The sequence below is a fragment of the Cibotium barometz genome, chromosome 63 (genome assembly GCF_041138505.1).
Source record: "Cibotium barometz isolate CiBa-2024 chromosome 63, ASM4113850v1, whole genome shotgun sequence".
Taxonomy (NCBI): Eukaryota; Viridiplantae; Streptophyta; class Polypodiopsida; order Cyatheales; family Cibotiaceae; genus Cibotium; species Cibotium barometz.
The window spans coordinates 14,753,862-14,825,950 of NC_141108.1; the positions used below are offsets into that span (position 1 = coordinate 14,753,862).

Below are 72,089 nucleotides of genomic sequence, written 5' to 3' on the forward strand. Positions count from 1 at the left end.
ACACAAGATACCAATCAAATTGGGGTTAAACAAGTGAATTACATAATTCCCTACCCCAAGGGTAAAGGTGTCATGCAGACACCTTTACCCTTGGGGTTAAACAAGTGAATTACATAATTCCCTACCCCAAGGGTAAAGGTGTCATGCAGACACACAAGAACACATGTCCAAACAAGGCATGCTCACACAAGAACCTGCTACAAAGTCTATAGACAATTTGATTCAATGGATGGAGCAAGAGTTATTATGTTCCACAGAAGAACTATAAGTGCTATATCAACAAACCTCTTCTACATCAAGGGCTTCATCTAGATACACTTAGGTTGTTTAAGCAATGATAGGATCAAGCCAATAAGGAAATGATGATCCTATAGAACAAGCTCCGGAGGAATAACTTGCAAAAAACTAAGTTCTAACATTACTAGCAACCCTCTAGAAATAACTTCACTCACAATCTAATCAGATTCATGGCCATGATTTTTGATCCTCAAAATCACATCACACCACATTTTCCTAAATCAAAATCACTTCAAGGCGTGATTTTTGATCCCCAAATTCACATCACACCACATTTTCCCAAATTCATCTTAGAAGCCATATATGACACACACTATGCATTATCTTTCACTTTGGAACCTCACATGCCTATAAATTTATAGTCCTATCATCGTGATTTTAAATTCTACAGAATCAGACCAAAACTGAATTATATTGAGACCTTAGGATGTATTGTGATTGCTTATGCTTGAATTATAATATTCTAATGCATCTCACTTAACGTGATTGGCACCATGATTCACTGATGTGATCACAACCATTGTTGATGTGATCATGGCAATGGCAGGCATGATTCACTGATGTGATCACAACCATTGTTGATGTGATCATGGCAATGGCAGGCATGATCACCGCTTGCATTCCAAGGTCAATGAGATACTGCCACATCACATGCACTAATCTCCCAGCCACCACCATGATCCCATTGGCTATAAATAGGCAAGTTTTCTTTTCCCATTGTCTTTTCCATTTTTGAGTTTTTTAAGCTTCATCTTCCAAGCGTTTGTACTTGTGTCACTTGCTACTCTCACACCTTCAGCACCCCCGACCATAGCCACCTCCAGTATCATGGCAAGTAAGGATATTTCCTCTATTTTTCAAGCTCTATAAGGGTATGGACATGACCTTATTGCCCTCGCTCAACAACGCTGTCCTCTCTTCCCATTGGATATTGCATTTGCTGGAGCAGATCCAAGATTGTCCTAGAATCATTTCCTCTTCCATGGAACTTGCAGGCATGACAAACACCTTTTCGACCAAGGAATTACTTCTGATGGAAATGTTAACACTTAAAAATCCTTCATCTCTCGTAGTTATTAAGTGCACACTGCGTACTTGCACATCAGTGGGTTCAAGGCGTGATTTGTCTAATGCTACCCAAGTTTCATATGAGATCAAGTTGTGACTTGATCTCGTATCTATTAGTGCAATGCTCGTTGCATGGCCTTTAGCTATAGTAAGTCCCACACCCTGAGTCGTGCTAGCTCAATGTTTAGTTCTTCTTCATCAAAGAGAGTCACAAAAGCCATGTTGACATGTATCAGTCTCTTCTGGAGTAATTGTTTAGCTTTGGCCTGCCTAGCCTTAGCACCACTAAGAATCCCACAAGTAAATGATCAATCACCTCATTATTAAAATGTGAGCCGCGATCACTAACTAATCTAATGGGCAATCAAACCTTGATATAATTTGCTCGTATAAGAATTTTGTTGTTGTTTGTGCATCAGCTCTCTTTGAGGCTCTGGCTTCTGCCCATTTTGTGAAATAGTCCGTGCGATCACATATCAGTGGGATGGATGTGCTGCTGGACTAATAGGTCCAACAAAATCTACTCCCCATTTTTCGAATGGTTGTCTTACAATAATAGGGGTGAGCGGCATCTTGTCCTTTTGTTGTGGGGAGGTTGTGGGATAGCGAAACGCTGACATTCTTTGCACCTTTTGACAAATTCTATGGCATCTCAGAATAACATAGGCCACCATAGTCCTACTTGAAGCACTTTACGAGCCGTGATCTCTCCAACAAAATGCCCACCTGCTATCCTTGAATGAGCTTCATCCAATATTGTGACGAACTCATCTTCTCTCACACATCTTCTTAGCATATTATCTTTTCCTAGCTTATATAGTTCTCCCGAAATCATTTGATAAAGTGCATCAAGCTTGATAAGCCATCACATTTTATCTTTGTTCAAAGGTATTTCTTGCGAAAAACCATGAGCTAGATAATCTGAGATTTCCTTGCGCCACTCAGGTACCATGTCCAATTTGAACAAATAAGCATCAGGGAGATCATCTTCAACACCAGTTTACTGGTTTCCCATTTGGAATTCTTGACATATGATTGGCTAACACATGCTGTGTTCCTTTTCTTACCATAATTGTAAAGTCAAATTCCAACAATAATAGCAAACCATCATGTGATTCTCCTTGTGGTGCAAGGCTTATTCAGTAAGTATAATAAGGCTTGATGGTGGTCCATGAAGAATATGAATTTATTGGCCAATAGGTAATGGCGATACTTCTTGACAGCATTAACCATGGCCAATCCTTCCCTCTCTGTGGTGGTGTAGTTCACCTCTGCATCATTTAACTAACGACTAGCGAAGCAGACTCAATAGTCCAATTTGAACTCACTAGGCTAGTACGCAACCAATAACAAATTTGATGCATCAATATCCATGTGAAATATGAGATCCCAATTGGGGGGTCATAGAATTAGCACGCTAGCCAATGCTTGCTTCAATCGATCATATGCTTCCTAGCATTCCTCAGTCCATTCAAAGACAATGAGTAGCTTGTACAATGGTCTGGCTATTTCACTATAAGCTTCCCTTCCTGCTACTTTTTCTAGCACATGTTCGGTGAATGGCAGGGGATAGTGGTCCCTAATGGTAGCGGTATTAACTTTTTGAGGTCAACACACACTCTGAATTTTCCATTCTTTTTGGGTACTATCATAATTGGTGACACCCATTCCATATGCTCGATATCATATGAATCCGGCATCGATAAGTCTTTCAATCTCCTTGCTGGCCATCTTGGAGTACTTAGGGTTCATAAGATAAGCTCATTGTTTGATCGGCCTGGCTCCATCAACCATTGGAATGGTATGCTAGAGGTACACCCTTCATATCCGTGTACTTCCAAGCAAAACAATCATGGAATTCTATTAGGAGAGCGATGAGCTTGGTCTCTTCTTCCTTTGAAAGGTCTTTTGGAATAAATACCAGCCTCGGGTCTTCACCCTGGCCTGCTAAGTTTACTTCCTTGCCCTTAGCTGGACTGTCATACGAGGTCCTAGGTTGCCCACTAGCAGACCTCTCAGCCGAGTCATATTGGACAAAACAATCGGCCATTTGGAAGGTCTTAAAGTGCTTGGGCACCTCTGCTTTAGCACTTTCCTCATCAACTAGTTTCTTGGCTTCTTTCAGTGAGATCTAATTTTTTGTTGCGTGCCTTGCACGCGAAGCAGCAAAGCTTTTCGAGGACTAGTTTTGGTTGAATGGATCAACTGGTTATAGGATGGTAGTGTGGACCAAAAGAGAGTTGTTTGCAAACTCTTTTTGCCACATTTCATTGAAATGCTCATGTGCTTCCACAGCACCCACATATTTCAACCAATGGGTTTCTACATTGTCTAGGAAGACGTACCTTTTCGGCCCAAGGAATCCCTCTAGCCTGTGAGTTCTACGGGAGCGTGTGCTCCTTGATGGCTTCGCCCCCAAAATAGCCTATTCGAGCTATTGGGTGGCTATATTGGGCAAATATGCTGAACTAAACATGGATAATGAAGTAAGCTCTTGCCCATCTACTGTAGCAAACCTTGTACCAGTGCGTCGAGGTAAGATATCCAGGGTAGTAAGGATATGGATCCAGTTCTCAAAGTCTTCTAGCTCTAGGAGCGGTGCACAATCCTCACTCTCCTTTTCATCTTCCAAAGTTTTATGGCATGTATGGCACAGATGAACTTCAATAGTTCGTGTTATTATGACCGAGTCCTTTACAAATGGTCTGCCACACATGGGATGTACCTTCCATGTGCGTAGATTGATCTTGAAGGTAAGATCCTTTCTTCAAATGTAAATGTGGTTAGTGTCCCACTCATGGATCATCTTCGATTCTCTCATAAAGAGTCTGCCAAGGATGCAGTCATATGAAACTGGCTAACATCCAAAATTCATCTTCACCACACACAAAAGTGTGGCAGTAGGTGGTTCCGATAATCTTAATTTTAAGATCCCTTAGTAGACCAATGGGTCTAGCGGTGGCTCCATCAGTGAGTTTAACTAGCAATCGGGTGTTATCCAAGGCAAGTGCTCCCCATTTTTCCCAGCATTGTTTGGTAACAATGCTCACTCCGGCTCCCCCATCCAAGATTGTAGTAACTTGGAGGCCATTGAAGGTTATGGGTAAAGCTACGTTGAGTTCATCGCCTTCAAAGTACTGGCCAAGTTTATTGACTCGAACCGTGGGGGTTCCTCTTACCTTGTGAGGTATATGGAATTCCTTTTCCTCGGATTCATCGAAACTGTCAGGATCTATGGTTTCGTACATGCCTACTCTGAGACATCCCTCCATCCAGTCCTTCAGGTCATTCCATAGGCTTGGGATACCTTGGAGCAAGGTGCCGATAGGGATTTAGACTTGAGAGGAAAGAAGAGAGACCAGCAATATCTCTTGGAACGAAGGCTATCCTTTGAGGAAGGTTGGGTCTCCTTTGTCTTAAGCTTTTTAAGGTCTATAGGATGGGAGCAAGGATTTCTGCGTTTGTTTCCCTATGATGTTCCTCTCCGAAATTTCTAAGATATTCAGCCACTCTGTCTCCCTATTGGGAGGTAGCTTCTGCTATGTTAACTCTTGCGAGAGTGGTTGGTCTAGAAGCTCACAAGGATATACCTGAGCATCATGCACAGGTCTCTAGTTTGAGACCGATGGGCACGATTCAAGGTAGGAACTATGAGGATCGGCTTCCAACTGAGCTTGGCACTCACGGACTAACTCTTGTGCTGCCAGGAGTCTCTCCTTTTCCTCAATAGGATTAGGGTACTCAGCGAGCTTTCACAGTAACTGGCGGGTGTCCATGGGTTCTTTGGCTCGGGCAACAACCCTTAGCAATTATTATTCTTTGGAGGAAGAAGTCGACGGATGAGTTGTGCCGGTGTATAAACTGCTTTTGATAATCACTCGGCTTTCTCCCTTCCCAACCTTGGTGGCTTTCTTTCATGAGCGCCGAGTTGCTCATGCTTGTTTAGGGGCTCTTGCTTGACCCTGACTTTGTGAGGTTTATGCCTCTACTATAGTATGTGCCGCGGCCCTTTGCCTGCTTTGTAGCTAGGTTAGAGCGTTGAGAGGGACTACTCGAATGAAACCATCTCTCACACCACTCGCAGGTTACGGCTGGTGCTGGGGTGAGCTTCATGAGTCTTTCTAGTGGATCCTGGTCTCAGTAGACAATCTTTATAAAGGTGATCAATACCACCACCCACACACAATGGAGCTAGAGCGGGAGCACTTGCAAGGGCACTCACCATACCCTTCCGATTAGAAAACTCAGCCACTCGGTGAGGTCCACCACAATCATAGCATTATATAGGTGGTCTTTTAGTTGTCTGGTTCATGTTCCCAGCCCGAGGTATCGGGGCTGCTAAGTATACAGGGTACATTTGATCACCCTCCATGACATAGTGACTTAGGATTTGTGAAGGCGGGCTTGCTGGCTCTTGGGTTTCATATGTGGGAGTTTCCAGGATTTCTCTTTCATTCCCATCCTCAAAGAGTTTCATCAAACAGGTGTTACTCTGGGTAATGGGAACTGAGGTGGGAGAACTATGGGTGGTAAGGGCATTTTTGGTACCCTAAGGATTCCTCTTTGGGCCACTTCTTGGCCAAGTTGAGGTGCGTTATGATGTGCTAGAGCTAGCAAAGCTAGCGGTTGCCTGGGATTGGTGGGAAGTGCTTGAGGGAGAGCTTGAGCTAGAGCAGCCTTGTGTGGTGATAGCAAAATCAAAGATTTCATGATTGCCCCACTTTACACAATATGTACAATAGAGGCTTAGACGGGGTCTCAGATGAGGACACTCGGTGCTAATATGGTTCTCTCGATAGGTCGGCACCATATGAGTTCCCTTCTAGGATAGAGATGTGGATGGTCCCCTTGATCCCGGCCCTAGTTAATTCTCCATTGCTGGGTCATTTGTTGCATTAGTGCAGCAGCCAATTGCTCTACACTTTGTCGAGAAGAAGACTCTTTTCCCTTTTCATTAAGCTTTGTACTGGTGGTCTTGAAGGAGGCTTCTGATGCACCTTCAGGAAGTTATCAGGAACGTGTTCCATTGAAGTTTTCCTCAAACTTCAAAGCACTCATGCAGCATTATTCGAACGAGGTATGGTCTAAGGTAAACAAGGAGTTATGCAGGGGAATATTGTCGAGTCCCTCTAGAAATCTCCCAAGTAATCTCTCATTGTAGAACTTTTCTCTGGAGCTACAACGTGAGTGGAGATATCCATCAGGTACCTTGACAAGAATACCCCACTTTGAAAGCTTCTTTTAAAGCTTCAAAGGAAGCTTTATCTTTTAAAGCTTCTTTTAAAGCTTCAAAGGAAGCTTTATCTTTTGTCTTGAGAGATCTAAACCATTGGCTAGATTTGCTATCTAAGGTAAGGCCAAAAGCACTTATCTTAGTCTGGTCATCTATGTGGCCAAATGCTTCACAAATTTGATTAAACATCTCCAAGTGAGTAATGGGGTCACCTCTACCATATCAAATTTTATGATCAATTTAGAGGTGTTTGTTGGTTTGGTTCATTCCTGTCTGGCTTGAACAGGTGCAGGGGGAGCAATGCTTGCGGCTACCCCCTCCCTATTTCCATGGCTAATCTTAACATTTCAGGTGTCAACCCTGTCGTGGCCGATGCTGATTGGGGAATGAGTTGTGGAGGAGCGGGTCCAGGTGGATAATAGACTATCGAGGGTCTTTGCCCCCTGGGAGGACTTGGTTGTGGACCACGTGGTCCCGTTTGGTATATTGGGTGTGCCCCTTGAGGAGGATACTGCTGATAGATAGGAGGGCTTGGTCGTTGTTTACGATGGGCCTGGGTAGACCCACCCGCTTTGGTATGATGTCTCTGACCTTTGGAAAGATGGACCTGGCTCTTGGTCTGGTAAGGTTTCTGGAGCTCTGAATGAATCAGCCATCCCTGAAACATGTGTGGCTCTCCTCCAAACTAGTAACTAGGTCTGGGTCTAATGACTCTCACTTTTCCGTCTTCCGCTCAGGATCTAAGGCCCTTCAGGCCTACTTTCTTAGGGTTGTTCCATACTTGTGACACCCAAAGAGAGATCCAAGGCTAGGTAGTGAGCAAGAGGGAAAGAGATATGGAGAGCTCAATCTCTACCTCATGCCAATCGTATGTAAATGGGACATGGTAGATAGCAATGAGAAGGTAGAAGAGAAGAGAAAGGAGAGCACTACCATTACTCACATACACCAACAATCTAAGCAAGCAAGCCACAACACAACCAAGCAAGCAACCATAAACTCAAATGAGAGAGAGAGAGAGAGAGAGAGAGAGAGAGAGAGAGAGAAGACAAAATTCAATTGAGAAAAATGGGATTATCCCTTTTCATATTTCATCAAATGTCTTATATACATGAGCTCATATTTACAATGTCCGGCCGCCCAGTTATAAGTGGGGACCCAAAACTAGTCTTCCTAGTTTTACTAGCTCTATGTACATCAAATCCTCGTGATCAGCATTACACATGCCGTAAGCTCGGTCATCCCATGTCTTATTTACAATTAGCGCATTGCGCAGTTACAAAAAGATGAGTTACAAAAGGCATAGTAGCCGCGCAAAGGTCATGTTAACAAGGGTGGTTAACAAATAGAAGTTGAGATTCGTCGTTTGAGGTTTCTTATTGCAATCGAGCTTTTTTTTCCCTTGTAAAAATTAAGGTTGAGGCTGGATGATCCAACGGTGATATATTCACGAAAAAAAATACTTAAGGTGTCTTCATGTTCATTACAAATCATTGCCCCTCCGCTCGGACTGCACTCTCGGTCGTTCCCTCTCGCTCGTGAAATGGCCATCCTCCCTACCTACTACCCTACCAACTTGGTCATGATAGCGTTTATTGTACTATGACTTTTTTAACTCTTAATTCATGATAGTTGCTCAAAGGGATGCTCTTATTTTCTATAAAATAAACTTGAACATGAAGAGAAAAATCCAAAGAAAATTCCTATGGTTAAGAAGGAGGGTTGATCTGAAGAAGAGGAAAAAAATGAGCAAGGCTCTCTTCATTGCACAAAGAAAGTGAGACCGCTCAAAGCTCAAACAAAGAGAGAGAGAGAGAGAGAGAGAGAGAGAGAGAGAGAGAGAGAATAGAGATAGAGAGTGTGTGTGTGTGTTTACCTCTCCGTTGGTTATCATGGGTTTGTCCATCCACCTCTACCATAAGGCACTTTGCCATCTTACCCATGCAAACGGGCACTTAACTTTTGTAAGATAGAGGTGGAACATATAAAGTAGCCTTACTATTTAATGTCAAATAGGGAAATTCTATGGACTCCAAGTACATAATCGCTTAAGACTAGTTAGTAGTAGAGGCTAGAGTCATTTTAAGTTTGGCCAGCCTAGTGTGAAAACTAGTTATTTATATATAAGTCATTTTTGACAATAAGCAAGACACAATCTTGAAATAGTTTTCTTGTGAGCTCTCCTCCTTTCCTTTTTATTTGTATTCTTACTTACTTAATGGATATAAGTCATTTTTTACAATAAGCAAGACACAATCTTGCAATAACTGTGGAAACTAGTCATTAGTCATTTTTTACAATAAGCAAAACACAATCTTGCAATAGTTTTCTTATGATCTCTCTCTCTACTTTCCTTTTATTACTTACACGTTATTGTATTCTTACTTACTTAATGGATACTTATTTGGATAGGGGTGATTGTAGGTTTCCTTCTTCCTTTAGCTTCTTCTTTTCCTACCTTTTGTGAGAGAGAACTGTCACGAAGCACCATCTCTTCTTGCATTCATCTAGGTATTGAGAGCTCTCCCTTCACCCCTTTAGCAAGAAGCATTATATTGTGACAATAAAGTAATGATGTAATGGTGGATGAGTTGGCAAACCCACAATAGGAAGTTGCATTTGTGGCTCAAAGGCAAGACTTAACGACACATGCTTTAGCAAGACTAAGGTAAGCTCTTGACTTAAATATATTAGTGCCACTACTAGGGACTAGCCTAGAGCTCTTGACTTAAATATATTAGTGCCACTACTAGGGACTAGCCTAGAGCTTTTCTTCATTTATCCATCTATTCTAAGCTATTAGGATCACCCAATATTGTCTAATGTTGATTAGGAGATCACACTCCAAAAAACATACGGTTTGGAGCCATTGGATGCATTTGTTTGTGTGTTTGATTTTGATTTGAAGTTTATTTTTCATTGGGCATTAGACTTTCATCTATTAATAGGGTAAAAGTCTAGTTTTTTTGGTAATTTTTATGAAATTGGAGCCCAAGAGCCTTAGATTTCATTGATTTTATCCAAGGATTAGCTTAGCAATTATGATTAGGAGTGGAATCCACTCCAAAAACATGAGCATTGAGCTCCATTAGGTTGAATTAGTGGTATTGTCAACTTTTGTTCATGCATTTCATATTTTTTCATAATTTTCTTATGCATTGTTGGAATTGGTAGATTAGAAGCATGCTTAACCATTAAAAAATAATTAAAATATACTTAATCAATTGTATACCAATCTTTAATGAGGATTAGGACCATTAATCACACCCCATCAAGTCTAAAAAATCACAAAAACCATCAAAAACCAGGCAATAGGGGACGTGAACCCGTAGCCCCATGAAAAAAGACGTGAGATTGGACACATAAGAGCGTATAGATGTGAGCCTAGACACGTGAGCCATGAGTCTAGACACATGAGCCACAAGTCTGGATATCTAGACACATGAGACGTGAGCCGTGATCTGGACATATGACCCTACAAACGTGAGTTTGGAGGTAGATATAACTATTATAGTATGAACCAATTATTACTACCATAAGTACTCGTATGGACACACCTACCCATGTCCTTTAAATATTTTCTTGTCATACAATATATACTAGCTATAAATTCCAAGGAAAATTCTTGTCCTTCATAATTATTGGGGAATTAGGTACACTTACTACCCAAAATTCACACTCACACACTAAACCTGTCTCATAGACCCCCAACTCAGATTTTCGTATCCTAGGTAGGCTTATTTCATACAAGGAAAGTACATGAGTTGAGTTTATACAAAAAAAAAAACGTGAGCCTCCACATGTGACCCTACAGACATGAGTCTATAGATATGAGCTGAGACACGTGATCCTGTAGACATGAACCAGATAAAAACGTGAGTCTAAAGGCATGAACCTGTAGACACGAGCCTAGAGACATGAGTCTACACGAATGAACCTAGAGACATGAACCTGGGTACATGAGCCTAGTAACTTAAAAAAATCAACTTTTAAAAAAACTCCTTTTCAAACCTGCACCAAAGACACCAGACTAATTGTTAAAAATGACAATATAGTGAAAAGCAAGTACGTCAAACCACACCTCCTCAAACCCACCAAGTATTCAATTTCAACAAATAACTAGCACTCAACAGAGTGCTCCCCCATTAAGAATGCTAGAATCCTTCGGATCCACTTGAAGCAAGGAGGAGGAAATGAGCCATGGTTCGGGATGACCGCATCCCAAAGGATTCCACAAGGTTCAAGATGACCTCATAGAGGATTCCACAAGATTCAAGATGACCTCATCATCATAAAGGATTCCACAAGGGCATTCATAGAATGTGTCCCTAGTTGTAGCAAGCCTGTAGCCTCAAAGCCACATTGGCGGAGGATAAGTGCCATTAGAAACTGTGCAACCCAACCCCATAGGGCAAGAGATCTAGCTAGCCCCAGCTATAGCACCTAAAGCAGGACACCCATATCTATTCCCACAAAGAGATATGGTTAGGTGTTCAATTTGTCGCCAAAATCATATAAGCACATAGTGTCCAATTATGATGAGGCCTAGATAGCAACAGTTTTGTGCTTATGCCAATGCCACATGGGAACCATGGCACACATTATTGTTGGTACCAAGGAAACTTGACACCATAACCTATGCTCCTGACACCAAAACTAGCCCTATCGCCCATACTAAATGCTTCTCAACTGGTGCATAATCTAATGCCCATTCATTAAAACCCTATAGTGAGAGATCACGAATGCCATACCCACCTCTGGTGTTATCACCCAACCAGTTCCTCCTAGAACTGCACCAATACACAATATTTGATAACATTGCCAATAAACTCAGAGTCTAGAATAGGATAGCTATGAGTCATATGAGAAGTATGATTCATATGGATATTAACTGCCATAGACTATACCTCCTTATTTGAGGACATGGTGCAACAAAGAGTGAGAGACCTCAACAATATGGCATGTAGGCCACTAATGCAATGTTTTCACTGTAAGGGCACGCACTGTCCTATAAATCATACTAACAAAAGCTATCTTTAAGAATCAATGCAACAACATGGAGAGAGAAAGTGAGGAGAACTTATTCATATAGTCCCCCTTAATGCCATCACACAAGGCTCCAAACCAGGTTAGTTACCAAGGGAACATCCAAGGCAATGAAGAAGGAGAAATCTTTGACCTCAAAGTGAGCAACCCTAAAGGATAGTCCCAAAAAAGGCTAAAAACTAAAACCAAAGGTCCAAAATAAGAAGACGTTGAAGAGCACATGAAAAGGCAATGCATGATCAGTTGGTCAAAGGTAACGATATCGTGACCATTAAAAGTGGTTCCGCGACGATAGCTCCAAAGCTACCTCCCTCATCATGGAGACAACAAGAAATCTCTCATTTAAAGTAAGCCTTTGTCTCAATGACATTTAATGACTGGTTTATGATTGGCTTGTATATTATTTATATATTCTTCTTCTAAATCTTTCTCATGGCTCAAGGAATATATTCTAGTAGGTAGTTCCTACTCCTCTTAAAAGGGAAAGTGGCACTCTTCTTTTGAGTTTGGTTAGCCACGCTACAAATTTGACATAGTGTGGCTTAGTGTTAAGTGGTGACTCACTCAACAACTCGATAATTCTAAACACGGTCTCATGAGCTTGCTTATTTTAGGCCTCAAAGGTCATCTTGACATAAATTTTATTGTCAACTTGATGTGTGGGTGGTTGGTTTTTAGTGCATGGATTGGATTGCTCATGTCCTCCTTAGATCACGAGGTTTTTGTTATCCTTACCCATGAAGCGAGAACAAAATTTCTTATTAATTTACTTTTAACAAGTATGGATTCCTACGTTTCATATAAAAACTTTGAGGTTCCTTTGTCTCATAGACAACCTTTAAGGTTCCTTTGTTTCATACATAACCTTTGAGGTTGATGCTTCAGCATTGTATGTAGCTCTTACCTCTTTTGGGTGAACTTTCTTTAGGCTTCTATCCCTTGCCTTTGGATTTCACCTTTTGAGGTTGATGCTTCAACATCATGTGTAGCTCTTGCCTCTTTTGAGGTTGATGCTTCAACATCTTGTGTAGCTCTTGCCTCTTTTGACAAACTATCTTTAGGCTTTTGTCCCTTGCCTTTGGATTTCACATTTTGAGGTTGATGCTTCACCATCGTGTATAGCGCTCTTGCCTCTTTTGGTAAACTTTCTTTAGGCTTTTGTCTCTTGGCTTTAGATTTCATCTTTTCTTCTTCAACTTGTTTGTTTTTGGTTTCCTTGGGTTTAGGATCTTGTGAGTTATTTTTGGATTTATATTTTATGACATTCTCCTCAACACATTATAAAGAATCATATGTTGAAGGATTTTTGGCTTTTGCTTACACCTTGGCTTGTAAGCACATTCAAAGGTATTGTGGATAGCCACCCATTCTGCACACTTTAGATGTTGAGTATTGTGTGAGGCAATCTACAATAAAGTAGCACTCCTTGAGCAGTCTATAAACATGTGATTGATGGAGCATCATTCACATAGGGGTAGGAATTGCAAATACTGAAGTATTCCAAGTCTACCACCTTATGTAGTCTACGACAATAGAAGCACTACAATGTTTGTTTAACTCATTCCTTATCAAAATTTTCCCCTTGGTTTATTTTTGTTTAGGTTAAGGAAACTTAATTTGTGCATAGGCTCCCTTGGATTGAAGATAACATTTGTGCAATTGTTACATGTGAATGAAGACATTGTGAGGTGTGTTAACCCAAAGTTTTGCATTAATTATAGTACATTGGCTTAGGGTATAGGCAATGTGACTTAGGGTAGTAGAGTTTGGTCCACAAAATGAAGGAGTTTCACGGATTGTTTTTAATTGGGCTCATCCCCTTCTTGGAATTTTCTTCCAAAACTTTGAAGCAAGGAGGTATGTAGAATTCTACAATGGACATTTTACATATCAGAGTTGTCAACTCAAAAAGGCATCATCCGTTAACATTAGAGCGCAAAAAGTATGCTAGCAAGATTCCATTCGTCCTTAGCCCCCTCCACACTACCATGATGGTAAAAGAAAGGAGTCCACCCATCCTTTCCCTACATCGACATGGTTGTTGGCAACATTTCGCATGTCACACGCTACAACCTTTTTTAAAGCTTTATTTGCTAAAGTGTTGTCAACTCGTCACATTTTCCAAAAATAGCATTCTAGCGAGGGGCATTTCGTGCATGATGATAGTGAATGTTTGTTGGTCACTCGCTTTCGACTCTCATCGGGCAACTTGGAAAACAAGCTTACAAATGGCCATTCCCTATGCCTTCTCCAAGTCTCCTCATGTATATATTTAATAAATGCCATACATACGTACGTACGTACGTACACACACACACACACACACACACACATATATATAAACGAGGGAAAGGAGTTCATAAAGGTCTGTGAGATACAATTTTAGCATAGAAAATGCTGAGCACTGATTTCATCGGCATCCTTTCTCTACCATCATAGGGGGAATGCTAACACATTAACATAAGCAATAAGGGGCTCACCTTTTTCACTCATCAAAAGGATGTGAGTATCATTCAACAATAGACAACTTAGCCATTTTGGGAATGTAAATTTGATGTCCATAAACATACATGTGTCCATTATGCTAAATAAAGTTTTTTGTTTTGGTAAATGGAATTCACTCTCCCTACGATCGAGAGAGAGAGAGAGAGAGAGAGAGAGAGAGAGAGAGAGAGAGAGAGGGGAGGGGAGGGAGAGTTTATCAATTTTAATCCAAGAAAAAGTGCCATAATTTCTTGATGTCATGGCCAAGACAACAAACCAATCCATATGGGGAAGGGGAGAATTGAAGGACAAAGCAAGAACGTTGCATTAACATTTGCAAACAAGGGGGAAGACGCGGGGGAAAATTGGCCCACACAGATGAGTACATAATGACTAGTAATATTGTGTTAGAAAATGCATATAGCATTTTAAAAATCCTTTGTATGATATACAACATACCACTCTTCAGTTTTTCCTTTTTTAATACTACTAGAAACATCAAAGAAGAAATGAAACCCTAGAATCATGAGAATCTTCCATGAGATGAGAAGTCTATTATTAATCCAATATTAATAGTCATCTACTGGAGATCCAATGAAATCAAACACAATTTTTGTGGGCAAATATTTTTGAATGCAAATTTTTCTTTTTATATAAGAAACTCATGAACGAAAACAGATTTCAAATCTAATCTCCCTTGTAAGAGATTTTTAAGTTACAAGTTAATGGCAGCAACCGTACACGGCATTCGTTGACTAACAATATGGAAATTGGGTTATAAATCCAAATAGGATCATATAATAGCTCAAAATTTACCATCTCTATTTTTAAGACTAACCAAAGAGACAAAATTAAAATCCAAGTCCTCGAGAGTGGTCAACCAGGCCAGGTATCCACCTTAGATAAAATCCTTAAACCACGTTTACAAGTTAAGATAGTCCAAATAAATGGTTTCAAACATTATAGACTTGGTAGAAAAGATAATTTCCAAGCGATTTATTAAATGTAAGGGCTAGAGTGAATTGGAGTAAAGTAATTTAAAAATATCAAAAGTAAGTACAAGCCCTTGAGATAAGGGAATTGCATGGACTAGAAACATGGTGGGCCTTCATTTTTCAAAGGTGGCTTTAGGAAAAGGAAAGATGGTGTTGTGCACCCCTACTTTAGGAAAAACAAATCCCTAAAAATTAGCTAAAGACATGCACCCTCCTCACCTATATCAGGAGGTGTACTCCCATGGGTCTAGATGCAATCTTTTGGAGAAGAGTCGATATTATCTGGGAATTTCCAAATTTAGAGAGAGCATAAGTTTGAGGTATGCTTACGTGCTTCATGAATTTTTGAAACTCTCAATTTTTAGGAAGTAGTACAAAATAGCTTAATAAATTATTTTTTAGGAATTCCATGAAAAAAGAAGTTATTTTCTCGAATAGGGAATAAGTTTTTCTTGAGATTTTTTATTTTAGAATTAATATAGAGTCCATACCACGGTAGAGGACAAGGGCTTTTGTCTCATGGGTAATAGAAATTGATGTAGAATCTTTGGGTAATGGAGAAAAGTTGTTTTTCACCAGTGATTAATCATGTTAGATCTCTATAATGGATGGTTGTTAGGGCTTCCCAAGCATCATAATGTATTTTCAGCCCAAAAAGTCCCTCTTACCTATGCTTATAGCCCATATGCTGTAATTTGCAATTTTGGTGAATATTTGGGTCAATAAATGCAAATAGCTAAAAATTCAAATTTTTTACACATTCCACTGACGTGCGTCTATGAAGCAATCCAAAGCATATGTATCTGGGTCCTAGTCATGGCTTACAGGGGCAGTAATAGGGGTGTGTGTTTCTCCTTCCTTGTTTTACCCTTCGAACCCCCACTAGACCGTATGAAAACAAAGGTGGTAAGATAAGCGATCTTCATCACGTTGGCTAACAGCCCTCCTCCATTATTGCTGCCAACCTCCAATAATGGATCTTGTTTATTTCTCTAGTTTGAAAGCTAAGATGATTAATCCTTCTTGCAAACCCGCATGGAGCCCCACCTCACCCCTTGTCCCCCTATGACCCATGATTGGCTTAGATGATTAATCCTTCCTCCAAACCCGCATGGAGCCCCTCCTCACCCCTCGTCCGCCCTCGTCGCGGTATTACCCATAATTGGCTTAGAGTGTGTTTTCAGTGGCAAAAATGGAAAACCAGCTAAAGATTTTATAAGCCTTATTTCAGGGAAGGAATTTTTTGTGCCTTGGGCCCTTTTTTTTTTTGGGTAAAGCGAGATTCCCCACACACACAGTGACACACCCCACAAAAAAGGGGTTTTTTATCAACAAGCACCGGCGCATGAAGGTCCGTGTAGTTTTATAAAAAGCAGAGTATCATCGCATGGCCATCGCCATCGCCATCGCCATCGAATCGCCCGTCACCCCACTCGTCATCTCGCGCCCGCGGTTTGCCCCTTCACTCCCAAAAAGCCATTGCTGTCCTGCAAAGTTCTTTTAATTCGTCCGAGACATTGTTCTGCGTACGACTCCCACGCGAGACAGGCGGCACCTGGGTCGAGAGAGAGAGAGAGAGAGAGAGAGAGAGAGATCACTGAGCAGCTTTACCTAGAGAAGAAGATTTGGGTTGATTGATTGAGAGAGAGAGAGAGAGAGATGATGCCCACAAGTTACGTCTTTATGCGAGCGATGCCCACAAGTTACACGGCTGCTTTACTATTCAGCTAGATAGAGAGAGGAGAGAGAGACCCACAACCTATATGCAGAGAGAGAGAGAGAGGGATTTGCTCTGGTTAAGTTAATCTGCATTTTGAGGAAGTGGGTTGCGTTTAGATTGGGGTTTTCTTGGACAACAAGGAAGTGGATTGACTACAGGTAATCTAGAGAGAGAGAGAGAGAGAGAGAGAGAGAGAGAGAGTGTGTGTTATTCTCCCCCTTCATTTAAGTGCATTTGGCTAAAATGAGACGATCAGCCCACTCTCTCAAGCGTACTCTCGCCAACACAAGAGCTTTAGCTTCCCGTCCCCCTCCTCCAATGGCCCCAACCATCCAAGCAGAAAACACCCGAAAGGAGCCCATCACCACCAGACCCCTCTCCTCTTCCCCTGCATGGTCTCCCCCCCTCACCATCGACACCATCAACCCCAAGGTACCCCTTTTTACCCTCTTGTCATATGCCATGATGTGCTTGCATTGCTGGAACTAGTGGGGGCATATGATGTAGGTTTAAGGAGTGATTTAAGCTGTTTATCTCAAATCAGTGGCAGATTGAGCCAATCCTTAGATATCAACAAAGAATTTAAGCTATTTCACGAAAATCTATGGGGCTCAGCATGTATGGGTTAGCTCAATTTCCCACCCTCTAGTGCTATTAGCCGAATAGTCTCATGTGGACACAGGACTGCGTGTGAGTTCTAACCCCTAACCTTCTGCACTGCTTGAACTAGTGCGGGCATTTGATGTAGGTTTTATAGAGCCAATGAAGTGGTTTAAGCTATTTATCTTAAATCACTGGGGGTTAAATCATCCAGGTTTTGCCAATTCTTCAACCATGAACAAAGTCAACACTTGTCTATGCTCACATCTAGCAGTGGGGTACCTGCAACAGAATGAAAGCTATATATAACGGGTTGCTCATCTGCAGAAAATGCTACATGTGAGCTTAGTACGGCCAGGCCCAGTTTGCTGGGGATAATCAATATAACTTGAATTAGGGGGGTCTAGTGAAGCATTTTTAAGCTTCTTTATTAGAACTGGGTCTACGGATGTAGGTTTAGTCTACTAAATTAGGATTAGTGGAGCAAATGGAGTATTTTAGGACATACATAAACTTAAATGAATCAGGTTCAAGCTACAATACTCGCTTAAGATATAAGGTTCTTGAATAGCTATATAATATTTTCTTCGATGGTAGCTTTCAGGTTGTGTTGTGCATACATTTTTCTAAATAATGTAGTGACATGTAACGTTGTGCTCACTGGCTCCAGCTGGCATGTCATGCATGCAATTTTTAGTGAGGATGAGCTTGTAGCTGACATGGTTGTTAATTCTACAGGTTATTGCGTGCGAATATGCTGTTCGTGGAGAGATTGTTGCACATGCAGAGGTTCTTTTCAAACTTCTTCTGCATATATGATGTAGCTTTATTCAACATAGTCTTCAGGCCTTAAAATAAAATGCATTGAGAGTCATTCACTTATAATGAACACCTTAGAGAGAGTCAAATCACTCACTGATTTTTGGATAGTGTTCTCTAGTAGCATGGGCTTGTGGAAGACTCTTCAGATTGTAGATGGGGAAGATAAAACTATAAATATGTGCTTAAAATCTTAACTTTGCCGCTTAATTTACATTTATGTTTTCGTAACAGCGGTTGCAACACACACTTCAAACAAATCCATCCTCTCTTCAATTTGATGAGGTACCATGTTCTCCACAACAATTTGTGTTGATTGAACATTTTTTTTGGTATGAAGCACGCATGCATGGGTATGTGTGTGCGCGCACGTGTGTACATGCATTTTGGTAAAGCAAACTGAAAAGCTTATCAACCTGCTCTTTTTTTTTTGGGGGATTTTTTCGTTAAAATGAAAGCTAGTGACACAGTTGTGGTATTTTATTTGTGCTTCAAAATAGTTAATTTACTGCAATATTGGAAATCCTCAATCTCTTGGACAGCAGCCAATCACCTTCTTTCGAGAGGTGTGTTAGCAACTCTCTCTCTTTCTCTTCTTGCTACCCCCCCTTTTCCTGTGTGTTTAAAGTTGAAATGATGATCTAATGCATGATTACTTTGTTTAAAGACTACTTTGACGGGCTTTGCTCTTATTTGCATGGTTCTTACCGCTAAAAGAAGTGATCACAAAACTCAATGCAGAGGTTTATATCCAGATTTCGAACACAATTGTGGCCTTATGTTTATACCCAAATTCACAATGTCAGTAACAGCAGTAGAAAAGCTACCTAACTCTCTGGAAGGGAAATGAATAAATACCCAATGAATGGGCATACCCCCAATACATTGAGATGCACAATTTCTAACAGGAAGCTGTCCTGAAGCAGATGCCAATAATCTGAGAGAAAGGCAGTGGATATGCCCTAAGATTCCTAGCAAGTGACTGTTGCCTTAGTATTGTTAACTCTTGTAAAAGAATACGCTAGCGTAAAAGAATACGCTGGCCCAAGTGGGCTGAGTATTGGAGGAAAGGAGTATTGGGAGCCTTTGGACAGATGGTAGGGTCTCGCCACACTGCTCTTCATGACCCTACTGTAGATGGGCTAGGGGATGACTCTCCCATGGCCTTAGCCTCCCCATCGTAGACGGGCCTAGGGGGCGAGTCTCCCATGGCCTAAGCCCCCCCGCTTGATCGTCTTCCACCTTCAAAGGAGAAGGGTCAATGTGTCAGATGTGGTCTTGGAAGCCTCCTATTCTCAGCTGCTAGGGATGAGAGGGTTAATTTTCATCTGTGAGTCTAGGCCAGGTAATAGTTTACCTTGGTCCCCAACCACAAAAGCAAGAAGTGGATTCAAGAGTCAACAGTCTTGGTTGGATTGGAGCATGTGCGGCTCCAAGAGATGTGAGAACGGGCCCCAAGCGGGTGGTCTTTGAGGGGAGATATCAAGCCCCTAATCTAATAGACCTTGCGGTTAATTATAAACAAAAAGGAACACATACACAGACACTTGCATCTAACTCACTTCCCAACCACAGAGCCGTTCAAGCTCACCCCCAGACTTCACGACTCACTGGCAGGCGTCCCCGCTCAGTAAGTAACACGTCAAACAGGCAAACACAAAAATACATGTCATGCGAAAACAGTTTCAAATATGCAAAACATGTGTGCATGTGCAAAAAGTAACATGGACATATCTCTCGTTCATGGAACAAGTACAAAATATCTGTCGGCACAAAACTAGCACGACGTAAAATATAAAAACCTGGTCTTCCTATGGAGTGACAGTCCCATAGGTAAGACACAGTTCCAGGCACGAGCCTCCCTATGGTGTGACAGTCCCATAGGCAAGACACGGCACAAATACTGGCTCTTCCATGGCGTGACAATCCCATAGGTCGAACACAGTCCAGGTCATACACGGGTGGCACCAGTCTGGCTCCCGTCCATACGACACTATCCTGCTAACACACGGGTGGCACCAGCCTGGCTCCTGTCCATGTCAACAAAATACTGGCCTCTTCACAATCCCATACCACTAGTATACACCCATCGGATGTAAGCACGGAGTAGTCTCAAGGCCTGGAGTTCAAGTCTGAGGAGTTCTCCCCCAAACTAACTCATAAAGTCATTAGTAGATGGGGCTTCTTTCCTCGATGAGCTCAAATTTGAAAGCATAAGTGCTTGTGAATTTGATTTTGATTTGTATGTTTGGTTTTGAATGCGTGGGCAATGCCTGGTTGAAAAGCATGTGATGTCTAGACGATAGGGATGCCCTGATGCCCTGATGGACAAGTGTGTTGCATCACTTGTTTGCCTAACAGGACATTTGATGGGTTTTGCAGTGGTAAGTATTTAGATTAAAACCTTAATTCATATTGAATGGTTGCCGGTTTGCACAACATTGAATTTTTGGGCAGACAAAGTTTTGGCCGGGCGAAACCAAATGTCCACCCTCCTAGGCGGACAAAACTCGAAATCCCCAAAATTTGGGCTTTGGGCGTAGGAAACCACCTTATGACTCAGGGGGCCAACTCAGGACACAGGGCAATGCTTCCCACACCAAATCACCCCATGCTGCCACCACTTCATATTCTCTCTCCTCTCTCTAGAAAAAAAGAAAAAAATCGTATTTCTCTTTTTCTTGCCTAAGAAAACTGATTTTGAGAGTTTTTGCTCATATCTTATGAAGGAAAAACTTGTTTGAAGTGCCTAAAAACCCTAGAGCTATAGCTTGCTCTCCTCTACAAGCTACTACAATCAATTATCTTCATCCTACTCTTGATGGGGAGCAATTTTTATATCTCCATAGCTGCTGAAAAAACTATTTAACAGCCCATTACTGGCTGTTTTCAGCTATTGTGAAGTGCTGAAAAACCCGAGCTATAGCTTGCACTCCTTTGTAGGCTACTACAATCAATGATCTTCCTACTCTTGATGGGGGGCAATTTTTATATCTCCATAGTTGCTAGAAAACTGTTTTACAGCCCATTATTGGTTGTTTTCAACTGCTGTTCGACATCTTTTTGACTGTGTGTTTTGCCCAAATAGAGGAACACTATCATGTGCTGTTGTCCAAGAACCTAAATGTTGTCCAAGAATTAGGGTCTGCAAACCCTAATTTCAAACTCGCAAATTTTGCAACAGCTCTTAAATCTTGAGGATCATTGCTGAAATATTGGTAAGAATCAAAACTTTCACCTTGCCATTCAATTTCATGTGTTTTAGGTACACGATGAAGGCAAAACAATGATTCTACTCTCAGTTGTGAGAGTTCTTTGGGCAAATGAAATGTATATCGATATGCCTAAGTGCAAGAGGCCATTGACAAGAATGTTCATAGGCGTGAAGCTTCACTTGAGTAGCGGTGAATGAGTTTAAAACTGGTTGAGCGTCTCAGTTTGACAGATTCATGCATGATCATGGGGATGGGATCCCATGGTCCTCTCACGGCGATGAAGGACTGAGGGATGCCAGTCATTTGGAAGATATTGTTTGCTATTGTCTTCACTTGCATTTTGGAAAGAAGTGGTAGTTTGACAAAACTGGGCCTTGGGTTGCCCATTGATGATGCTTGATGTATTTCACTCCTTAATGGTAATGAAAATGCCAGTTTAAGGGGGGAGGGGGGGGGGACCAACCATCTATTGGTCCCTAATGTTGTGCAAATGTGTATGATGGAAAGAAGCAAATCTTCTAATGTATATTTGTGAAATGATGTTTCGATGCTTATGCTGAATTCAATGGTTAATTACAGTGTTGAAGTGCAAATACTCTTGGTTTATGCTTTCGGTTTGCTATAATGTATTTCACTCCTTAATGGTAATTAAAATGCCAGTTTAAGGGGCCGCGGGGGCCGCGCCGGGGGGGGGGGGGACTAGCCCATCTGCTGGTCCCTAATGTTGTGCAAATGTGTTTTTGGAAAGAAGTGGTAGTTTGACAAGGCTGGGCCTTGGGTTGCCCACTGTTGATGCTTGATGTATTTCACTCCTTAATGGTAATGAAAATGCCAGTTTAAAGAGAGGGGAGCCCCTCCGTTGGTCCCTAATGTTGTGCAAATGTGTTATGATGGAAAGAAACAAATCTTTTGATGTATATTTGTGAAATGATGTTGCAATGCTTATGCTGAATTCAATGGTTAATTGTCACCAGCCTGGACATTTCCCAGTATGAAAGGAGTCTGGTGGACTCCAGGATGTCTAAATATTTGGAAAGTACAAGCTTTGGGAATGGGGGATTATCCTAGAATACAAAGGACCACACTCCTAAAATTTAGGAGAGTTGCTATTTTTGGCCCGACTCCGATGGAAATTTTGTTCGCGTCATTACATCTGGAATTGAGCAGATACCAAGAGTTGGCAAAGTGCCTATGACAGAATGTCTACCAGTTGGGATATTTTTAGAGATAGACAAGTTGCCTGACACTTGTTAGAAAGTGGATCAAAGTGAGACAAGTGGCCTCACACTTGTCACTTCAGCTATTGTGTGGCTCTCCACTTGTCATTGTAGCCTTCTCTTGCCATTTTAGCTCATGGGAGGCCCAAATCTATAAATTGGAGCCCTCTCTCTTCATTAATGGAGGCTCTCTTGCTGCACACTAGCCTCTACCACCGTTACAGGCTACTCTCTCTCTCTCTCTCTTAAAGGTTGCCCATGAAGAATACTGGCTGTTGGGGACTGTTTTGGAGGCTTCCATCGCGAAGAAATACTGAAGGCAAGTGTATCTAATCATTTATTATGATTTCTAGCCATTGTACTTGTTGTACCAGCCTTTGTATCTGCTGTACCAGCCATTGTACTGGCTGTACCAGTCCTTGTACTTGTTGTACCACCCATTGTACCGGTTGTACCAGCTTTTGTACTTGCTGTACGAGCCACTGTACTTGTTGTACTAGTCAATGTACATGCTGTATCAACATTTGTACTTGTTGTACCTGTTGTACCAGCCATCGTACCGTATCGGGTCAGGGAATCCACCATTGCGGTCCTCGGGATCCTCAAGCATGTTGAAGTCTCCACCCATGCACCAAGAGTTTGCCATGGGGTGTCCCTGTTGCACCTGAAGCCAAAAGGTTGTGCACTCAACGTAGATGTTGAGCAGCCCAAGCCAGGTCTCCCAATGCATAGGATCAGCCACTGGGCCTGGCCGGGGATGATCATGCCTAATTCTTCCTCCAAAGGAACAAGAGCCTGGCTCACAAAGGTGGATACTCCCCTGGGGCAAAGGGACAAGAGTCTGGCTCACAAAAGGTCTGGCTCCCCTAGGGCCCAAAAGTTGGGGACCTAACTGTGTAGCTCTTTTCGAGAAGGATCTTCCCACAGCTACTGCCGGTCGTGCTTGTTGTGAGATGATGCTCCTGAACCATGAGAAATTAAGATGTGGGAAGCTGAGGTGGCATGCAATGGCTAGAGACTCCATTACCGCTGCACCTTCGGAGCTTGTTTCAAAAGGAAGCAGTCATTGTCCTCCCGTGGGTGAAGTTGATCCAAGTAACCTCTAATGGTGGTGGCTAACTACACAAGGGCCTCTACTCGTGCCTTCTCAAGCAAGATCTCGGGGCGGTGAAGGTAGGTCCTGTATGTGCCCTTCTCAATGAGAAAGGTGAGGAGCATGGCACATGTAATGAGCCCGCTGTAGCAAGGCCATGGACGGCTTGATTAACAACCCCCCCCCCCACACTGCGCTGAGATCATCCGTTCCATTTGGGTGGATCTCACACACCCTCCGGGGCCGTTTTGAGTGCTTGACCGGTGAGTCGGAGCGCATGCAGCAGCAGCAACGTGAGGCTTTCTTCTGTGCCTAGACCCCCGGACCCTTCCTATCCAGGGAGAACGGCTGAGTTTCTTGGCACTACAGGGGCAGCAGCGTGAGGCTTTCTTCCATGCCTAGACCCCTGGACCCTTCCTATCCAGGGAGAACGGTTGAGTTTCTTGGCACTACAGGCCCCCAGTGTGGCTTTTCCCTCCGCCTCCAGTTGTAACCTCCCTCGGATAGAGCAGCCAGCAGAGGAGGGAGCCCCCCTTCCTTATCTCATATGTATATTTGGACTGCTTTCTAGCAGTGTTGTATTCAGCTGTAGGGTTTGTTTTTCTTTATAACTAATAGAAGGATCTTTCTTGAAAAAAAAAGGAAAAAGAAGGAAGCACTTCGGCACATGGCTAGTTTCGGTACTCAAGGTACATCTCTTGCAACTTGAACATTGTTGTGGGCATGGTTAGAGTTGCATCTCACAAACTCCATGCGAAGACATGCTGTGACATACTTCAATGGAACTTGCCCACTGACACATTTGTTGCAAGAGACCACCGAGGGATTCACATACAAGGGAGTGTCTAATCACATGCTTTTTATGCAATGTATTGTTTAGGAGGCTTTGGGTATAATTCTCACCCTTCATCTGTGATTGCTGGCACGCTCTATCCTTGTGATGCTTGATGTTTCCCAAGATTATCTTAACATCAAACATTTGAGTGCCTTTTGTTGGGTTTTGACACTTTGACTTTAAGATCTTCTCTTTACCCATGGTAAGAATGCACCTTCCCCTCTTTGGATGGCTGTTCGATATTTCTGGCATGCTCTATCGTTGTGATGCTTGATATTTCACAAGAGTAGCTTAATATCAAAAATCTGAGTGCCTTTTCTTGGGTGTTGATACTTGACTTTACGATCTTCTCTTTACCCATGGGAAGAATGTATCTTTCCCTCTCTTTGGAGGGCTGTTTGATATTGTGTCTTTCTTGAATAAATGTCACTGTCTCAGCTATTAGAGTATGTTGTGGTAATGCACTAGAGTATTGAACAATCCTGTTTGTGTTGGAAGAATTTATAATCCATGCAGCTCAACGTTTTTGCAGGTTTCAGCTCTATGTGATTATCCTGGCCTACTTGACAAGGATGAGACTCATGGTCTTTTCAGGTGTAGCTTCATATTATTGCTTAAAAAAACTGTTCAGTAACAAAGATATCATGGGCATATTAATTGCATTTACACTCACTTACTCCATTGCTTGGTAAAGGCACACAAAGAGTTTTAACCACAAAAAGTGTTATGAAAGGGAACACCAAAAAAGTTATATGGGGCCCTAGATGATTTTATTTCTTTTTTGAATCATGTGCACAGTTCAGATTCCATTACTAGGGCTGAGCACATTATTGGCAGCATACCCGGGAGGGCTACTGGAGCATACAGCCACAGCAAGGTCATATGCTTTGTTTAAAGCCCGTTCATATTTGATGTGCAAAGAGGTTTTTTCATTGATATAAATATCCAAATGCTTGGTATATTCTCCATTTATGGATATACATTTATAAAAATAAAATATATAAATGTAAATGTAGATGTGAATAGAAGTGTAAATGTAAATATAAAATATAAATTTAAAAATTATATATATGTTAACAAATATATGCGTGTGTGTATATATATATATATATATATATATATATATATATATATATATATATGATCCCATGTAGCTACTCCATCCTTCCCGCAAGGTCCATGAAAGGAGAAGAAAAAAACCCTCGATCAGTATATATATATATATATATATATATACTGATCGAGGGATATATATATATATATACTGATCGAGGGTTTTTTTCTTCTCCTTTCATGGACCTTGCGGGAAGGATGGAGTAGCTACATGGGATCATGTAAGGGAGTCTATGCACCTTGTCGGCAATAAAGTGGATATCATCATTGGCAAATAACCTTTGGCATCTCCATGCCTTGGACTAAGCTTAGTATTAGTTTTTGTGCCTAAGGTTTAGGTGGGGACAAAGATCTTTCCTTTTTGGAGAAAGCGTGTGCATGGCAGAGCTCTTTTCTTATCCCACATGCTGGCCTTTTCGTAAAGCATGGAGGGTTTATAGGAGACTTAGAATCTTCCAGATGTTGTGCATGTGGATACATAGGTTCCTAGGTGTTTTCTTAACAAGTTATTAAGTATTCTTGGTTGCAAATGGATGCTATGGTTGCTATGTTTGCATCTACCTTATATTGCAGGGATTTGTATTATTCTTGCATATGGTGTTTGGTACCTTTGGTGTTATGTTTGGTGGCTGGGAGCTCTTGTTGGAGTAGTGGATGTCTATGTTTATGCTTTGGATGTGTTTTCTTTGCATGCCAATCATTTTGACAGTAAGGAGGGTTGCGTCTAGTTTTTAACGGATGCACATGAAAACAAGGGGATGGCTTGTCTCTAAGCCTATGGGGTGGAACAAGTAGTAGGGTGATGCGAGTTAATTGGGACTTCTTCATGATGGTCTTCTACAGGATATGACATATTTTCAGTTTTTTATGCAATGTTTGTGAGGAGTTACATTTGATGCCTATGATGACATACTTGGATGTGGATTCAGAGAAGTACATGAGAGTGGGTGTAGAAGGCAACACATTGTCTTCAATAGTGGTGGCATGGCTTATTTCAGATACTTTATGCTTTGGGTTGACAACCCATTTTATTGTTCTAGGGGCTGTGATGATGCAGGCGGGACAATCTAGCAAACTTTTTGATCTTGGAGGTGCAACTGAGCTATTAGTATGAGCTGGATACTTTAGTTTGTGCTTTGGCCTTATGATTGAGGAAAGTTAGGTGGATATCTATGGATTCCCTTATCCTACTTTTCAGGCATGTGTTGGAGCTTTGTCTTTGATCCAGGTGGTACAATTTGTCTTCTATTGACTATGCTTCGGCCATTTGATCCAAGAGGACTTTCAGTTGAGAAGTAGATATCACAGTGTTTCGTTTGATCTGGGAGGGACATTGATGTCATCTACTGATTGACTTATTGTGGTGACTACTGGATGGCCTGAGGCCTTTGTAGTTGGTGTAAGGCATTAATGCCTTACTTTCAAGGGGGATGGCTTATATGATCGGGGTTTTTTTCTTCTCCTTTCATGGACCTTGCGGGAATGATGGAGTAGCTACATGGGATCATGTAAGGGAATCTATGCACCTTGTCGGCAATAAAGTGGATATCATTATTGGCAAATAACCTTTGGCATCTCAATGCCTTGGAATAAGCTTAGTATTAGTTTTTGTGCCTAAGGTTTAGGTGGGGGCAAAGATCTTTTCTTTTTCTAAACTTGACTACTTAGTCAATTTCACCTAATTTCACATACAATTGTTGAAAAATCTTAAAAGTATTCTACGAGTTCTTCAACTCCTCACTTTCTCTTAATTTATAAATCCTAATTTCATACTTTCAACTTAATGGTCGATACACCGTTTTTCCCAAATCGATTGCTTAGTCATTTTCACATAATTCACACCCAATTGTTGAAATATCCTTCAAGCCTCTCAAGTTCAATGGGAAAATGGACAAAGAAGTGGTCACCAATCACTAGAGTGGTGAGATGGCTGTTTTAGCTCCATTTGGTGCATTCGGCTTTGATAGGTGCTACTCTCTTGACCACCTTGGTCCCACTCCGTTTCTTGCTGGGATGATTGCAGTAAGGCGGTCTTGAAGGATTTTATTCCCATAGATTACCGGTGTGAATGGAATGAATAGTGGGAGCGTTTTATGCAGAAACATGGCAAATCCATAATCGACTATCTTGCCCGTTTTTGGAAGCTTTTGCTCATGCTCTATGGTGCTAGAGAGAAAGTTGAGCAATTTGTGGATGGTTTGAAAGTTGTAACTATCCTTACACGTTGTGACATGCAAGAGTTCCAAGTTTGGGACTCAGCAACTGGGGTGACAGAAAGGCAAAGACAAGGGTAGCTAGTCCAAGGCCAAGGATGGTAAGGACAAGGCAAGTGGGGGAGCCTTGGTGACTCGCCTCACATGCACCCATGCACTAAGGTGCCATGTTGATAGAGTGTGCACAAGCGGAAGCAAATAAACATGAGAGAGAGAAAGATTGCAAGCAAGAACAAGACCTTTATTAGCTTGAGGTTACAGAGTACAAGAGCCAGCAAATAGGACACTATTGGGTGATTCAATGAATAAAAGAGAGCAACTCTTATATACTTGTGTATGAACCAGGTCGGCCTGTAGAAACAGGCCGACAATACCTCCACGACAGCATATTAAAAGATGCATTATTTTAACACCCCTTGTGCATCTTGAAGTGTGCAAAAAAATGTCAAAAGAAAACTGATGACGAAGGTGCGACCATGAACACCTCAGCATGGCCAGTACTTAGTATACCTCGGAAAATGCACATGTCAGCTTTTTTTCTTTAGAAAACATAATACCACTGTAAAGAGCAAAAGAAAATCTGCTTGGCTTCAAACTCCAAGTAGAACTGTGAACACATTACATCTAATAACCTCGAACAAATGAACATGGAACATATCCTGTCCATAGTCTCTGTAGTTATGGAACTCATCCGAACCATGAAGGAAACTTGGTTGATCTTGGAACTCATCCAGACCATCAAGTGAACTTGTCTAAAGCCGTTTTTGGAAGACAGCACGCGGGGGGATGCCCTTAGGATCAGAGTAGGACACCATTCATGTTCTCTCCAGTCTGTAAGGTCTTGGGAGAGCTGGGGGGTTATCACTAGACGAGTTTGTGTCAGTGTCCTGTGACTTGTCTTTGCCCTTCTTTGAAGACTTGCCCTTGTCCTTGGCTTTGCCTTTGTCCTTTGACTGACAATCCTTTGATAGGTGGCCTTTCTTTCCACACTTGTAACACCGACTTCGAACTTTCTTTTGCACCATCGCGAGTGCCTGATCAGGTCCAATAGACGATGAAAATTTCAACTTCCCCTGTGAAACTAGGATGGATTCTTCTTCCAAGAGGAGAGTACACAGATCATCAAACTCGATGGAACGTGTTGTGATCTGAACCCGCAAAGCTCGGGAAACCATGTCATAATCTGCAGGAAGCCTGACGAGGAGGAGAGTCGCTAACTGAGAAGAGGTTAGGGCAGTACCCATTGCCAATAATTGGTCATGGATTACCTTAACCTTCATCACAAACGACTGCATGGAAGTCCCTGCTGTAAACTCCAGAGAAAAGAGCTGACCCAATAGGTTGACAGACCGCATTGTAGAGTCCCGTGCATATAGATCTGTCAGCTTTCTCCAAACAGAAGCAGCACAATCCAATGTTTGCACGGCGGGGGAGACCTCTGGTGAGATGGCTCGTACAAGCGCAGAGTGAGCTTTTGAGTCTCGATCCTCCCAAGCTGAAAGTTTTGCGAGAAAGGCATCCTCTTGGTCGTGAGTCTTCCGAGAGCTGGTAGGGTGTTCGGGCTTTCGTTCGTAGCCTTGAACAATCTCCTAGAGTCCCTTGTGTGTGAACCAGACCTTCATCTGTAGCTTCCAGTGATCATAGTTTGAACCACTGAGCTTGTCCTCCTTGTTCGTGCAGGGGGGACCCATGTCTGCCTCAAAGAAGCTATGTCTCAAACAACCTCTGTAGCTAAGCAATCCACGTGCTCTCTCAAGCACCTTTCCACAGGATCCAACTAGGGACTAGTAGCCCCCTCTGAAGATGCAGGCTGGACAGCAGCAAAAGAAACCCAAAACACACCACCGGGAACCTCCTACCGGAAGGGGAGGGCTTGTAGGAGGGCTTGTTCAAGTCTCTAAATCTAACATGCTATCAAACTTGCTATTTGGTAGAAGGTTGAGAATAGTGACCAGAAAGAGAAACGGGAACGGAAACGTTCGAGGAATGGAAATGGGGAAACGAGTTTTTGGGGGGTGGAAACGGCCGTTTCCTGTGACAATATCACTTAGGAAACAAGAAACGGCCATGGAAACGGATGGGGTCCTGAAACAGAGAAACGTGTTTCTAGGGACTGGAACAGCCGACAGTAGTAGGAGGGCTTGTAGATCGAAAAACGCAGCTAATGAAGAAAACGCAGCCATTGGTGAAGTATCTACAGCATAGAGAATCTAGGGAAGCAAAAAACGCAAGGCATAGTTGAAGAAGGAGAGAGGCAGAGAGCAGGTTTGTGCAACAGCCTGAACCTAAGCGTATGATACCATGATAGAGTGTGCACAAGCGGAAGCAAATAAACATATGAGAGAGAGAAAGATTGCAAGCAAGAACAAGACCTTTATTAGCTTGAGGTTACAGAGTACAAGAGCCAGCAAATAGGGCACTATTGGATGGTTCAATGAATAAAAGAGAGCAACTCTTATATACTTGTGTATGAACCAGGTCAGTCTGTAGAAACAGACCGACAGGACCTCCATGACAGCATATTGAAAGATGCATTATTTCAACACATGTGACACACTGGCTCATCATCATTGCCATACTTCTACAAAATTAGTACCTTTTTTAGGGTTATTTGTCGTACGTCACGACCCCATTGTGAGCCCAAGTCCAAGGACATGTTAGGCGCGAGCTATGTAGGCCTTAGGTGTTAAGAGTTTGTCACTTAACCCACTTGGAGAACAGTTTGTTCATGTAGGTCATCTTAGCTTAGGCATGAGTAGAAGCATGTAAAAGTGTTGTTAGCAAAGGGATTCAAGGCTCTAGACCAGCCCTATGAGCCTTGCATGTGGGCCACCAAAAGGGGCATACAAGTGTCCTATATCCCGTCGGCAGCCCTTAAAGGGCTTAGAGAGCCAATTGGCCAGCATCGAGCACAGTTGGCCAGCATGCAGGACAGCTCTGATTCACACGTGTGAGGCGATGACATGGAAGAAGCATTTAATGCTTATTTTCAGCAGTCGCGAGCATATAATAACATGCCGACATCAGTAAGAGGAACCAACCAGCTGTAGGGTATGCATATATAAGCGGTCCTCAATCCCTTGCATAAATCATCTCATTCTTTCACAGATTCAGTAGTAAACAAGTACAGAAGTATGTGTTCTTGAGTCTTAGGGCTTGTGCATACATCATCTCCGCCAAGCATATAATTGTGCTACAGTCCAAGGCAGTCCGTAACTCTCTTCAGCATTCAGCCTTTGCTCACCAGATCTGGGTGTGCATAAGGCTATCTGAAGTGGCTTCATAGTTGTCTTCAATCCGTTTGATGGTTCAGCCGACAATTGGTCTACATCGTCCTAGTGTTTGGCAATCCTCAGTCAACCGTCTTCGATAAGTTTTCTGCATTGTAAAGAAGTTATATTAAGCAATAAGGCAAATACTCCTACTTGAGGGAGCAGGCCCTTAAGTGGGTAGATTGGTTTGAGACCCAATCTGGTGTCGTCTCTACATTCTCTCTCTTTAGCTCTCTCTCCTGTGAATAAAGGTTGAAGTGGATTGCTTTGTGCTCACTAATATAAAGGTATAAAGTTCTAGTTGTGCGTTACACAATGGTGCCGATTGCATGTTACATTGGTATCAGAGCTTTTGGTTGTGCCCAGCTTGACCACCTATAGTGAGAGCATTTTGTGAATGGTAAAACTGAGATTAGGAAAAACCACCCAGCCATTCACCATGTCAGGAGAAGAAGAAAGAAGCTTCAAAGAAGGCATCACCGGAGAAGGAAGTGTCCATGAAGACACCACTGCAAAAGAAAGTGTCCACGGAGACAGAACAAAAGAAGAAACGCTTCCACAAAGCACTAACATTTTCCTTCAAGAGCTGATGGAACAAAACATGCTACTAAAGTTACAACTCTAGTAGGCAAAAGAAGCAGAAAAGCCTAAAGAGTAGGGTGTTGGGATCAAGGTCTTGTCTGTATGTGTGTGAACACTTCTTATGAGTGTTAGTATGATGTGTGTTTGAATAGCCTCCGAAGGCTAGATATTATGTGTGTCTATGTAGTAAGGAGTGATGTTAGCACATGTGGCATGTGTCATTGTTTTAGTGTGTGTGTTTGAGTCAGAAGATAAAGATCTAAGCCTATAAAAGCATTGTACTTGGTGAAGGATTTACAACATCAATCAATCATTGAGTCGTGCAAATCACTCTCTCTCTCTCTAGGTCGAGTTCGGCCTCTAGTAGATGTTAATACAGCTTTCTTTTCTCTCTCTCTCTCTCTCTCTCTCTCTCTCCTCCCAAAGAAACACCATGGACATTTTCCACCCACCATAGCTTATCTTTGTTGTAAACCTTAACCCTAAAATGCAACAATTAGTATCAAAGTAAAGTTAGGGTTTTTTCTGTTGTTTCTGTCTCTTGCCATCTACTGTTCAACACCACCATTGTCGCCTAGCTGCCGCCTACTAGAGTTGACACCTCTGCCAGTGTTGCCTACACATTGCCTACCTGCTCTTTGACGCCGTCAGCCACCTGTGCGTCACTAGCTATTGCTAGCCATGTGTCACATTGTTGCTATTGCAATTGCTATTAGTTCATCTGCGTCGCCGTGAGTAGTTTCCACTTTGATCGGCTACCTTACTTATAGTCGCCGTCCCCCATGTTCATAGATAAATTCAATGGGCAAGGTTTTCGCACCTAGAACATGAAAATCAAGTTTCATTTGATGAGAGAGAACTTATGGTGTTTAGTGAAAAACACTAATTGTAAAACCTCTTCTTCTGCTAATGAAGGAGAAGTAAGAACAAGCCAGGATCTTTCTAGAGAAGAAAGAGTATATGCCATTATTGCTCTTGTCCTGAGTGATGACTATCTAAATCATATTTCTGATCTTGAATCACCTGCTGAAGCTTGGGCTAAAGTTGATGTACTCTCTGGAGCTAGTGCTAAAAATTCTAAACTTTCTTTGAAGATTATTGTTTTTGAGTTACAATTAAAAACAAGAGAATCTCTTGCTGCACATGTCAACAAGATGAGGGGTCTTATGACTCAAATAGCTATAGTAGAATCTCCAATGACTGAGGATGATGCAATGGTAGTGCTTCTCAAAAGCATGCTTGAAGAGTATGACAACTTGGTCACAACCTTGAAGAATGTACCGGATCCAACCTTGGAAGGAATCATCTTGCCTTGGTGGAAGAAGAAAGAAAGAAAAGCAAATGTCAAGTGAAGGTTGCACTGAACAAAGCTTTGTTGCAAAGTTTAAGGATCTTTCAAGACAAGCCAAAGATAACCATTATAGATTGTGTGGTAGAAGTAATCATTTGGAAATTTAGCCTTAAACCATGTGGCATGTATTATTTGTGGGAAGAACAATCATCTTGAAAAAAATTGTTATTCCAAGAACATTGCAAATGTTGGTGAAGAAAAGGAGCTTTCCAAGAAGGAAGCCAACTTTTGTGAGGATGATTGGGCTTAGTCCAAGTTGGATGTTGTTTTATTTTGGGTGTATGAACTAATCCTTTGTTTTTCTCTATCCTTGGGAACCCATATTTGGCACGAGAAACTAGAGCCAATGTGCCTAGATTTATCCTTGGCACAGTATGAGGCAATCCCTTGTTTTTGTTGGGATCAAGGTCTTGTTTATATATGTGTGTGAACACTTCCTTATGAGTGTTAGTATGTATGTGTGTATGAACATCTTAAGGCTAGATATTATGTGTGTGTGTGTAGTAAGCAGTGATGTTAGCACATGTGGCATGTGTCACTGTTTTAGTATGTGTGTGTTCGAGTTATAAGATAAGGCTCTAAGCCTACAAAAGCATTGTACTCGGTGAAGGATTTACAACATCAATCAATCAATCATTGAGTTGTGTAAACCACTCTCTTTAGAGCTTCATTTTGTTGGGATGACAGAGGATACTCCACACAGGTACACTGATTTGTCTCATAGGCCGAGTTCGGTCTTTTGGAAGACGGTAATAAAATCTTTCTTTCTTTCTCTCTCTCTCTCTCTCTCTCTCTTTACACACCATGGGCATTTTCCACCCATCATAGCTTATTTGTGTTGTAAACCCTAACCCTAAAATGCGACATAGGGTCCCCAAAATTTTGAACACACGTTTCTTCTCATGGAGCAGCAAAGACGATGAGAACTTGTTGTGGAACGAAAGACACAGGAAGCCAAACACAAGGATGCTAAAGATCGACACCAGGTAGAACGCATGGCGTTGGGAGTGAGTATCAACATAAGCTCAATCGGGAAGCCATGCAACTCTAGCATTAGTAGTTACTGGCAACATTACATGCCAGTTTGGTGGCAACACTTCCCAAGTTGGCACCAAGTCCTAGTTTCTCCACCACCGTCATTCGAGCTCAACCAAACTTTAGTAAGTATGATGGGAAGTGTGATCATTCTGTAGTCACTAAATTTGTACATCAATTTGTTGCGTATTTTCCATTGGCTAAAGTTACAGATTCTCAGACAAAGTCCATTGGCGGTTCCACACCTCATTGGGGAAGCCATTACTCGATGACAACATTGGTCAAGTCTTCATGCAGATCCAACCACGGGTAGGACTCATTACGTATGGGATACTTTTGTGTCTGACCTCAAAACTAGGTTTCTTCCACCCCAGTATATGACCAATTTGGAGGATAAGTTTTACAAACTCTCCTAGAATGGGTCTCCCATACTGACCTATTCCAACAAGGTTATAACCATGGCACAACGGTTGGGGAAGTCAGAAGAAGAGAAGCTGAAATAGTTTCTTAGGGGGTTGGATATGAACATCTGGTTTCTTGTATAGAATTTTGAGCCTGAGCTATATGATTGGGCTCTGACTTTGGCTTAGAATTAGGAGATGATGTTGAACATAGGCAAGGCCAAGAAGGTCGAGTGAAGCCCCAAACCCAGTAGTAGCAACAATCGTCATCCTAGCCAGGTAAGGGAACACAGAACAATAAAGATAATAAGGACAACAAGTCAGAGCAACTCAAGCGGCAAGAGAAAACACAGATGCCAAGCCTAAAAAGATGCGTGAGGAGAAGGCCAAGGAGGGAATTATTGGAGGTTATTCCAGCCAAACGTGAAAAAGTGGTACTAGGCAGAGAACCGATGTTTCTTCTGCCATCAAGTAGGCCATGGTAAGAAGGATTGCACGAAGTGGCAGGTGGAGAAAGCCACCAAAGCGTCATCCTCTATAGTGGCCACCATCGAAGTTACCCCTACCACCCCACCCTCAATTGCGAATGCTATTGAGCTATTGCCCTCTTTGAATCTAGTACCTCGAGTGGTATTTGATGATAAGTAGGAGGGTGAACGAAAGCTCTAATCCGTGCCTATGGCATAACGAAGGGGCATCATGTCATTGTCCTTTTCGACATGGGTAGCTCTAAGGATGCCATCTCTCCGCAGTTGGCTACTAAGATGGGCTGTACCTTGGTGTCATGCCATCTAGTTGTGTATGGGTTCACATGTGGTCCGCACACACACTACTCATTAAGCTCAACAATTTGAGTTTCATGTTTAAAAGGCTACATTTCGGCGAGATTTCATTGTTTCACCACTCTTGGGGTGTGACATGATTCTTGGGTATCCAATGGTTTTCAGAATATGTGCCCTTTCTTGATTGGCTGCAAGACACCTTCACCATTGATGACGGTTTACTTGAGCCTGTCATAATTCGCGGGGATAGGAGCATTCCTGGAATCCCACTAATTTCACTTGTCCAGGCCCAGGGAGCAATTGAAAAAGGAGTTGAGTGTGCGTTGATCTATGTTCGCGCCCAACAGTTTGCTGTTCAATCAGCAACACCCTTAGAGGAAAAGTTGGTAGGTCTCCTTCTATGGTTCCAAGACATCATGTTGAGGGTGGGACGACCTCCCGAGTCCCACCCAAGCTCCCACCCATTAATGGGAATAGGATCTTCCTTTGATGCAGGCTATCCTAAGTGACACTCATTCATCCATTATTGGTAGGAATCCATAGGAGGCAGCATTTGGTTGCCATTTCTCATCTCTTCTTATAATGAGGATGGTGTCGCCACCATTGGAGGCCAACAAGACCACAAACATTTTCAGGATTATTGAGTCCATGAAGCAGCGCCTAGCCAAAGCATAGGAAGCATACACGAGGCAAGCCAACATGTCTAGATGAGATGTCAACTACAAGGATTGGGTATTTCTCTGAAGCATGAAGCAACGGTTAAAGCAAGTGGGCAAGCGTTGTCCCAAGATCTCTTTTCGAAGCTTTGGTCCGTTTTCTATTATAAAGATTCTCAATGATGTCTCTCCATGAAGCTCAATGCATGATGTCTTCCACGTCTCATGGTTAAAGCCTTATCTTGGACCATCCTTGCAAGAGGTTCTGGATGAGGAGGAGCTTGAAGTGGTTGATGAAGTAGAAGTTATTGAGCCTAAGCTCTACAAGTGGAAGCATGGTTTCAGTTGAAGACTCCGAGAATTCTACACCAAGTTCAAAGACCAGAGACCCAGACACTTATAAAGCCGTTTTGCTTGATGAGGAATTCTTCCAAGAGTACCCACAGATATTGGCAGACTCCTTGGAGGCCATGCAACTACCGCCAAGCTAAGCAAGAGGGAACGTCACATGCACCCATGCACTGAGGTGCCATGTGACACACTGGCTCATCATCAGCGCCATACTTGTAGAGTGGTATCTTTTTTAGGGTTATTTGTCGTACGTCGTGACCCCATTGTGAGCCCTAGTCCTGGGACGAGAGAGAGAGAGAGAGAGAGAGAGAGAGAGAGAGAGAGATTTTATTAACGTCTTCCAAAAGACCGAACTCGGCCTATGAGACAAATCAGTGTACTTGTGTGGGGTATCCTCTGTCATCCCAACAAAATGAAAAAGTACTGAACTAAAAAGCTGAATCTAGGTGTGCAATAAGTACAATGAGTGGGGGAGGTGATGGAGCTCTACTACTAGGAGAATGCAAAGCTATATGCATGGAGTATACAATCATGATATGCAACCTAGCTAGCTCCATCCTGTACCATACTGGGGGTATAGAATGGTATACATCAATGAAGGGGGTGTCCACAGCTGGGTGTGCTCTGAAGCGAGCCAGTTGCTCCGCACCCTCTCTATGAAACTGACCTCTGATCTCTGTCATCTCTCTCTGGTATAGGGAAAGCCAGGTGTCCTCTGTCTCTTGCGGGCTCTGAGTGTCTCTGCTCTCTGGAGAGTAATTCCCTGCTCTGTAGGGGCTGGGAGTGGGGTGGATCTCTGAAAAAATGTAGTAATCTGTGTCTGTCGTCCCCCCTTTGGAGCTGTCTGAGCCTGTAATGATGTCTCTCTGTGACGCTGTATGTCTAGAATGAATCTCCCCAGTATGCGCTGGTCTGTTGCCTCAAAGATCTGGCGTAGGGAATGTGGCTCTCTGAATAAAATGGGATATCTCTCTCTTTGATGGCTGTATATGCTCTCTCTGCATACATAATGCTCCTCACTCTCCATCTCCTCTCTGCACAATCTGCATACCCTCTCCTCTTGGGGGATCCGTGCTGCTCTGCCAGTCTCGATCTCCAATCGATGTGATGAGACTCTAAGCTGACCAATAGCTACTCGGGAGCCGTGTGGTAACAAGCCCTCCATGTATCTAGGCCTCTCTATAAATCCATCATCAGTGATACTCATGAAGTGATCTCTGTAGTGTAGCATCTTCGGTGGAAGAGGCTGTGTAGGTGATATCCATGTCTCTCGTGTATAGAGCTGCCATAGGTCCTGTCTCAATACTCTGTTCCTCTCACTATGAGAGAGACGGATATGTGGTGCATCCCTGTCATATTGGAATGGTGGTAGATGATCCATGTCTAGGCCATGCTGTGAGAACCAATGTGTGACCTGTGCATACCATGATCCTTTGTCTCCTGCCTCAGCCAGCTGTCTAGATGCCTCAAAAGCTCTGTATGACAATCTGTCCTGTGGCATCTTTGTGAATCTGTCTAGTAGGCATATAGTCTGGAATATGGCCTCTACCATCATAGGAGGCGTAGCAAACTCTGCTCGGATAATGTCATGAGGTACTGACGGTTTGCTGCGTATCATGCGTGCCATCATGAGGGCCTGTGGTCTCTCTATCTGTGTCCACCAATGGGTAGCAAGTCCTGGCGCCCATACCGTTGCTCCATACATCAGTGCCGGTGTGACTAATGTGTCAAATAGCCACCCCTTCATCCGGGGCTCCTGAAAATGCGCCTGGTGGCACTGTCTCTCTAGCATAGCCAATGCTGCTTATCCCCGTGTCAATCTGGCTCTGGCTGCTGAACACATGGTGAAGCGCGTGGCTGCTGCAGAGAGAGAGAGAAATGAAATGATATATTAATGTCTCTAAGAGGCCATGATGGCGTATGAGACCAAAACTAAGAGTACATTTGAAGTTGGTGTCTCATCAAAGAGAACAACCAAATGAAACTGAAAAGTACAATAAATTGACTATCTTACAGTTATAAGAACTGTAAGTAAGACTCCTAGATGATCCATGTATGCTGATTAGTTGAAGAGCTGCCCTCTCCTCATATCAAATATCTCCGCCATGGGGCTACCTAGAATGGAGAGGTCGTAGAAGTGAGGTAGGTGCCTCCGATGCTAGCAATAATGGCTCTGATCTGGCGATGGTGAGGATGCCGTGGTCAGGATCATGGTGGGCGTGGCCAATGAGCACGACACAAGACGATTGCTCTATCAATGGTGACTCCCTGGGAGTGTGGCTGGTGTCTTGATGGCTTGATGGAGGAGGTATCAGGAGGTGTGTGGGCTGGGCTGCGGGGGTGCTGAAGAAATCTGTCAAGATCATGTCTAGGTACATCATGGCTTGGTCTCCTGTCTGCCAAGAGGGTCTCTCTGTGTCTCCTCAGCTCAAGTAGGAACAATCCCAGGCATCTCTAATCCTCAAACTCCATGACCCTTCGTAACGGCCCAAAACCCTCTCGAAAGAGGCAGTGATATCTCCCTCGGATCTCGTAATAGACTGTACATCGGCAAATGTAGTGCTCCTCTAACTCTACCTCCTGGTAGCATAGTTGACAAATGTGGTCATGCGAGATGTGATGCACATATCACCCTGTCTCAATCCGTAGCTGGTGTGATGAGGTCCTGATGTGTCCAATGGCACAACGTACCCCATGTGATAGGTGTACATCCATGTACATCGGGCGGGCGATAAAACCATCTGGTGGGGTGTGCAGAAAATGGCTCTTGTAATGAGCCATTTTAGTGGCTAAGGGCTCAAGGGGACTAGTCCATGTCCTCTCTGTGTCCACTCTGATGATATCCATCCTGATCACGCGATTTTGCTCTGAGCAGGTGAGATCCAAAAATGCACAATCCAGACTGTACTGAAAGGGTGGTAGTGCCTCTATCAACAAACCATGTAGGTCAAACCATGATCTCATTTGAGCATACCAGCAATGAGTATCTCCATCCTCTGCCAACTGTATGGATGAGGTCAATGCCAATCGGGAGTACCTCTGTTGAGGGAGCTCCCATAGCCACTGTAAAAAGGTAACTGCCTGGAATAGGGCCTCGATCACTACTGGTGCGGCACCTAGCTCAGCCGGAACAATCTCATGTGGTACCGATGATTTGCTCCGAATCATGCGGGCAATCATCATAATCAATGGTCTCTCCATTTGCCTCCATCCCTCATCCGTCCCTCTTTGAGATCTGGGATGTATGCTGGGCCCCTAGATTGGAGCTTCGTACAGGAGGGTCGGTGTGACAAGTGTATCAAATAGCCACAATTTGGTGCGCGGCTCCTGAAACTGTATGTGTGCACATTGCCTCTCATGTGCCCCCAAGGTTGCATGCCCTTGAGCTAATCTAGTTGCTATTGCCTCCTTCAGGGAGAAACGCGGTCCTGTGAAAGTAACTCCCAAGTAGACATATGGCCTGACGTACTCAACCGGCTCCCCTCGGAAAGTGAACTGAGGGTCTGATCTCGTCACCCATGCCTGTGTGGTGTTAAACACCATAACCTTGGTTTTCCCAAGGTTCACTGTCAGATCTCTATCCGCACAGAATGCCTGTAATGCATCTAGATGTCTTTGTAATCCCTCCGGAGAGTTTGAGATTAGAACAATATCATCAGCATATAACAAGATGGGTATCAACACCCCTGCAAGGCATGCCCCTGCGCGCGCGCGCGAGAGAGAGAGAGAGAGAGAGAGAGAGAGAGAGAGAGAGAGAGAGAGAGAGAGAGAGAGAGAGAGAGTTTGTCTAAGGTCTACTAGAGAGAGAAATGAAATGATATATTAACGTCTTCAGAAGGCCAAAATGACCTATGAGACCAAAAAGGTTACAACAATTGGTGGATCTGATACAATGTCTGTGTAAGGAAAGCTAAAAACAACTAAACAACTAACTGAAACTGAAACAACTATGAGGAAAAGTACGGTACTAGGAGCTCCTAATGGATAACATCTGGGAGGAAAACTCCAGCAACAAAGGTAAGCATCATACACATCACTATCCAAAGATGTCTCTCATCGGTCGATGGCGGATATCCTCAATGTCCTCCATGGTGAGTACTCTGACTGGACGTCTCCCATGCCATGCTAGTATGGTCCTGATCCTCTGTTGTAGTCTCCGCCGGTGTCGAGATGGGCCTCCCATCTTGGGGCGCCTGGACCGCCCCAGCTCTATAGCCCGATCAATCAGTGTACCTCTGGTGCGGCTGTACTCTGGGGCTAGCTGCAATGCCTGCTGGCCTGACCACATACACGTAAGTTACGAGGAGTGGGGAAGTTTTTAAGTTTATATTCAAAGTGGGCCAACTAGCTAGCTAACAAATGTTAGTTGTGTTAACTTGTGTCAACTTGTGTTAATCTATCTTTTGCATTAATTGCATTCGCACATAGCCTTTTTTGTTAGGACTCACAACATGGGCTGAACCTTAACCCTAATTAGTAGCCGCATGGCACATGCATTGAATGCTCTTCAACCGCACTTGTATTTGTTACCTAGGTCTAAAACTAGGCTCGTTCATGTTGTATCTGTTTCTTGAACATTGCAAGTTCTTCTCTCAGGCTTTTCTGGCAGCTGCAGTGTGCTTTACTTAAATCTTCCGTTCTTCTTCTTAAGCTTGTGCTCCATCCATTTGGTCCTCTCTTCTTCTCAATGCTTCTTTGTCAAATGCAACTAGGCGATGTGGTGTCCCATTATTGCGGCTTCTTCATCTGTTGTATCATGTGCATAACCATCTGCCTTCTTGTAGCCATGCCCTGCTTTGATATCCTCCATAAGTAGACCTACTTGTGTTAGTGTTTATTAATTGCATTCACTCTTGCCGCTTGGGTAGGCAACCTACTTTTTCTGGTTCCAGGGGGGCTCACAATATTGGCTTATTCCTTTGCTAAACCCTAACCCTTGAAGCCCTAACATGACACATGCTTTTGAATGTTGAGGCTGAAGCATGAAACACTACATGAGAACTTTTCTCATGTCTTGTTCAATCAAGATAATGTTGATGTTTTTGTGACTTAGAATTTTAAGGTTGTTCTTGTTACTGTACTGGAGTACAAAGATGGTCTACACTGACTTTATTTTTAAAATTTTGGCAGGGTGTGAAAGCACTAAGGGCTGCCATCGCAGAAGGGATTGAGAAGCGCGATGGATATCCTGCAGATGCAGAAGACATCTTTCTTACAGATGGAGCTAGTCCTGGGGTTTGTTTGGCACGCATAGTCTACTTTCTTTTCATTTCAGTTTTTGCACGGCCTTTTCAAATTTGGAAAGTTCATTTTGCAGGTCCACATGATGATGCAACTTACAATAACATGTGATAGGGATGGCATTATGTGTCCTATCCCACAGTATCCCTTATATTCAGCATCGATTGCTCTTCACGGCGGGACCCTGGTAAAGATAGAGTTGTTCTTTGCTTTTTCTTTCTGATTTACAAATTAACTAGCACCATAGTTGCAAACATTCTCGTTTGCAAGGGTATGCAAACGTTTGCAAAGAATGCAGCAAACTCGCGATTGCAGAGGCTTGCATTCTTCGCTTCTTCCCAACATTTAAAAACGGGCGTCTAACCAAAATTTGGATTCTTGTAAGGACAACGTGTAAAAAATTGAGATTTTAAGGTGTTGTATCGACCCTCATTTTTATTTTCAGTTTGTAAGTTGTAACTTTAAATCTTAGTTTGTGTTCTCTTTTCTTCTCCCATAATTAGTAATTTGGGCATAAGTTTCATGATTTTATCCATACATAATAAGGTCTTGAATGCAACCTTGCCAAGGCTTGCAGCATTCTTTAGCATACGTAGCATACTCGTATGCGAATGTGCGAATGCAAAGAATGCTTGCAACTATGACTAGCACACATGCATGCGTGCACACAGACAGGCATACATACATACGGGTTTGACTCCTTCCTTCAAAATTTACAAATTAAGGAGCACTTCACCTGTTATATAGGATATAGAAGTAACAAGTCACTACAAGATTCTTACGTTAAAATGAGCTAGACAGAGGTTGGGCATCTGGTGGATGGTTGTAAGCAATGAGGTGCTGTTTGGATACTGGGGGGAATACATGACTGTAGACAGTGAAAGGTTTCAGGAAAGGCCTATATAAAGACTTTTTCAAAGAAAGCCAAGAGGAACAGTCTTCAAAGTTTTAAAGGAGAGAAAAAAGAGCTGGTGATTAATTAAAGGGTCAATGGATTCCATGAAGTTCTTAATAGGAAAGGGCAACTTGAAGGTGCAAGAGAGTACCTCAAAAGTTCCATCAAAGAACCTCCGACAGGTGTGGAAGCAAGAAGAGTTCCACTGTGAGACAAATAGATCACCACCTGAGGTAATTGGAGGCACACCCGTGGGACCCACAGGCATGTAAGAACTTTTCAAGGAGAGGCTTTTTCATGTGGGTAGCACACACACTATGTTGTGTAGTTGCTTCATTTTTCCTGGTGGAAGCCTATGCTGGGCTTTTGCATGAGTGGTAAAATGCTCAATGGGAGAATGCATACATTCCCTCAATGGGCTGCAGCTTCTTCCTTGAAACAAAGATATAGTTGCTGATTTAAAGTGATTATGTACATGTCTTGATGCTTTTGCTTTATTATGTAAGTATTTCTTTCTCCCGACTGCTGAGAGGATTGTTCTTTTAATTATTATGTCCGAAGCTTGATTTTGTTATCTCTTGTTTATGAGAAGTTAAACCCTTTTTTTCTGGCAACAGGTGCCATATTATTTAAATGAAAGCACAGGTTGGGGTCTTGAGGTTTCTGAATTGAAGTTGCGGCTTGAAGCTGCTATTGTGGCAGGCATCAATGTTAGAGCACTAGTTGTCATCAATCCCGGAAACCCCACAGGCCAGGTATGGTGGCTGTGCACGTAGTAGGGGGTCATGTCAGAAGAGTTGAGAAAGGGTGATTTGAAGAATGCTACTGTGCAGGTGCTATCAGAAGAGAACCAGAAGAAAATTGTGCAGTTTTGTAAAGACGAGCACTTGCTTCTACTTGCTGATGAAGTGAGTTTTTTGATGCCTTTCTGTTCGAAAGAAAACGAATTTTATGTTTCTTAGGTAAACAAGTAGCCTGCCATGGACAGTCACAACGGACTAGGTGAGGACCATAGATAATCAAGGAGAGAGAGCCCTTCCTTCATGGTGGCTCTTCTTGAAGGAGATGATCATCATCATTTAGGAATGGGGAAGGCTTGGGGGTCTACTACAACATTTGTAAGACAGCATGTGGGTTCAACATACGGGGTTTTGTAAATGTATATTTAAGTGAAATTTATAGAAATATCTATTTACTTCATGGCTCTTTAAGTGGAGTTTAGGGGAAAAATTGTTAGTTTGTAGAGAAAAAGGGGTCATTTTAGTGGGCTAAAATATACAGGTAAAAGTTCTTTAAGTATCCTTTGAATGCATGTTATATATAGGGTTTTTGAAAAGTGTGTATGTGGATGTGCACATAAACACAAAATCCTCATATCATTTTATGAAAAAACGTGTTCATATTCGGATTGGAAACTCCGTTTCCAATGTCAACCGTTTCTCGTTTCCTTTGTGCCGTTTCTTGATGAAACTCTTAAGGCTGCATACAAAATATAACTATGTTGTTTCCAAGAAGCCGTTTCTTATCTGTTTCCATTTCCAAGATTAAGTCGTTTCCGTTTCCGTTTCCGATAGCCTTGTCGTTATTGTTCCGTTTCCCGTTTCATGTGACTATGGTTTACACACTCTCATGTCTTGGAAGAAAGTCCCTTTTACTACTATCCTAGCATATTTACCCTATATTCTCTCTTGTTGATGTGAATGAGCTCAATACATATGCATTGACCTTCATTTATAAAATTTCTGTAGGGATTTATTCAGCTGACAGCACAAGACTTCTTAGTTTCGGGTCACACATTGCATACGTTCTCTTTCTTGTTATTTCAAAGATCTTAACCCAACACAAAATTCAAGTTACAAGCCTATATGATACAATGCATAAGCATCTCGCTTTAGTGCTAGCCTTCATTATGATTGAGTCTGCCCTTCACCTCTTGTAGAGCTCCTAGTGCTTTGATTGTGTTAACAGAAATAGCAGTGCAACAGAAGACAAGAAAACACAAAGCACACACTAGAAACCCTAATGCTAATTTGTATTATGTACAATGGATGGTATACAATTGAATTGTTCAAAGTACGAAGATGATCATTTTCCTGCTGATCTCAGCCCAAGTTGCTTGCTGATCTTGAAGCTAAGGCTGGCTGCCAGATCACTCCTTTTCTCTCCAATTGCTTGTGCTCTTTGCTTGCTAGAAAGCCTTCAGTGCAGAGTATATGATAAGTAAATTGGAGGCTGGGGTTCCTGTTTATAGAAAAATTCATGTCCAGTCGCCCAGCCTTTTGCAAGCCCTACAAAACTGTCGTAAAAATCACTTAAAATGCTCACACTGGTCTAAAAAGGTGCCCAACCCTTGGCCCCTTGGCCAGCCTGGCTCATATGAAAACTGCCCATTGGTGTGCCCGTGCTGTTCCCATGCTGCTGCCCATGCAATTGCTAGTTGTCCACCTTGTTGCCCACACTAGCCTTAATTGCGGTTGCCTCTTACGGGCTGCTAACAGTCATTAGCAGCAGGTGTTACCAGTCGGCCAGCATCAAAATATGCTACAGCAGCAAAACGTCCCATCAGTGAAATGCGCAAGCATTAAGTAATACTTTTCATTAAGTCGTCGGACTTTTCTCCCGGATGACAGCAGTATAGGTCACCGACCAGCAACCTGTTGATACTATATAAGCAGCCCCATAATCCCTTGCAAAAACCATCTCATAAATCATTCTTCAGTCATAGAAAACAGTGCAGATATGTGTGCTTAAAGACCTTGGTCTTTTACATGCATAAATCTCAGCCAAGCACCTAGTGCTTCAGTCCATGGGCAGCCCCGAAGATTGCTTCAACAGTCAGCCTTCGGTAGTGCACCTCCTTCAGCAGATCTGGGTGTGCATAAGGCTATCCGAAGTGGCTTCAAAATTGGCTTCGTTTGATGGTTCGGCAAACGTCCGGTCTACAACGTCCTTGCATTTGGCAGTCTCCGTTAGTCAATTCTCAGTAAGGTCTTTGCATTGTAACAGTTCTCGAAAGAAATATAAGCAAATACTCTTTTTTTTGGGGCGCCGGGGGGGGGGGGGGGGGTGGGGGGAGCTTTAGTGGGTAAATTGGGACCCAATCTGGTGTTGTCTCTCTCTCTCTCTCTCTCTCTCTCTTCAGCTCTACCTTCTATGTATAAAAGATTTAAGTGGATTGCTTCATGCTGACTACATAAAGGTATAAAGGTCTTGCTGTGTGTTACACGATCTAGGCAGTTGCATGTTACATTGGTATTAGAGCTTCTGGTTGTGACCCAACTTGACTACCTAAGTGAGACAAAATCAGTGAATGGTAAAAGTGAGGTCAGGAACAACTACTCAACCATTCACCATGTTAGGAGAAGAAGAAAGAAGTTACCAAGAAGGCATCATTGCAGAAGAAAGTGTCCACGAGGACACCACTGTAGAAGAAAGTGTCCCCGAAGACACAAGAAAAGAAGAAACGCTTCCGCAAAGCGCAAATATACTCCTTCAAGATCTAATGGAGCAAAACAGGTTACTCAGGCTACAGTTACAAGAAGCAAAAGAAGTAGAAGAAAAAAAAGAACAGCCTAAAGAGCAACCTAAAGAGCTGTTTATAGAACAGGGTTCCCAAAATTTTCAGCAGATGCTGCTTCTTATGGAGAAACAACTAAGACGGGAACTTGATGAGGCACGACAGATAAAGGAAGCCAAACGCAGGGAGGGTGAAGACCGACGCTAGGCAGAATGGGCGGCGTCAGAATACCAACACAAGCTAGATCAGGAAGCCATGCAACTCAAGCATTAGCAATTGCTAGCAACCCTTTATGCTAGTCTTATGGCAACTCTTCCCAAAATGGCACCAGGTCCTAGTACCTCATCCGCTCCATCAACCGCCATCACATGAGCTCAATCAAATTTCAGTAAGTATGATGTTAAGTGTGATCATTATGTAGTTACATAGTTTATTCACCAATTCATTGTATATTTTCCTTTAGTTAAAGTTTCAGATCCACAAGGCAAAGTCCATCTGGTGGCTCCACACCTCATGGGAGAAGCCGTTACTTGGTGGCAGCATTGGTCAAGTCTCCATACAGACCTAACCACAAGCACAATCCATTATGTATGGGAGACTTTTGTGTCGGACCTCAAAGTAAGATTCTTTCCACCTTGATACACGACCAATTTGGAGGATGAGTTGTAGCAATGATTATGAGAAACCATAACTATGCCATAAGCTATATGTTTAGAAAATAGCTTCTTTTTATAGATATGGAAGACGAGAAGCTGATACAGTTTTTGAGGGACTAGATGCAAACCTTAGGTTTCTTGTTCGCAATTTCGAGCCTCAGTCTTATGGACCAAGCTTTGACTCTGGCACAGAATCAAGAGACGATTCTGAATGGAGGTAAGCCTAAGTAGGTCTAGATCAAAACCAGACCCCAACAACAGCAACAATCTTCATCCCAGCCAAGTAAGGGTACTCAGAACAATAAAGACATTAAGGACAATAAGTCTCAGAGCACTTGAGGCGCCAAGAAAACCACAGAGGCTAAGCCAAAAACGACGCCTGAGGAGAAGGCCAAGGAGGGCATTGCTGGAGGTTATCTCCAGCCAGATGAGAAAAAGTGGTTCCAAACAGAGAATCGTTGTCTTTTCAAATAGGCCATGGTAAGAAGGATTGCACTAAGTTACAGGCTTATAAAGCCACCAAAGCTCCTCCTCCACAGCAGCCGCCGTTGAAGCTACATCCACCCCTTCATCTTCAAACACGAATGCCGTTATGCTATTACCCTCTTTAAATGTAGTACCCCTAGTGGTATTTGATGATTAGTAGGAGGGCGATACTGAAGGGTAGACGAAAGCTCTCATCTATGCTTATGGCACAACAAAGAGACAACAATTCATTGTCCTATTTGACGTGGGCACCTTGGAGGATGCCATCTCTCCGCAGTTGGCTAAGAAGATGAGTTGCACATTAGTGTCTCATAATTTAGTCGTGGATGGGTTTACACCTGGTCTCTGCACACATCACTCGGCATCCGGTGGTTTCAAGAGCATGTGCCCATTCCTGATTGGTGACAGGACGCCTTCACAATTGTTGACGGGGTGTGACATGATTCTCGGCATCCAGTGGTTCTGAGAGCAGTTGCCCATTCCTGATTGGCAACAGGACATCTTCACAATTGTTGACGGTTTACCTGAGCCCGTCATAATCTGCGGGGATAGGAGCATTCAAGGAATCCCTCTCATTTCACATGTACAGGCCCAGTGAGTTCTCAGAGAAGGGATTGAGTGTGTATTGATTTATGTCCGCGCCCAACAACCTGTTGTTCAACCAGCAATCCCCTTAGAAAAGAAGTTGGCAAGTCTCCTTCCAAAGTTCCAAGACATCATGTTGAGGGACTATCTTCCACTACAACTCCTACCCTCGTTCTGAGAATCATCGCATTGAGTTGTTCCCTGGGACAGAGCCGCCCAATAAGTTCCCCTATGGCCTTTTTAAGGCATTGGAGGCCGAACTAGAACAACAATTATCTCAATTACTCCGGGCCGGATTGATCTGGCCATCATTGATGCCGTTCGTTGTACCCATTTTATTTGTGCAAAAGAAAGATAAGATTGCACGTTTATGTTTGGATTACACGGCACCCAACAAGCTCACAATCAAGAATAAGTTCCCAATGCCTAGAATAGAGTACATTCTGGAGTATCTTAATGGTGCTAAATATTTTTCAAAAATAGACCTCAAGAATGGCTTTCACCAAGTTTCTAAGACGGCTTTTCGGACCGAGAGTGGCCATTACGAGTTCGTGGTAATGCCATTTGGCCTCACCAATGCACGAACAACATTCAAGAAAATGATATCTTGGGTATTTCTTGAGCTGATTGGGAAGTGTGTATTCATCTTCTTGGATGATATACTCATCTTTTATGCCACAACAGAGCAGCATGAGTGGGATGTGGAGAAGGTGTTACAACTTTTGCGTGACAATAAGCTCTACATTATCAAAAAAAAGTGTGCATTTGGCCTCTGAGAGGTTCATTATTTGGGATACGTTATCAGTGAGTTTGATATTCGTTTGGACCTCGACAAGGTACAAGCTATATTGGATTGGGATGTACCTACGATGGCCTAGGAAATCATAGTATTTGTGGGTCTTTGCCAAGCCTATAGTACCTACATGGTCAAATTTTCCGATCTTGCAGCATCTCTTACAGATCTACTCAAGGGTGTGAAGATGCGTCGCCAGAAAGTGTCCATTATGGGCAAAGTACTTTGGCCTTCCATGCATTACAGAAAGTGGCCTCAGAAGCACAACTGCTCAAGATGACATCATGGGATGACCCATTCAAGGTTATCACTGATGTTAGTAACCTTGCCATCAGGGCTGTTTTACAGCAAGACGACAGACCAGTGGCTTACTCTACAGCCGCAAGTTGAATGATGATGCTGAAAAGAATTATTCGGTTTATGACAAAGAGCTTTTAGAGGTGATCATGGCTCTTAAGCATTGGAAACCTTTCCTTTATGGGAGGGAATTAATAGTAAAGATTGATCATCAGGCACTTAAATGGTTGTAAAACATGCCTAGTGCCCAATAGAGTGATAGGCAAGCTAGGTGGAGTCAGATCTTCCAACAATTTGGAGGTATGATCGAATATGTCCCTGGCAAGGATAACCCTGTTGGTGACGCTCTTAGTCGTAAGTCAAACATTTCAATATTACAAGAGTCAACTGTGCTAGAGATTCAAGGAAAAGCATTCAATAGAGTTCAGGACTCCACACAATTTGACCCTCCCGGGTCATTACTCCATCCAAGATGGCTGGTTTTTTTTCAAGAACCGGCTATGCATACTCAAAGAAGAGAAAAGACAAGCACTTCTTTATGATGCCCTGTTGGGGGTCATCGAGGTATCAACTGTACCTTGGAGAAGTTAGAGCGATTCTTTTACTGGCCAAAAATGCGAAGGGATGTCTACCAATATGTCCAAGCATGTCAAATTTGTCAAAAAGCGAAGGTTCTACACTCGAAGTAGGCCAGGTCGCTATAGAAAAGGTTTCCAATGTTCCCAACTATAGAGTGTCCACGTATTTATCTGGTTGTGCTCGGTGTTGAGCTTACCATTTATGGCATTTTGCCCATTTTTTTTGAATTCTTTTTTGGGAGGGTTTTGAAAAACTAAATTTCCTCTTTGTCCCTCAATTTTGTCCCCTATTTCTTGCATTTTTCGGCCAATTTCCTGTTACACCTGATCAGTGTTGCATAGAAACGCGTTTCTTACCTGGTGGAAACATACGAAACGTTTCGAATCTTTCGTACTATATGAAACACGTTTTTTTTCAGCCCGATTTTAATAATGTCCTAGACCACATTGCCATCATTTCGTACATTTTTTCCGTGCGCGTTTTCCAGAGGCGGTTCTGTGCATTTTTCTCGACGGTATGTGTACCAGCTGGCCAGTGGTAGTACGCCTATGAAATCCCCGTATCATCCTTGGTGTCCTTGGGCCTTGTGGAGGTCTATTCGAGGGGTAATTTGCTTTTATGCTTTACGTACGTTTTCTATTCAGAGCTCACAGAGAAGCACACTTTTTACTCTGCTCTCAATATTTCTTGCATATCTTCCTCTCCTTGCTCTATTGAGGCCCAAGGCTACCTGCCTTGGGTAATATAGAGTGAATTTGGAGCGGGCAGCTTGATTGGGTGAGCCATGTATTTTCAGTTGGTGAACTTTGTGTGGTCTCTTATAAGTTATGTCATAGGTCTAAAATATACATATTTTTTCTATTTTGTTTGAAACCTTTTTGGACCCGTTTCTCACCTTTTAGGAAACGTTTCAAAACGTATGAAACCCGTTTCATACTTGTCGTTTCAGAAACTCCTGGCAACACTGCGCTTGATTACAACTCATTGTTTCCACTGCTTGCCCAATTGCAGCTGGGTGTTCTCTCCTTCCTTTTCTTTCAAGTTCTTTTCTCTTCTTTTTCTATTTTCTCTTCTTCTTTTCTCTCTTTTCTCTTCTTTAAATTTTGATTTGAGTTCGAATTCGTGCACAATTTTGTTAATGAAATTTGGAAGTAATGCTATTTTTTTGGGGAATTTCGTAGTTTTCTTGTCAATTTGAGGGATGAAATATTCGAAACAAAACCTTATAACTGTTTCTTTTGACCATTGTATGCCATGAATCTAATGTATCGAGCATGATGAAGGGAAACCTTGTGTTTTTTGAATCCAAGATTTGCTGGTCTACATCTTCAAGAAGGAACTAGTTGTATGCATCAATTTGGTTGCTAAAGCAAATTGTATCAAGCACCACGTGCCTGAAGGAATTTGACTTAAGAACTTTTTGTGATGTTATGCAGGTTTATCAGGAAAATGTTTATGCAGACAACAAGAGATTCACTTCCTTCAAAAAGATAGCTAGGAGTATGGGCTACACTCAGAAGGATTTTAGTCTGGTGTCTTTTCACTCCATCTCGAAAGGTCAATTATAGCCTCGTGTATTAGGAATTCTTTGTTTTAAACATCTCTGTCCATGTGTAAGTATGTTACCTTTACCTTAAAAGGTTTGTTCTACCCAACTTTTCTGTGGCTCAAAAATGCTATAAGATTCGCAGGAGTCCAAGGCATTGTCACAGGTAACAGCCAGATCGTATGGTCTCTGGGCCCGAAACATCCGTTTTGGCTCTTGGCCTTTGGGCTTGTCTGTTCCAGCCGGTTCCCATTTCCGAAATGCGGGCCGTTTCAGCCATTCCCCCTCTGCCATTGGGGCTGTTTCTCTGACAACAAGTAGCATTTCCCCTGTTCAACCCCCATTTTAGGTCAAATGACTCACATTTTCTTAATCTCTCTTTTCACCCACATTCTTCTTCGGTCCCCCACCCCCCCCCCCCCCCCCCCCCCCGCGCCCGCCCGCCCGCCCGCCCGGGTTTCCCCCCTCCCCCTCCCTCTCTCTAACACACCTCCTGTACGGCCCCTCTTTTCTTCCTCCCCCGGGCCGCTTGTCTCCCCTTTTCTTCTTTCGCTGGAACCTCCTTGGCTGACATGACGTTTCCTCCCTTTAAAATTCTGTATCTGTTTCTGCGTCAATAACTACTTACAACTGCTTGTGGGGGTTCAGGTTATTATGGTGAATGTGGCCGAAGAGGTGGCTACATGGAAGTGACTGGTTTAGATGCGGATGTAAAAGATCAGATATACAAAGTGGCATCTGTTAATCTTTGCTCCAATATATCTGGTCAGATATTGATGAGTCTTGTAATGAACCCTCCAAAGGTAAACATTTTCAATTCATGCCAGTTTCATTTTCATCTAATTAGCAAAACTTATATATTTGAGGATTGGTTGTCCTTAAATGATTTATAAAAATTTTAATGTTGATTGATAAATGTTTTTGATAAATTTCATGGTTAAGTAGCAGATAATCAAAGTCTATGACAAAAAGTAGGACTGTTCTAAAAGCAGCCCTAAAAAACCCTGAAAATATATAAGAGAAGAGGTGACCTTTTGCCTTGAGATCAGATACGCTGCCTTTCTTCAGCTGAGTGACATCCGAGCATGACTTCGGAACTGTATGGACATCTACTACTAGCACGGACACCCCTATGAACTGCATGTCAGACTGCTTTGTTGTACAAAATTACTGCACTAATGCAGGAATGCAGTGTAGTCTCTAAAAGCATCTGGAGCATGGGACCATTGTTGTCTTGAGGCATGGGTGGGATCATATGGTGCTACAGACAGCAAGTGACCCCGACACACAAACCCACCCCCCCCCCCCCCTCCCCTCTTGCGCCCGGCCACCTTTCTTCTTTTGCTCTTTTTTCTTTCCATTTACAAACTTTTACTTAGGATACATCACATTGTCCTATGCTATGTTGAATATAAAGATCTCCTTCTCAACCTTGAAGGACTAGGATACCAACTCCCCAGCAAAGTAGGAGTACAGCCTCTCAATCATGACTCAAAACGATAAACATTTAATCTGTGGATATTGAAAATGGGCCGTGAAACATTGTCTCTCCAATTGCGGCAAGGGAACCATACCCCTTACTAAGTTCAGCCTCAACTGAATTCCTCATGGTAAAATGTGCATAAGGTGTGTGTACGAGTCCACGATCTCTTTTGGCTCCTTTTTTTTATGCTGGAGGATTCCCATAGACAAGACCAGTAATTACTCATTTATCTCAGTACAGAGGCTGAAGATTGGGAGGGAATGTATTGAAAGCCAGATTATGGATCCTTCATGATATGCAGGCGATGGTTTGAGCAACTCGCTTTTGATAGGCTGTTGTGTTTTTGATCCTGAGCCTTGGCAGTCGATTACTCTTTGGCATAAGCTTCATCTGAGTGGGAGGTGGGTGTTGATAGTTGCAAAGTAGATTAGATAAGTTGATGCTATAGCTTATGTCATGCTCATGGGAAATGTGATAGCGCTAGTAAGTGAGAATCTTGGATAGGTCTGGTGGCAGGTTGATAGAGCTTTTGAGCATGAACTTGAGTATGGTTAGAGATGCCATTGATATGCAGAATGGGAGAGCACAGGATAATGATGGGCTGCTTGCCGAGCGTTTCTCCCACGCCAGGCATGTGTTGGCTCCACTTTTGGTTCATATGTTTAACAGGGCAGTATGCGAGGGTTTTCCCGACAGTTGGTCCTCGAATACCATTGTGCCCATTCTGAAGGCGGGTGACCCCATGGATCCTGGCAACTATAGGACTATTATGATTGGTCACACATTGGCCAAGATTTATGGGTCGATCTTGGAGCATGAGCTCAACGGATGGGCCGAGGAGTAGAGACTCATAGCAACACCCCCCCCCCCCCCGTGTCATCCTCGACCGAGGCTGCCGTTCCTTGCCTATACTTCTCAGAAGCGGACCTCCAGCTCCTCGCTACGACAGTTACATCTCTAGAGGCCTCCACTCTGGTGTACAAGATTGTTGGTAGCCGCCCGGCGCGCGGACAACTCAGAGATCTTCTACAGCTAGCCTCGTTGGAGTGCCGGCAAAGATCAGAGACATTCCATCCTTTGGGGCGTGGCTACTACCAGGCTGAGTTTGACTCGCTAGCGGCATCAGGCAGAGTCATGCAGCTGAGCCCCGTTGCATTGCGGATGGCCCAGGCCTTCTTTGCGAGGTGGCAGCATGGCTTCGACCCCGCATCCGAACCACTCGTTGGCATTTCAGGCTTTCTCGTGACAGTCTGCTTCCTATGCCTCAGGAAGGAATACCTTCCACTTAAGCAAAAATTCTGCAATTGTGTGCATGGAATTGTCCTGTTTGCCTTGAATTATGCAATTAACCATGAGAAAAGTCCAAATTTCAAACACTGCTGAATTTCAGAATTTTACCTCTCCTTGAAGGGAAGCGACGAGGGTGTTGAGGTGTGCAGAAGGAGTGGGTGCCGCATGGGAAGGTGCCTTGAGACGGACGCGTCGAGCTTGGGAAGAGCGAAGACACCAAGCAGGTGATGTATGGCGGACAGTGGCCTGGGGGTTGGACGGCGAGCACCAAAGTGTGAGTGGGAGTCGACCGGTGAATATGAACGGCAAATAGTCGCTTGGAAGCCAGATTGCGAGCATGACGAAACGGGGGACTGGAACGGCAACTTCGACGGTGTGACTGGACGAGTTGACAGACGACGAAACAGACGGATAGAAGACACCCCAAAAAAAACTCGGAAATCCATCTTGTGGGCAAATTGCAATGTAAAATTGAATATTATAAATTATCTATGTGGTCTCTACTTGTGCGGTTGTGGATAGTGCATGCAATTATAATGGCATATGTGCAGTTTTAGCTTCCACTACTACCTTGGTCGCATAGACAAATTGATAATTTCATGTCTAAAGCAATGGAATGCCTATGGAAAACCAAGGCGGATAGAAAATGGCTACGTTTGTTGAGGCAAGAGCTAGTATGTTTGCCCGAAATGCATGGTGGCCTCAATGTCCTTAATATTCATTATCATATACTCGCAAGGAAGGCCACTGTTTTACCTAATTTTATACAATAGGTAAAGCCATGGGCACGTATGTTGGGAGAACATGCGTACAGGCATTGGATTATCAATTATTGTGATATAGTCTTTGGGCATTTCACTGGCCGTATTCCGGGCTCTCCATTTGTGACTACTCTTATTCAAGATTGGCAAGCTATCCTATGTCACCTACAAGTTTCCGGTAGGCCTTTGAATCGGAGTAGCTCAATGTTGCTACAGAGTATTCATTGGAGCAGGGTATTTGATTGACCACTTGCTTTGTCTCATCCAAGAAAGGCCTACAATCTTTCTACATTGGAAATTCGTCACAAATGTGACATCGTGGATGAAAATAGTTATGTTCTCACTTTTCCACAAGCCGTTAGGCAATGTAATTTGGGGAAGCATCACATGCCAATATGGAGAGTCATTTTGGAAACGATGCAACCTTTTCAACCAGTCTCGATGCTTGAGAAGGTAGGGAGACTCCGAGATTGGCGTTTTGATAGGCACCTTCCACGATATACTTCTGTGCCTTTTTACCAATTGTTTGTAGCCAAGGCTTACATGTTGCTCTTACGTCCCCCATGGATTGAGGACCATGAAAATCGCTTTTGGCATCTGTCGAAATCGCTTGCTTGGTGGAAAGTTGCATTTGGAAGAACGGATTGCCCCTCAAGCAATGACTGTTTCTATGGAGATGTGTGGTTGGGGTATTCTCAATGGGAACTCTTTTGGCATGGAGGCATATTGTGATTGCATCTTGTAGGGGGTGCTCCCATCCTAGAGAGAGAGTGCCTGGATCTACCTACTACTAGTGTGAAACTCAGGTATGCATGATCGGCTGCTATGCCAATGGGCCGAATGGAAATCGTGAAACCTTGCACATCAGGTATCAATGAAGGAGATCCCATCAAGTAGTCCACTGTGCTCGCTTCCCTTTGGAGTTCTAGTGTGTGAGAGCATCTGATCCTTGCCATCTCGATAGGCCATTGTATATGACCAACCCATGTGCACTCCCGAGTGTGAGAAAATGCCTGCCATAATCTGTAATCTCCCTCTCATCTTGTGCTGATCTCTGCAACCCTACATCCTTTGCTGTGATCTCCCGGTACATAGTCTCTTGAGTATCATACAGCTCTGTCTGCTCTGTGCCTGTACGTGCATTAAAGTCTCCCAATAGTAATATGTCTCCCATGCTGGCAAACCTCATGATATCATCATATAGTGGCGTATAGGGCAACTCTCCTGATGGTGCAAACCTGTAGTCGGCTGGGGGAAAGTAGCATACCGCCACATATAGCTTGCGGAGCCCCTCTCTGCATATTCGGACCCACATGTACCTCGCATCTGCATGTCTATGTACCACATGTATTTTGTCATGAAGCTCCTCCTTGAAAAGTATTGCCACTCCTCCAGATCCTTTGGTGCCTCCCACTGTGCGTGGCTGAGGGCGGAACACTGATTCCCATCTATATCCCTGCACGTCAGGAAGCCTCTTGTTTGTGCACTGATGGGTCTCCGTATACATAGCAATGGCATGTTAATCTAGAATTTCCATCACAATAAAATCATGAAAGGGTAAACTTTCAAGTTTCTCTTAGTGTTTTTTTTTTCCCTTGGCATAGTGCCGGCCCCTTTACCCTATTGTTTGGTCAGTGGCTGAGGGGACATAAATCCCATATTTTGCCCAAAGATCCCATATTTCAGCCATTTCCTGTAACTATACGTCTGTCTTATTTAGTGCAAGGTTAGTATCTTATTCTGCTTCCATCTCTCCTCATCCAAGGTGTCCTGCACCACCTTGGTTGGATGATTGATGCCTTCCCACAATGCCATTCAAGTCGATGCCTCCTTGCCTTGTGCACCTACTTGTTCTGCTACCTTTTTCATCTCTTGCCTTTTCTTTCTCTACAGCATCCAATTAGAGGGGGGTGGGGCAACAGTTTCCTTAGTCCTTTTTCTGCAGGTTTGCATACATTTCTGGCATCCCTTGCACGTGGAGAGAGAGAGTGAGAGAGAGAGAGAGAGAGAGTTATATTAATGTCCTCAAAAGACCCAAAGGGTCTATGAGACCAAAATGATGTGTACATAGTGTCCATGAAATCTCGTCATGGATGAAATAAGCAAAAGCAACAGTAAACTAAAACTGAAAACTGAAAGCTAAGATCTCAGACTCTGAGGTTATACAAGATGAAAAATCTAGATCCTACTGTGCTAGGTATAGGGTACAGTAAGTGATGGGATATGGGAGAGCTGAATAAAATCAGTCAATCAACCCTGAATGTTAGGCAAGGGCCCATCCAGATTGTTCATCATGGGTGATACAAGAAGGCTAGAGATGTCGATAGTCTGCTGTGAGGTTGAGGCTGCTCCATGGTGGGCGAGGATCTCTTGAATTTGGGGCTGTTGAGCTGGGGGTGGTCGGGGTCCAATGGGACGAGGGCGTCTAGCTCTCTGGAGTGTGTGTGCCCGATCTGATGTGACTCCCATGGGCCTGCTGCGAGGGGGCTCTATGGTATAGGCTCCCGTATCCACTGTGGTGGGCTCTGGTGCCTCCCTATCCACCCTCTAGGCTGGAAAAAATTGGTGATGGTAAGCTCAGAGGAGGGCTGTTGGGGGCGAGGATCTTTGAGTAGTGACTCTCTGTGTTAGCTGAGCTCCAGCACGAAGAACTTGGTCTCGTGAGAAAGAAAGATATATTAAGCGTCTACTAAAGACCCAATGGGCCTATGAGACCAAAGTGGTACAATAATGTCCATGGCATATCTCATCATGGAATGGAAAATAAAACAGAATGAAAACATAATAATAGCTATCTCACTGGGGTGATACAAAACTGTCCATGGAAACTCGTCATGGAATACTAAGAACATAAAAACATGGGAGCAACATCAGCTCTGAGTAGATGCCAAAATGTCAAGCATGGGGTTGACGAGTATGGCCGAGAGGTCTCCCTCGGCTATGTCACGTGGAAAGGTAGCTCGATGGTGGTGGAGCATGTCCTGGATCTGGAGCTGATGAGGTGATCGTGACCGACGGGGGGGTCGAGGGCGTCGGGCACGCTGAAGTGCAGAGGGTCGGTCCGAGGTAACTCCTCTCGGGTGAGGTAGGTCTAGAGCAGCTCATGGAGGGTCCACAAGATCCACTATGTCGGTGTCCTCCACCTCCTGAGAGAGAGAGAGAGAGAGAGAGAGAGAGAGAGAGAGTTTGTGGCCCCCCAGAATACTTGAGCTTTATGTAGGCCAGTGGCCTTTGTACATTGTTTCTTTAATACAACTCCTTATTATGGGGAAAAAAAAGAGAGAGTTTTTATATTAACATCCTCAAAAGACCCCAAGGGTCTATGAGACCAAAGATTACTATAATGGTTCCATGGGATACTGATCCACAAGAGAGAGAGAGAGAGAGAGAGAGAGAGAGAGGGAGTTTTCTTTTCCCAACCTATTTGTTGGTGGGCAGTGTTTCAACTTGACTTAACATTATCATGCAGATCGTAAGAGAGAGAGAGAGAGAGAGAGAGAGAGAGAGAGAGAGAGAGAGTTTTCTTTTCCCAACCTATTTGTTGGGCAGTGTTTCAACTTGACTTAACATTATCATGCAGATTGGAGATGAATCATATGAACTGTATACTAGTGAACGCGAAGGAATCCTTTCATCACTAGGCAGGAGAGCGAAGGTGCATGTTAAGCTCCCTCGCGTTGATGTTCTCATCGTCACCTCCTGCTTGAAGTTTGAAGTACTCAAATGTCTGTTGGCAAGTGGTCGGTTTTATTTTAACAAAGAAAAAGGTTATTTTGCACATGATTGCAGATGCTTGCAGAAGCCTTGAACAAGCTGGAAGGTGTAACTTGCAATGAAGCAGAAGGTGCTATGTATTTGTTCCCTCGCTTAGAACTATCTGAAGGAGCAATCAAAGCTGCAAATGCTGTGGGGATGGTCCCGGATACATTCTATTGCCGGCGTTTGCTCGATGCCACGGGCATTGTTGTGGTACCAGGTTCAGGATTTGGCCAGGTGAGGGCACCGAAACTTTTGATGTGACAAATGTGTTGGCAGAAATACTTCATAAGAACCCATGCTATGTAGTGTATGGGTCGTCGATGTGGCAAGTGTGTTGCCGGCAATACTTAACAAGAACCTATGCTATGTAATGGATGGGTCTTGACAACTTCTCTCTATGGATGGTGTGGTTTTCAGGTACCAGGAACATGGCATTTTCGAACTACAATTTTGCCACTGGAAAAGAAAATGCCAGATCTTATTACAAAGCTCACCAAATTTCACGAGAGATTCATGCAGGAGTTTCGAGACTGAGAACTAAGTTCTTTTGTGGATTACTTTATTTACAGGTACAGCAGTTGGTATCCATGAGTTTAAACCATTGCATTTATTGTGGGCAATAAAGAGACATGACTACAGCTTTTGAGACCTTGTTTTGTAGTTGTCTGAGAATCGATCCCAGTTTTGCAAGTATCTGTTACTGGAAGAATAAGATTTTTATGAGTATATTTTTGACACTTGGACTAAATAAACTGACAACTGCACTGTCGGATCAAATTTAGTTTAGGATTTCAACTAAGAAGACGGTTTTGAATTAATCTCCATAATCAGGAAACCCGTTTACTTTTGAGTCTACTCAACTCAAATATGATCTCTCAAGGGGACTAGTCCTTGCATCCTTATCTATCAGTAAGGTTTGCTCCCCTAAGTGAAATCTGCATGAGAGCGAGAGAGAGGTCAGGAGGGCTTCTTGCCATGGGAGCTACCACTAAGCTATGTGCACATGGTTTAATTATTAAGTTTGCATAAACCATAATAGTTTTCTGCAAGCTGGTATTTAAAGTTTCTAGTTCGCATTTGTTCACTGGGGTTAATTAGCCCATTTATTGTTTTGAGAGTATGGGTAACATGGCAGATTATGAGCTGGAGAGCATTTCTATTTATTGTTTTGAGAGTATGGATAACATGGCAGATTGTGAGCTGGAGAGTAGTACTATTTATTTGGTAATGACCCAACTTTGTTCCTCTCAATGAAGCTATCCAACGCTGAATGGTAAAATGTCTATTGTGCTTTGAAGATTTGACACTAGCCAAGAACATCAAACTTTTAGGCTGGAGGCATGTGGCTTACAAGCTTTTAAGCTTTTATGCCAGTTTTTTTTCTGCATACAAAGATAATTTTTAGCTTTTATGCCAGTGTTTTTTTCTGCATACGAAGATACGATGAGATGTGGGGATATTTTGAAGTGCTTTATGATTGTCTTGCTAGCAACTTGGACTAGAAGATTGTTTGATGTCCATGTATGAATGTGTTCTTTAACTCCTCCGTGACAGCATGTTTGTTACAAACTTGGACACACGCTTGCCTGTCTCTTGAATCCAAGATGGAACATTGGCTTAGAGTGCTGTGTGATTCTTGTGCATAATTAACCTTGTGGTACAGGAGGGTGTGGGTGTTGGCACTTGTGTGCGTGTGTGTGTGAGAGAGAGAGAGAGAGAGAGAGAAAAGAAAGGTAACGCTTGCAAAAGACCGGAAGGATCTATATCCAAAAGTTACAATGAATCCATAAGTAATGGAATCAGTTACAATGAATCCATAAGTAATGGAATCATGGAATAACAAACTGAAAATGAAACAAGAACTAAACTAAATCTGAGCTATTGCTGTCAGAATTGTCATAGAAAGCCCTATGTGCTACACCTAGGCTCAACTGTAAAAGTGCAATACATCCTCATAAAAAGAGAGACAATCCACGGGGGCAATAAGTTGGTAGGGTCAAGTGTTGGCAATACGCTGTTTCTTGTGTACTAGTTGTCTATGTCCACAGTTCGGGGTGGTGCACTCCGATATCGCTGAAGGATCTCGAAGTTGGAGCTGGGTACTCTCGGTCCTCTTGGTCGTCATTGTGCGGATCTCTGGATCTAAGTAGCCCTCTCTAGGGAAACACAAGGAACCTCAGGACTTGTATACATTGCCTAATCTATCTCACCTGCTGCTCATCCTCAGATGGCTCTCTTTGGCGCTTGGTGGGTGCAAAGCTCATGATGGGTGTGTATGTGGGTTGCCTTTGTCTCATGTGAAGTAAATTGTCTTTGTGTCGCTTGATCTCTAGTAGGTAAAGCCCTAAGCATCTTTGATTTGGATTGTCTAGAACTCTCATAAGAGGCCCAAACCCCTCTCGGAAAAGACAATGGAATCTCCCTTTGATCTCATAATACACTGGGCATCTGCATATGTAGTGCTCCCTCCAGTGTGCATAGCAAGCAGATCCGATGCTCCCTAGGGATATCTGTTGCTCTCCTTGTCTCCACCTTGAGCTAGTGAGATGAGATTTGATCTGGTCAATAGCAATCCTCATGGCAAGTGACAGGTGCCCGAGCATGTAACGGGCGCTCCCAAATGAAATCACATGTCCTGAATTGTAGGCAGATGTCCTGATAGAATTGCATCTTAGTGTCAACATGTTGTGGTGCTACTCATGTGATGTGTGTCTCTAGTCTAGATAGATATGTCTGGATGATGTGATTAATTTCTTGGGTGAGTTGTTAGAGAGAAGCATCAAGGTTGTAGTGGAAAGGAGATAATGGAACCCATGTGCTTGAAACCATTGTGACCTTGGCGTACCAAGTTTGCATGCCTTTGCTAGGCAATGGGATGACTTGAGACTTGAATGCTAGCATGGAGAGCCTATCTCTGCTCAAACTGTAGGCCCTCTGTATATATGTGGCTGTCTGGGACATGGCATCCACAACTAGCAGCAGGGAGGCTATGAAGGTTTGCTCTTGATCATACGTGAATACATCATAACTTGTAGCCTCTCCACCCTCCTCCAATCCTCTCCACCAAGATCAAGATCCCAAATAGGTGTTCCATATGTAGTTGCTGGTGTCACTAAGGTGTCAAAAAGCCATCTCTTGGTGTATGGTTCTTGGAAGTGGGCCTGAAAGCATTGTCGCTCCAGTCTTGCAGGAGCTGCATATCTCCTAGCATGTGCTATTGGTCTCATCCAGTACCATGGCCCTGTGAAAGTGACCCCCAAATATACATAAGAGTGCACCATCTCCACTGCCTCCCCTACATATGTGAATCTCATGTCTCCCGTCGTCGGTGAGGTATTGAAGACCATGCTCTTGGTTTTTCCAAGGTTAACGGTGAGGTCCCTCTCCTCACAAAAAGCTTGCAATGCCTCTAGGTGCTTTTGCAGCCCCTCTTTGGAGCTAGACATCAGCACAATACAATCTACATAGATTAGGATACGCACTTGTTTGTCAATTAACTCTGAAATCTCATCTATGTATATGTCAAACAAGTTCGGCAACCAAGGGCATCCTTGTTGCTTCACCCCAATGTTGCTCGTGATCATACTATTTATACCTCCAGGTGCCCTCACCTTCCTATCACTGACTCATATACTCCCCAGATGATCTGCTCTCGAAATCCCAACTCCTGTAATAATCGATGAAAGAGGCAAGAGGCGAGTGGGGGAGTCTGTCAAAGGCTTTGCGGAAGTCCACAAAGCAAGATAAAATCTTTCTCTTTCTTGCCTTGGCCTCCTTGATCATGGTTCGCAGTGTGAAAATGTGATCTAGAGTGGAAAAAAACCTCCTAAAACCAGCTTGACCTCTTGCTTTCATGCCATGCCTCTCAGTGAAAGAACCCACCTAAGTTGCTAGGACTGTTTTGTAAAGTTTGGCCATCATGTGGCATGATGGCATTGGTTATCCAAGATAGGGGGGGGGGGGGGGGGGAACTTCACAAAGGGCATGGTTAAAGATCTCAGTTAAGAAAAGTGGATCACATGTGTGTATGACGTGCTCCGCTACAAGATCCTCATGGTCCCTAGACTTCCCAGTTTTGGCTACATTTTGAGGTGTGAAGTAGCCTAGATGAGATGGGGTGGCTATGTGAACCTTTTCACCGGTATGAAAGGATATGAGGAGTTATGCCATCTTTAAAGATGAGGCATAGGATATGAAGAGCTATGCCAGCTTTAAAGATGAGGTGTGCACACTAAGCAGTTCTCAACTTAGTGTCAAACTAACATCATAACCATGATGCAATGGAAAATGCATAGAATGGTTATCAATGCCTCCTACTCCTTTTTTTTTATGAATTAATATGAAGATCCAATAGTTACCATCTTTGAAGATTGTCACGGAAAAGCACATCAAAATTCTCGCAAGAAATAGCATCATAAGTTCAAAAGAATGAAAAATCCAGTGTTGGATAAACCAAAGATTAATAGAAAGCACATTTTGTATGGAGTATTGTGGGGGCAAGGCTTCAAATGCAACCCTCTTGTGGTAATTTTGCTTTGTTAAAGTCCTGGGTATTTAAGCCCACAATAAGAGAGCTCAAAAATATGATTAAAAGCTAATAATAAGCTTGTCCATGGACCACTGGCAACAAAACATGGTCTATTTCTTTCGTCTGAAATATCTAATCCATAGTGCAATTTCTAACACTAGAGAGATTGCTGCAAGAAACATAAGGATCCCAATATACACTCCTCCAGCTCCTGCCTGGCTGCAAAATATTAAGACCTTGTGTTAGATACCCGTAACGCCGCTACGGGCGTTACCACAAGAGGGGACAGCCTCTGGCTCACCACCTAGCCATAGAGGAAGAATGAGGATTGCCCCTCATCCCCCAGGCTATATAGTGTGTGGCCTGCCGTCCACACTAGCCTGGCCACCCATGACTCCGCATGGGCGTCCTCTCCCACTGAACCCCGGACATGGCCATCCGGTCTGCCGTCGGTCATCACAGGCATTACAGCCTACGTGACATTACCCCCCCTTAAGAAGAGTTTTCATCCTCGAAAACAAACTGGGGAAACCTTTTGGAAATTGCACTACGGCGTTCCCAGGTTGCCACCTCCTCATCCCTATCTGTCCATTTAACAAGTACCTCCTGGTACACTTTATGTCGGGTTTGTCTGTCACTCACAATACTCTAGAATCTTTTCAGGTTCATGTGGTATCTTTGGTGGCTCTATCAAGTCCACCAAAATCTCTGGACAAACTGCGTTCTCTAACCTGTGAACTGATTTCTTCAGTTTACTGACATGGAAGACAGGATGGACTTGAGAACTCTCCGGTAACTCAAGTTTATATGCTACGTCCCCAATCTTCTTAAGGATTTTAAAAGGACCACAATATCTCGGAGAAAGTTTATCACACTTTCCCGTTTTCATGGTTTCTGACTGCGCAGGAACCTTGAGGAATACAAAGTCACCTTCTGCAAAGGTCACCTTTCTTCGTCCTTTATCCGCATAAGTTTTAGCGTGATCCTGAGCGCTACGAATGCTCTCACGTGCGGCTCTGAGCATATCATTCATATCTTCAAGGAAATCCTTGATAGATTGAATCTTCTCCTTTTCTAGGCCTACAGCCATCGGAGATCTCGGCTGGAATCCATACATTAACATGAATGGTGTAAATCCAGTCGCTGAGTGTTTAGAGCTGTTATAGGCAAACTCCAATAAGGGCAAGTACTCTTCCCAATTAGATTGCTTCTTACTAACATAAGAACGCAACATATCCTCTAGAATTTGGTTAACTCTTTCAGTTTGACCATCAGACTCCGGATGATATGCCGTACTCATACTCAGAGTAGTATCCAGCTTTTTGAAGACTTCCCTCCAAAAATGACTGTTGAACTTTCTATCTCTATCCGACACTATATCTGCGGGCAGGCCATATAGCTTGTAGAGATGTTCAATAAAGAGTTTTGCCAACTCTGGCGTTTTTACAGTTTTCTTCGTGGCGATAAACTTTGCCATTTTAGTTAACCTGTCCACTACCACCCACACCGAGTCATTCCCTCGACTCGTCTTGGGTAAACCGGTAATGAAATCCATGGAAATGCTTTTCCATTTCCCTTGAGGAATCTCCAGCGGATGGAGTAGTCCTCCAACCTTAAGACGCTCATGTTTATTGACCTGGCACTTACTGCATTTCAGCACATAAATCTGGACGTCCTTAAACAAACTAGGCCAATAAAACTGTCTTTTTACTAGTGCATAGGTCTTCTGAATCCCAGGATGACCCGCACTTGGACTATCATGACTTTCTTTAAGAATTTGGGCCCGAAAGTCACCAATAGTTGGTACACATATTCTACCCTTGTAGAGTAAGTACCCGTCGTCAATGGAGTAATTAGCATATTTCTCCCCCCGACGAAGTTTATCACTCCCCTTTGAAGCCGTGGCAGTCAAAGGTGATGAAGGGCCTACGTCAGAGCTCTCCGGCTCCAAACTATACCCAGAAGACACGGCTAGTCTCTCCGGACTAACTCTCGCTTCCCTTCCCGTTGCACCTTTGGCCAGTCTCTCCGGACTAGCAATACGTGCCAACGAGGGAGGTGGTCGCGTCTGTGAAGAAGTGCGTACGCGTACAGCGCGCCAGACCTCTGTAAAAGATGGATCGTGCTCACATAAACCACGTAGGGACTCCAAGAAATCATTCTTGAAGACTGTGAAACTAAGTTCATTAATCTATGGCATGCGACTAAGTGCATCTGCCACCACGTTATACTTACCTTTCTGGTAACGTATCTGAAGGTCAAACTCCTGTAGAATCTCCGCCCACCGAGCTTTTCTACCCTTCAGTTCATTTTGACTTGAAAGCCATTTCAAACTTTCATGGTCCGTCCGGACCTCAAAAGTAGCACCATATAAATAGTGTCTCCACTTTTTCAGTGCATGAACTATCGCTAGTAACTCTCGCTCGTAAGCCGAGTAGTTACGCTGTGCACGATCTAACTTTTTACTCTCAAATGCAATTGGGCGTCCCCTTTGCATAAGTACGGCCCCAATGGCCTCATTACTAGCGTCTGTTTCTAAAACAAACGGCTCATTTGGATCCACAATAGTCAAAACAGGTGCAGCTGCTATGGTCACCTTAAGCTTATCAAAGCTTTTCTGTTGGCCTTCCCCCCAACTAATATTTTTTGTTTTTGACCGTAACTGGTCAGTCAACGGGACTGCGATCTTCGCGTAGTCCTTCACATACTGTCGGTAGAACCCCGACATGCCAAGAAAAATCTGCAGTTCCTCGAGATTCTTCGGCGCTGGCCATTTAAGAATAGCCTCTACTTTTTCTGGCTCCATCCACGTACCATCGGCGGATATAATATGGCCACGGTAGTGAATTTCTGTTTCAAAAAATTCACATTTGCTCTTCTTTGCAAATAGTTTGTGCTCTCGCAACAACTTGAACACTAGACGCAAATGCTCTGTGTGTTCTTTCTGTGTCTTATTGTACACAAGAATATCATCTAGGAAAACTACTACGAATTTTCCCAGATATGGACGTAAAATGCTGTCCATTAGCGTCATAAACGTCGCTGGAGCATTGGTTAGCCCAAATGGCATAACCAAAAACTCAAAATGCCCGAAACGGGTCCTAAATGCTATCTTCGCAACATCTTCTGCTTTTATTCTAACCTGATGATACCCAGATCTCAGGTCTATTTTTGTGAAGTATCTCGATCCATAGAGTTGATCAAACAACTCATCCATGCGTGGCATCAGATACTTGTTCTTAATCGTTATCTGATTAAGAGCCCTATAGTCTATGCACATCCGCATAGATCCGTCTTTCTTCTTTACCAGAAGAATAGGCGATGCCCACGGACTTGAACTAGGCCGAATAAAGCCTTTGTTCAAATATTTCGTCAATTGTTTTTCCACCTCCTGTGCCTCGGAGTGGCTTAATCTATAAGCAAGTTTGCTTATAGGTTTTGATCCTGGCATAACTTCGATGCCATGGTCTACTTCTCTAGATGGTGGTAAACCATCTGGTAAATCATCAGGAAAAACATCCTGAAATTCCTCTAATAAACTCATTAAAGTATCTACGTACTTTTTCTTTAATGTCTCATTCACCTTGGATTTTTTCTTGTTTGAATCACATGCATGCCAAACAGGGTTTTCAAACAGTGGGTCTCGTCCAAGGTTATTTTGTTTTCCTTGTTTGTCTACGCAAACATCATTTATCGTTTCATCTACGAAAACAGAATTCAAAAGAGGGTAACAAGAATATACCTCTGCTATCTGGTCTCTGCGGACCGCTGTACACAGCTCCATGGAGGAAATAAGTGGTGTGGCAGGGACAGTACGGTTGCCCTGCAGGGTGATGACTCTACCTCCGTGCTCAAAACATAGCGTATTATGTAAGTAATTCCGAGCTAGACTAGGGCCCAAGCCATACAGCCATTCCCTGCCTAGATATACGTCTGCTCTGGCTAAGTGCATGACCTGAAAGTCAAGCGGAGCCTCGTAGTCCTGCATAGATAATGGGACCCCCAATACTACGGTATTCCATACCGTTTTGTCATATCCATTGGCTAGGCCAACAGTATACTCATGATCACTTCGGGTCTCAGTCAACCCCAACTTCTTGACTAACGAGTAGTTCAAGAAGTTGTGGCTAGCTCCATCATCAATAAAAACTGTGACTCTACGGCCACCTATGGTGCCATACATGCGCACCATGTCATGCGGACCTACAGTAGGCTGCCACATCGCTGGTGTCACTGAACAAGCGTGATGCTCATCACAATGACACACTGTCACCTCTCTAAACTCTGCGGAACTGAGAGGTAGTCTCTGCACTGTATGCAACTGCCTAGAAGATTTACCATCTTTTTTGGGCTCATTGTTGCCACTCGTGCTGGCTTTAGGCTTTGGACACTCAGCCTTCGTGTGCCCTACTTCATTGCAATTAAAGCAGCGATTTTCCTTTCGCGCTTTAATATACTGCTCTTTCTTTTGGATTTCGGTGTCTCTTTTCTTCCTGGATGGTCGCGGTTTTTTAGACCAATGACCACCCTGTCCTTCCTGGTCCGTCCTATCCCCTTGTTTCTCACTGCGGAACCCTTTTCTTTTAAGGCCTGACCTCCTTTTTTCACTACCCTCGGCCCAGCTAGAACCACCACGCGCACTACGGCGCTTGATGTCATCAAATATCTGTGCATATTGAATTGCCTCTGCTAAGTCTTTAGGCTGTAAGGGCTCTACATACTCAAGGTAATCATCTTTGAGGCCTCTCTTAAAGCCTCGCAATGTCTGGAATGCATCGATTCCCTTTAGCTTGAGTACTATCTCCCTGTAGTTTGAGATGTACTGAGTTAGGGATTTGTTCTCCATCGAGCACTTGTCCCATAACTCCCAGCTTCTCTCTGCCTCATTAACAGGCAAAAATTCTTTTCGAAACATCGTTTCAAATTCCGTCCAAGTGGCAGGGCGAGTTGTCAAACTCATCCACCACTTGTACGCTTTGCCGGTTAATGAGAGGCTAGCCTCTACGGGCTGTATACGGCTAGGCTGCTGTCGCAGCGCGTGCAAATCTGACCACTTCGCTAGAAACATATTGACTGAGTCCTTGTTTCTCTCCTTTTTCTCGCCACCAAAACTAGGCGGCTTTACGTCTTTTAACAACGACGAAGCTGTCGCTACGGACGGCCCCGCAGGCGCATCGGCCTGTACTCCTGCAATTACTGGCGAGGCTACGCTCACCCGTGCCGCAGGAGCTCGGCTACCACGAGGAGTCGGAGTACTAGCCGAGGCGGCTGTCAGTGCATCTAACCGTGTGGAGATGCTCTGTAGCATCGTGACTAAATCAGCCTGGACTTTACCCATAGTGTTCAATTTGGCATTAAGATATTTAAACAGTCCACTAGAGAGCTCCGTCTCTGTCAGGACATCAGCAGGGTCCAATAGGTCATAGTCGTCGTCGTCATAATCCAAGAGGTCCTCCTCGGTCCCCTCGGCGACGTTAGTGTTCATGTCCTCTGGCTCAGAAAGGGGTCATCAGCCAATGACCCCTTTCTGGCCGATGAGCCAGAAAGGAGTCATCAGCCAATGCGGCCACTGCAGGCTCGCTGGGTCCTAAGGTGGGGTCAATAGACGAGGAGGGCGCTGGCGGATCACGCGTGATCGACGACCGCACTCCGGACCGAACAACGGTCGGGCGTGTACGGCCTGACAATTCGGTCAGGGTCAAACCCGCGACCGAGGACAAGAGACTGGAAAAACCTAGAGAAGTAGAAGGCGGTGGGGACACACTACCTCTAGCAGACATCTTTAATTCTTGCAAAAAACAATGCGAGAACTCGGAAATCACTAAAAAAAACGCTAATAAAAATGAGCAGTGGTGGAGAGAGAATAATAGTCACCCCCCTTTACGGTTGCCTGTCGATTTGTGTTGCACTGTGAGCCTCTACAAGGACGCTTCCGGGATGCTCCGATCCACGAGAAAAATGCCTGCAACTTATATCAAAAATAAATTTTTGTTCGGGAAGCTGTGCCTGAAAAATTCGAATTATTTCTTGCGGGGATTATCCCTCTTCCCCAGCCGAGAGAGAGGATCCGTTTAAATTTTCTCATTTTTAATTTCATAAAAATGAATAATAAAAATATATTTTTTAAAAAATAAATGGTTTTTTTTTTCTGGCCGCTGGTGGCCGCCTGCTGGTTGGTTGGCTGGCCGTTGGTCTTGGTGGTCGTTGCCGCCGCCTGGCTGGCTGCCGGGCTGGCCGCCGCCGCTTGGCTGGCCTGGCTGGCCGCTGGGCTGGCCGCCTAGTCTCTTCAGACGGCGCACACGCAAGCTCAGACGGTGCACAGGATAGCAAGTCGACCATAGAGTTCACGCAGTTTGCCCACACAAACGGCGCATAGAATGGCGCAAATGGGTGCTCTCACCTACATCATGCGTTTCAGTTTCTTTCGTGGGGCTGTCTTCGCTGTTTCGTTTAGCATTTCAGCTACGACGTTTAGCATTTCAGCTACGGGCTTGGGCTGGATTTCGCCGCCCCACCCCCACACACAGTCGTGTTTCAATAGCTTTCGTGGGGCTGGTCTTCACCGCCCCACCTCTACACACAGGGTTCAACAACTTTCGCAGCCATTCAACGTAGAGAAAAAAAACAAAACAAAATGAAAATTGCTTTGCTTACCTGTGTGGAGACTTGCTGTGTGTGACGGGGAGAGAGAGAGAGAGAGAGAGAGAGAGAAAGAGTTCTTCCCTTCAAAATCTTGGCTGCCTCCCTCCACACTCCCTTGTGGAGATAAGGGTGAGAAGATGAATGGTTGAAGACAATCGAGTGGGCTCCGGTCCCCCGTTCACGCGCGGACTCTCACGATCCCCTCGAACCATGCTCTGATACCAGTGTTAGATACCCGTAACGCCGCTACGGGCGTTACCACAAGAGGGGACGGCCTCTGGCTCACCACCCAGCCATAGAGGAAGAATGAGGATTGCCCCTCATCCCCCAGGCTATATAGTGTGTGGCCTGCCGTCCACACTAGCCTGGCCGCCCATGACTCCAGATGGGCGTCCTCTCCCAACCACTGAACCCCGGACATGGCCATCCGGTCTGCCTCGGTCACAGGCATTACAGCCTACGTGACACCTTGGAAGATGTTGATGATGGCTAACATAATGATTGAATACCCCATAGCATGGTGCCACACATTCCAAAACCTTCTGACCTTGTTGCCTTTGCTGGGCCTTATGAAGAGTGCCAACAATTGTAGAGTGGCCAAAACAAAGAGTGCGATTCCTATCCTTTGATGTGAGACATGTATGAAAGGTGAAACCTTTGCTAAATGCATCCCTAGAGCCCACCCAAAAACACCCATCAAGTACCCAACTGTTTGCAAAGATGCATGAGTGTAGAACCAAGCTGGCTCTAAGTTGGGAAACGGGCGGCCGTACCGAGCAATCACAACACCAATGGGAAACAAGATGCCCCATGATATGATGCACACAATGCCATGTATGTGTTTGAGAGAGTCATGTGGAGGAGGGGTTTCTTGGGTGGATTGGGTTGTGAGCATATCAATGGTCTGATAGCTTGAAATTCCTTCAATGCTGAGTTCATGGGGTTGGGGTTGGAAGTTAACCACACTTGTACCTCTATTCCACACATGGTTGAGAGTGGTTTTATTGGGGGGCAATTGGATGGAGGCAAAGATGGTGGTGGAGGATTGAGTGATCTCCACTGATGAGGATTTGATGGTTAAGTCAATGGGGCTACAAGAGAGGGGGCTTTCTTCACTTTGCACTTGAGTTGTGAGCTTGTAAGGGAGGAGGTTGGTGCCATTGATGGGGGAACGGAAGGCAACGAGGACACTAGAACCCACCATGTATGTGCCATGTGGGTTGATGCCCCATGCTATCCATCCTGATGTGCTAGGGGCCTTCTCTGTGAAGGCTATGTGGAGAGTGTTGTTTTCATGGGCATTGTATGTCCATGCCAAGAATGCATGTTGGGAACTGAGTATGGTGCACTTGGAGTAATTGAAGGTTTGTCCATTGAAGGAAAAGAGGGTGTTGCATGTTTGCTGTGATTCATGATTTTGGGCTGTTGAAGCTAAGCAGCAGCAAAGAGAGAGGAGAGAGAAAGCAAAGAGGTTGCAGAAGCTCATTGCATTAAGCGTAGATGGACGCATGGACAATAAGAAAGGAAAGTTGGCCGCCGGGCAGCCGGCCTGCCTGGCGGACCTTTTTGTATGGCCGCCCACTATGCTTTGAAAAAAAATACTATTATTTCTTAATTAGTATTAGGCCTAATACTATTAATATTCTTAATTAGTATTAGTCCGTAGCTATACTTTTATTAAACACATCTTAGTGATTTACAACATCTCCCTAACAACAAAATATCTTTTTCCAAATACTAAGGGTCCTAGACTCCTACCATGAAATCAAGGGGATGATAGCATAGTTTGCTAGTCCCAATGGACATTCCAAATGAGTATAATGCCTAATATAATGGAAAATCCTATGTTTAACATGAATACAGAATTTGAGCAGACGTGGTGGCCCCCATGGTTGAAATTTGATGACCATCTTACCCATTTTTGGGGTGATTTTGGCCATACTGAAAGGTGAAAATTTACATTTTTTAAAATCAAAATTACATTAAAAATGCTTAGAAAAGGTGGGGTTAAGGAATTCATGTTATTACTCATGGCCTACTTCTTGATTACAAATATCTTGCATTTGATGTAGCGACCATTTAGGGCTACTCGATTTGCTTAAACCTTTGGTCAGTAAATATGACTTGCTTATTGCCATTGGAGTTGTCATTAGATGATTAGGGCATATCTCACTCTCAATATGATCACCTCTTCATTATATGTACATACACTAGTGAGATGTTTTTTCTTTCAGTTTTCCATGGCTCTATATAACCATGATACCATTGTATCATTTATGTCTCATGGACCCTTGGGGTCTTTTGTAGACATTAATATTACTTACTTTCTTTCTACCACACCTATTCATCTTGTATCAACTCATATTCTTATGTCACCTTGCATGTGTCTACCTTATTATTATTTTTCTTTTTTCATGATGTTTTTTAATGATCAATTTCGGCATGCAAAAAATTCCACTAGACAATAAGCAAGTAAAGGTTTAAGCGAATCGAGTAGCCCTAAATGGTCACTACAACAAGATATTTGTAATCAAGAAGTTGGCCATGAGTAATGACTGAATTCCTTAACCCCACCTTTTCTAAGCATTTTTAATGTAATGTTGAGGATAACCATTGGATGGGGCATCAACCCACATGGCACATACATGGTGGG

General features: G+C 43.4%; 2 protein-coding genes across 3 annotated transcripts in view; one reads left to right on the top strand and one right to left on the bottom strand.

The window, feature by feature from the left end:
• Positions 1-16,471: 16,471 nt before the first annotated feature.
• LOC147603734 (alanine aminotransferase 2-like) lies at positions 16,472-59,113 on the top strand. Of its 2 annotated transcripts, XM_086795810.1 has the most exons (15): positions 16,472-17,275; positions 18,182-18,232; positions 18,497-18,547; positions 18,763-18,828; positions 25,155-25,216; positions 25,421-25,499; positions 41,509-41,613; positions 41,696-41,806; positions 43,132-43,269; positions 43,348-43,422; positions 50,864-50,984; positions 51,622-51,776; positions 58,088-58,162; positions 58,297-58,500; positions 58,684-59,113. In XM_086795810.1, the coding sequence occupies exons 1-15, from the start codon at positions 17,087-17,089 to the stop codon at positions 58,798-58,800; spliced, it is 1,599 nt and encodes a 532-aa protein (XP_086651936.1). In that variant the 5' UTR covers positions 16,472-17,086; the 3' UTR covers positions 58,801-59,113. The 2 variants fall into 2 exon arrangements, with proteins under 2 accessions (XP_086651936.1, XP_086651937.1); XM_086795811.1 differs by lacking the exon at positions 18,763-18,828 and having other exon boundaries at positions 16,481-17,275.
• A 10,780-nt stretch (positions 59,114-69,893) lies between these two features.
• Positions 69,894-72,089, bottom strand: part of LOC147603735 (cytochrome b561 and DOMON domain-containing protein At3g25290-like) — a gene marked incomplete at its 5' end in the record, with an annotated part of 4,088 nt that continues 1,892 nt past the window's right edge. The window contains one exon of the mRNA XM_086796308.1: positions 69,894-70,365. Coding sequence (XP_086652434.1) covers positions 69,894-70,365 — 472 coding nt within the window. The remainder of the gene's footprint in view (positions 70,366-72,089) is intronic.

Bases quoted from the DNA above. Each gene is read 5' to 3' on its own strand.
- LOC147603734 (XM_086795810.1), top strand. From the start codon at position 17,087: ATGAGACGATCAGCCCACTCTCTCAAGCGTACTCTCGCCAACACAAGA. The intron at 18,233-18,496 runs GTTCTTTTCAAA...TTTTCGTAACAG, and splicing joins AGATTGTTGCACATGCAGAG to CGGTTGCAACACACACTTCA. The intron at 58,163-58,296 runs GTGCATGTTAAG...ACATGATTGCAG, and splicing joins CACTAGGCAGGAGAGCGAAG to ATGCTTGCAGAAGCCTTGAA.